Raw genomic sequence first — 64260 nt, 5'->3', positions numbered from 1 at the left:
CACACAGGGAGTCCTCGACATACGTCTGCACCGGGCCCAGAATCTCCCCAGCCAAGCAAAGCAGTGTCTAAGCGAGACCGCCTGATTTTACGATCGTTTTCGCCGTGGTTGTTAAGTGAATTGCTGCAGTTGCTAAGTGAACCGTGCGGTCGTTAAGCAGATCCGACTTCCCCCGTGTTTATCAGGAGCTGATTAGGAAGGTCATAAGTGGAGATCAAAGAGCCCAGGACGCTGAAACCGTCATAAGTACGTGATGGTTGCCAAAAATTTGTCTGAATTTTGATCAGGTGACTGCGAGGGATGTAACTGCGAGGACTGGTTGTAAGTCACTTTTTTTCTGTGCCGTTGTAACTTTGAACGGTCACTACAGGTGAGGAATACCCGGACCGCAGATCACATTCGTTAATGTGGTTTGAAATTTACCGCAACGGCTTTTTCTCTGGCAGGCAAAGCAGATTGTCTTGCTTAGCAACGTAAAATTTTGACTCGGTTGTGGCCATAAATTGAGGACTCCCTGTAACTTTAGAACTCTGTGTTCATCGGAAGATCAAAGAGAATCGGGAGTCCCTCTCAGATTTTTTTTAAAATCAGTGGTCTCCAAATAAGGCAAATTTAAGACTTGTGGACTTCAACTCCCAGAGTTCCCCATGCTGGCTGAGAATTCTGGGAATTGAAGTCCACAATCTCAAGATGGCCAGGTTTAGAGTCCTCTGGTCTAAGGCCTCCAAAAGCTTGGATGGAACTAACAGATGCATTTTGCAGAAGAATCTAGAAGAGTGGGCCAACTCTGTAAACAGAGCCTGACTTTGTGGGGGGAGGGAGGGTGAGAATCTGCTGCAACAGGTTAAGAGATAAAACAGATAAGAGCCAAGGTGGCGCAGTGGTTAATGCAGCACTGCAGGCTGACTGCTAGATCAGCAGTTCAGCGGTTCAAATCTCACCGGTCAGGGTTGACTCAGCCTTCCATCCTTCCGAGGTGGGTAAAATGAGGACCCGATTGTTGTTGGGGCAATATGCTGACTCTGTAAACCGCTTAGAGAGGCTGAAAGCCCTATGAAGCGGTATATAAAAATCTGCTATTGCTATTGCTATTGTTGCTGATTGGAAAGTTCCTTGTTTGATTGATTGATTCGATAAACCAATGGAAGAGCCGGGTGAGAATCTCCCAATCTGGAAGCTGTGGAGATTCAGCCATGGAGGTCTGGGGATGGGGATCTTATGGTTAGGATCTCAGGGTGGGGATCTCATACGGATGATGGCAATCTCATGGTGGGAATCTCCCAGGGGTGAAATGCTACCGGTTCGGGACGGTTGTGCGAACCGGTAGTAAAAAATGCTACTGGTTCTCAGAACTGGTAGTAAAAATACTTTTTAAAGTTTTTTTTTAAGTTCTCACGATCACACAGCTGATCTTTGGAACTCTTTTTTTTAAATAAAAAAATAAGATTTTTTTTTTTACTAGAAGTTCTCTGAAAACGCAGCGGTGGGGTGAGGGGATCCGTTTTTGCTCACAGCAGGCTTCCCTGGAGCTTGCTAGGCCAAACTGGGGGCTGGGGATGCTGAGAAAGAAAGAAAGAAGAAGGAAGGAAGGAAGGAAGGAGGAAGGAAAGAGAAGAAAAAGAAAGAAAGAAAGAAAGAAGAAGAAAGAAGAAGAAAGAAAGAAAGAAAGAAAGAGAGGGAGGGCGGAGGAGAAGGAGGAAGGACTACAACTCTGGCACTAGACACAGCTTCAGAGGATAATCCAGGGCTGGAAGGGACCTAGAGGTCATCTAGTCCGACCCCCTGCTCCGCCGGGACATTGTTAAAGCGAGTTTCTTTCTTTCGATCCTCCAGTCACATGACTACATAGACACGCCCACCCAGTCACATGACCCCACTAAGCCCGCCCCACCAAGCCACCCCACAGAAACCACTAGTTTAAAAAAATAGATTTCACCACTGGAATCTCCTGGTGGTAATGGGGATCCCAAGGTGGGGATCTCATACTGAGCCCAGAGTGAGGAGTCTTACACTGATTATGGACATCTCAAGGTGGCGCAGTGGTTAGGGTGCAGTACTGCAGGCCACTTCAGCTGACTGTTATCTGCAGTTCAGCGGTTCTAATCTCACTGGCTCAAGGTTGACTCAGCCTTCCATCCTTCCGAGGTGGGTGAATGAGGACCCAGACTGTGGGGGCGATATGCTGACTCTGTAAACCGCTTAGAGAGGGCTGAAAGCCCTATGAAGCGGTATTAAGTCTAACTGCTATTGCTATTGCTATGCTGGGGAATCTCATTACTGGTAGCGGGGGCGGAGTATCTTGTAATAAGTATATGGATCTTGTGGGGTTTCACCATGGGGGGGCTCATACTGGTGCTGGGGATTTTGTGATCTCGTGGTGAGGAATCACTGGTGGGGGGGATCTCACCATTCAACCCTAAGCTGTAAAGATTCTCCTCCCATCAGTTTTTGAACACGGTGAAAAAGCAAAGGGAATCTCTTGTCTGACTTGGCAAAAGTTTAAGGCTGGAAGAGTTGTGCATTGAAAAACAAGAACGATCAATCATTCTTCTGACAAGCACCCATCGATCCAACCACATTCTTACAAGGACTTTGCAAGCAGCCCCGTTTTTTTACAGGTAGTTCTCTCGACTTACAACAGGTCATTGAGTGACCATTCCAAGTAACGACATCACAGAAAAAAAAAGTGACTTTATGGCCATTATTCACACAACTTTTGCAGCATCCCCAGGGTCACACAATCAACATTCAGACACCCAGCAACTGACAGTCACAGGGTCACGTGATTTCCCCCCTTTTGCGACCTTCTGACAAGCTAAGTCGACGGGGAAAACCAGATTCACTTAACAACGGTGTAACTGACTCAACAACTGCAGGGGTTAATGTAACAACTGTGGCAAGAAAGGTTGTAAAGGGGGGAATAATTTACGGAACAATCGGCGCATTTAGCAACAGAATTTTGGGCCAAATCGCGGCCGTTAAGCCAAGCGCTACCTGTGTGTAGCCAACCTCTTTGCATGTTGAGTTTTTGCTCCTAAGGCTTGTAAATCTGTCCAAGGGAAAGGAGGGGAAATAATTGCGGTGTACCGTAACGGCGAGGAATGACCCTGTTTGCGACACACAACATACTCCTCGGGTCAAATGAGGACCAAGCAGCTTCATTGGCTAAATTTGGATGTGTGTGTGTGTGTGTGTTTTAGCCTATTTTTGTCAGTTTGTGATCCAGTTGGTTGAGCTAATCTTGAAAAAACGAGCTGCTTCTGTCACCAAGTGTGTTGTGTAAACCACATCTGGAGGTTTTTCATTTTTGCCCTGTGATAAAAGTAGACCAGAATAACCGACTGGGTGGCAAGTCTAGAAATGAGAAATATCTCCAAATATTGTGATGACTCCGTCACTGGAGCTTTTTAAGAAGAGGCTGGACGGCCGTTTGTCTCAAGGGGTATACGGAGTTCTCCTGCCTGAGCCTTGGGGTTGGACTAGAAGACCTCCGAGGTCCCTCCTACTCTTGTTATTTTATTCTTTTGCCCCATTCCCAATCTGTCTCGCCACCGTTGTTAAGTGAATCCTTGCAGTATTACATTAGTGACTCGGTTGTTAAGCGAATCTGGCTTCCCCTTAGACTTTGCTCTATTATTCTGTATTTTTCTCCTCTTATTATTAAGGATATTTTTCTGAATGCTTGAAATAAGTTAATGATCAGTTCAAGAGAGAGGCAGGAATGCTACCATCGATATTAAATGTCCACCATGAAATTCCTGCCAGCAGTATCAGATCCCCACGATGAGATCCCTTCACCAGTATGAAGTTTCCCATCACAAGATCCATTTAATTGCTTTGAGATCCCTCATCAGTACGAGATCCCACACCACAAGATCCCCAATAATCAGTAGATCTCTACCATCAGTATGAGATTCTCATTATGGGATCCATATTGGATCCTACTACGATATCCCCACAATCAGTAGATCCCCACAATAAGAGATGCCGCCTCTTCAGGTTTCCGCCATGAGATCCCCAACACAAAATCACCGGTAGGAGATCCTCACCATGAGAACCTCACCACAATCACCAGGAGAGAAGTGAGTTTCTAGCACTGCCTTAGGCATGACAGTCAACTGGGTGTCTTTGAGCCAATCACCAGGAGACTGGGACTTCTAGTCCCGCCTTAGGCATGACAGGCAGCTGGGTGACTTTGAGCCAATCACCAGGAGACGGTGACTTCTAGTCCCGCCTTAGGCACGAAAACCAACTGGGTGACCTTGAGCCAATCACCAGGAGACGGTGACTTCTAGTCCCGCCTTAGGCACGAAAACCAACTGGGTGACTTTGAGCCAATCACCAGGAGACGGTGACTTCTAGTCCCGCCTTAGGCACGAAAACCAACTGGGTGACCTTGAGCCAATCACCAGGAGATGGTGAGTTCTAGTCCTGCCTTAGGCATGAAAGCCAGCTGGGTGACTTAGCGTTGTTCATAAAAAAAACTAAAAGCAGAATATAAAATAAATAATATGTGTTATTCTTTTCTCACAGGTTGTGGAAGTCTCTGGGATAACATTAGTTGCTGGCCCTCCGTAAATTTTGGGGAAACAAGGTGTTGTCCTGCCCAGTCGTTTTCACCTACTTTACAAAATTTCAAGGTAAGTTAAACTAAACTTTTCCCCCCAACAACGGATCGGTGAATTTTTTTGCTTTTGTGCTAAGGTTACTGTCTATTGGGGTGCAATCTACAAGTTGACCATAAGATGGCATGGAAGAGCAAGGAATCGTCTCTGAACTCTTTGCTGCCATCTAATGATTGTCACAATTTTGCAGTTTAGGTGAAATAGTCTTCATTCTCGAGATCACTCAACCTGGTGCCTTTTAGTAGCACAGAATCTATTATGCTCCTAAAATCAGAGTGGTGTCTGATTTTGATGACCTTTTGTGCCACAGTTGTTACGGTAAGTGGAGTCGCTATACTTGCTAAATGAATCATGAGGTCATTAAGAGAATTCTGGCCTTCCCCTTTGACGTGGCTTGTCAGAAGCCAGCTGAGAAGGTCGCAAATGATGATCATGTGGTCCTAGGATAGCAATAGCAATAGCAGTAGACTTATATACCGCTTCATAGGCCTTTCAGGCCTCTCTAAGCGGTTTACAGAGAGTCAGCATATTGCCCCCAACAGTCTGGGTCCTCATTTTACCCACCTCGGAAGGATGGAAGGCTGAGTCAACCCTGAGCCGGTGAGATTTGAACCGCTGGACCTGCTGATCTAGCAGTAGCCTGCAGTGCTGCATTTAACCACTGCGCCACCTTGGCACCTTGGATGCTGCAACCATCGTAAATACACGGTCCTAAGTGTGAGGACTGGTCATATGATGCTTTCCAGTCTTGTTGTAACTTCAACCTGCTGCAAAGCGAATGGTTGGTTGTAAGTCAAGGACTATCTGTATAAACTGCTCAGACTTACCACGGTTAAGATGGACACTTAATAAATTTTACAAATAAATACAGGTAGTTCTTGAATTATGACCACAATTGAGCTCACAGTTTCTGTTGCTAAGTGAGACAGTCGCTCAGTGAGTTTTTGCCTCATTTTACAAACTTTCTTGCCATAGTGTTCATGGATCACTACAGTTGTTAAGCGAATATGGCTTTATGCTCTAATGCCTTCCATTTCTTCTCCAGTCCCCATCATTCAGGACTGCTGGATTAGTAATTATCATCCACAACTCCTTCCTTCACAGGTACATCTCCATCTTTACGCTTCAGGTGAGGTCGTTTGTCCCATTTAGCCGAGACCCCAGAAACCTCCCTCCCATTACGCCAACAGAGGCCATGTTTTCTGCTTTCTTTACAATCATCAACATTAACAAACCACGATGTACAATTTCTTTGACTCTGCAGTAAACTCTCACTATGGCCTTCTCTCTGGATTGGGCGCATACTCTGTTAGAGTGTGCACAGTGTGACTATTTTGAGAAGCATAATATCGTTTGTCTTTCAAATAGTGGTTTATCTACAAGGATATATACATACATGTACTAGGCAAAGTCAGACAATCAATCATCAACTACAGCACGGAAGCACACTCAGAGACAGAGATACGCCCTTCACAGGGTCTCTTATATTACAGCCTCTTAAAGTGATAGCAGTCAAATAAACCACCTGACTCGTTGCTACCATTGCATGATCGTTACAGCGTTACAGTATTACAACATTACAGCTGGTCAGCTATTAATCATCATTACTCTGACATTCCCATTGATTTTCCTTGACAGAAGGTCACAAGAGGGGATCACGTGACCTCCGGGACAGTGCAACTGTCATAAGTATATGCCAGTTGCCAAGCATAATATTTATAGCAATTGCGCTATCCCGGGGTCCTGTGATCCCCCTTTTGCGACCATCCGACAAGCCAATTAGCAATGGAGGCAAGAACGATAATTAAATGTGGCAAAATTCATTTAATGACTGTCTTGCTTAGCAGTGGAAATTTTGGGGTCAATTGTGGTTGTAAGTCAAGAACTGCCGGTATAGCTTTACAAGAAAGTGAACTTAGCATACCTAATCTGATCCTATCGGACCAAAATCGGAAATATAATACATACATACATACATACATACATACATACATCCATACATACTACATACATATATATATATTAGATTTTTACAACCCCCAGTATGCCCAAATATGGGAGGAAGATCACCTACTTTCATTCTCTGTCCTTTGGCTCGTCACAAGAGACCATCCAGGCAGAAACCCAATATTTTTACTGTTGCCTTTTGTTACATTTGTGTAGTATTTGTGCTGATAAATAAATAAAGGGAGACTAGTATAGATCTATTTAAAGCTATTTAGCTCTCATCAGCTAGCCATTTGACTGGGATTTGAACCTGGGCTATATTACATACTAGCAGACATCTTAGCCATTAGGCCACAGGCTCTTATCCGTTATCAGCCAGGCAAGGATGAAAGGTATCTATTAGATTACACACACACACACACACACACACACACACACATACACACACACACACCGTCTTTTTCAGACTATAGATGCACCAAGATTTTGAAGAGGTAAATTTTAAAAAAGTTTTGCACTCTGCAGGCCTCCCCACACCCTCTGCATGCCTTGTTTTTTTTGTGAAAAATGGGGCATGCAGAGAGTTTGAGAGGCTTGTAAAGAGCTCCTGTGGGCAGGGGGGGGGCAAAAATGAGCAAAAAATGGCCCTTTTTCATGAATAACGGATCATTTTTGCCAATAAAAGGGCATGCATAGCCTTTAGGCTTGCAGAGTGCTGCTGGTGGGGGACGGGGACAAAAATGAGCAAAAAACGGCCTGTTTTACCTCGTTTTTTGCCCTTCCCACCCCTAGGAGTACTTTGCAGGACTCCCAAACCCTCTGGACATCCATTTTTGCAAAGGGGGTGGGGTTTGGGAAGCAAAAATACTGTATTCAGTGTATAAGACGCACCCAGATTTTCAGCCTCATATGTTGAGGGGAAAAGGTGCGTCTTATACTCTGAAAGTACGGTATATATTTTGCTCGCAGGGTTTCATTCGGACAGCAAGCCAAGATACAGATCATGGTTAACTCTTTGAGGATGCTTGAAACGATAAGCCGATCATTTAAACCACAGACTTTGTGCCCTGACCCCACAAACTCTTTATGCCGTGCTATCAATCACCGGTGACCCATCTTGACTGGCATAACCACCCCAGAACAAATTGTTGTCAGTGGTGTGGAAATAGGATACAACCTTGGTGTGAAGGGGTGAAATTACTGGTGTCGTCCTGCAGACTTTCAGGAAAAAGCTATGAATATCATACATCTTAAAAGACTTGTCAAAAGAGCAAGCCGAATCATAACAGTCAGGCAGATGCTTTGTCGAAAAGGCTAAGTTTTCCTCACACCAGGAGCCAATGATTAAATTATCCTTCGACAGGAAAAAAGGAAGGCGGGGAGGGTAGCAGAGAACATTTGCATTCATTCGGGCTTGAATTGGCGATCTTTGGGCTGGATGGTTCCTTGCAGACATTTCCGACCCAGCTAGGGAACATCATCAGTGCTAGGAGGGAGTGGGGTTGTGGAGAGGAGGAGGAGGAGGAGAACTGGGGGAGGCCTTGGTGCTCTCTGAGCTGGGCGGTTTTCTCTCAGATGTTTGCAGGAATGAGCCGAGGTGGCTCAGTGGTTAGGGGGTGCCGTACTGCAGGCCACTTCAGCTGACTGTTATCTGCAGTTCGGCGGTTCTAATCTCACCGGCTCAAGGTTGACTCAGCCTTCCATCCTTCCGAGGTGGGTGAAATGAGTACCCGACTGTTGGGGGCGATATGCTGACTCTGTAAACCGCTTAGAGAGGCTGAAAGCCCTATGCAAGCGGTATATAAGTCTAACTGCTATTGCTATTGCTCCTTCATAACCAAGTTAGGTAACATCATCAGTGCTAGAAAGGAAGGGGACTGTGGAGAGAAGGAAGGGGCAGGGAAGGAGGAGGAGGACTGTAGGTATTTAGTGGTCTCTGAGCCTGGTTTTTTCTTTCTGCATACATTTCTAACCCAACTAGGTAACCTCATCAATGCTAGAAGAAAGCAGGGGTTCCAGTTTCTAGGACCCTCGAAACTAATATCCTTACCTGGTTAGTTTATAAAACATTTGCAGGTAACCAACCAAACTCTGCGAACAATAGGATTCCACCCTATTGTACTTACCTCCTTACTTCTGAGTATAGGAAGTTCTCGATTTACAACTGGTTGGTTAGTTTGTTGTACTAATCCCACCCCCACAACTCTCCCCCTACATATAACCCACATCTGAAGTTTCTGATACCTTGCGACTGAATTTTGGGTGCTTGACCATTGCCCTGCATTACGGCCATTGACAATTATGGTCACATAATTGGGGTTTTACTATGTTGTTTTTTTTCCTGGAAACCAGCGTTTTGTTTCCGACATACAAGTTTGATAAATAAATAAATGAATCCACATTTATATACATACAGGGAGTCCTCAAAAATACCAACCACGTCCTTAGCAATCATTTGAAGTTTTAGTACTGGGGGGGGGGGGGGAATAAACGAACTTATGACCGTTTTTCATCCTTACGACTGTTGCAGCATTCCTCATGGTGGCACAATCAAACGGTGGGTCTTTGGGAACTGACTCGTATTATGACGGTTGCAGTGTCCTGGAGTCACGCGATCCCTTTTTGTATCCTGAGAAGGAAAAATCGATGGGGGAAGCATAAGAGTCACATAATAGCCGTCTTATTAACTTAACAACGGCAGGGATTCACTTAACAACTGTTGGATCGGGTAATGGATAGGCACCCACAGGCTAAAGGCAACAACAGCTCTTTATTATAACACAACAAATATGTACAATCCAGTGAAGGATCAGTCTTACAGCAGCCCTTTTATAGGGAGCAATCAGGTTGAATCTCTGTTCCCGCCGGATCAGAGGACCTTGGTGGAAACCACTGTAGTTGAAGCAAGTATCTAACAACAACTGTGGCAACAAGGTCGTAAAATGGGACAAAGCTAGCTGCCTTGCTTAGCCATGGAAATTTGTGGCTCCATTGTGGTTGTACGTCGAGGAATATCACACAGATATGTGGAGGTCACAGCAAAACAAAATTGATTCGTTTAAGAAACGTCATATTCGCTTTACAATGGCTACATTCTTTTTATGACCACCATGCTCACTTAATGACCAATGCAAAAAACAGTTGTAAAATCAGCTTTAGGCACGTGTTCACCTGCTTAAAAGCTGAGGTGGCGCAGTGGTTAAATGCAGCACTGCAGGCTACTTCAGCTGACTGCAGTTCGGCTGTTCAAATCTCACCGGCTCAGGTTTGACTCAGCCTTCCATCCTTCCGAGGTGGGTGAAATGAGGACCCAGATTGTTGTTGGGGGCGATATGCTGACTCTGTAAACCGCTTAGAGAGGGCTGAAAGCCCTATGAAGCGGTATATAAGTCTAAGTGCTATTGGTATTGCTTAACAACCAATATGGTGGGGCTCAGTTGCAGTTGTAAGTCAAGGGACTGCCTGGAGCAGACGGCTTAGGCCCATAAAATGTTAGAAATAAAATAAACAGTGCCACAAAATGCAATTTTTGTGCAACGTGCCCACATGCTTTTGCAGCTGCCATCTCCAGCTCTGTGTCGTATCGTCATAGGGTATTCTTGGTTTTTATTCCACTCCAAATCTAGCATTCCTATTTTTTTTATTTCCCAGCCTCGGGAGTTTACTCTCCATCCTTATTTCGCTTTCCATGTCTCTATTTCTGTGTTGAATGACAAACCAGGAAATGCCTCAATCCCTAACACAAACACACATAGATCATTGTGTTCTCCGAATGCGTCACCCCGCCCCAGAATTAATCATTGCGGTCATTACAAGATGGTGACGAATCTAAATATTTCTTCTGCGCTTCCCAGTTTTAAGTTTTTTTTTGCATTCCGATTTCGAGCTCTTTGGGAGTTTTGCTCACATTTTCTTGCGAAGTGGGAGGGAGAGGGTCTTGAATCAAACTGAGTAAAGAATTTAATGCAGAGCATATCCAACTAAAATATTCATTTTCCAAGAACATCCAATTTGGGTCCGTCCCGGAGATCAGAGTTTTAGTCTTCAGAGCTTTCACATTCTGCTAGAGGCCAGATATTCTCACCAGAATATCTGCTACGAGCAATTCTGTCCTTTGTATCTATGTGGTGCCTGGTTGTGTGTGTGGCATTTTAGTTGTTGATCGGGTGTTGACGGCTGGCTATCAAGACATTGACTGTTGTTTCCTTGTTCTGCCAAGCCCTCGGCTCCTACGTATCTCATAAGCCGGTAAGTCAGCACTCCTGTTGACTGACAAATGGGCCCGTTTCCCAGGCTTCAATTATTTCCCTGGCTGTTTTTGTACCTGCTCTGCCAATAATCTTAGTAGCTGTGAAGCTGAATGTGTGTCCCTGTTTCATTTGATTCACCAACTGCTTATCGGGTACTTGGGAGCCAATGACTTGGCAGCACAAGGAAACGACAGCCAATGACTTAATAGCTGCCCATCAACATCCCAATTAACAACTAAAAGGCCAGACATAACCAGGCCACTACATGAATATTATGTCAACTCTCCCATGTTGTCATGGGGACAGAATGAGTGGGAGTGCATTCCACGCATACTGTCGGAGTCGGATCTCAGACTGCAGTAGCTGGTTGAGATGGGTGTATCTATTGGTAACGTGATTTATGACCAGACTGAGGGAGAAAAGGAAGCAAATAAATAGAGCAAAAATTTGGCTGAGAACAAACTTCCCTACGAAGTCATAAATAAATCACTGTTTTGTATTAAAACATTGGCTCAATTATTATGAATCAGTTATGGCATTGTTAGGAAACTTGACATATTGTACACATTGGATACCAAAGCATACATTCTGATAGTTCCCTGAGGAAGGACTCAGAAGTCAAAAGTTCTGGTCCTGGTGACCGACCCAGATTGGATCCTGCAAAACAAATTCCAGTTTCTGGAGAGAAAATCGCACAGCGATCATTTTTTTCAATGTAATTTATCGACTAGCTGATAACCCAACATAGCCCAGGTATGTATTTATCCCAATCCTGAATCCTTGTGGAGTACTTGTGCGAAGCCGTTACTATGGCAATTCCACTGTGCTGTACAGTAAAAGCCATTTTAAGGCACAACAGGCTGTATCTTAACAGAACTTGAATCCAAATGCATACTATCACTGTCAAAAGTACCATGACTTGACACTAAATATAATTCAGTCCTTTTCATTTCAGCTGTCTAAGCATTCCGAAGTTATGTTGGAACACAACACACACACACACACACACACAACACACACACACAACCTGAGGGGTGTTACGGGTGTCTTACCCCCACAACATTTGATTCCAGATAGTAAGTCATCTGTGTACCACGTTTGGTTGAAATTGCTCGAGGCGTTCCAGAGTTATGCTGGAACATACAAACACAGAGAAGCATGTTAAGATAGATAGATAGATAGATAGATAGATAGATAGATAGATAGATAGATAGATAGATAGATAGATAGATAGATAGATAGATAGACAGACAGACAGACAGACAGACAGACAGACAGACAGACAGACAGACATAGATGGATGGATGGATGGATGGACGGACGGACGGACGGACAGACAGAGAGAGAGAAAGGAGATAGATCATATAAAGAAAGAAAGAAATAGATAGAAAAATGATAGATAATAGGTAGAAAAGATATAAAAAATGATAGATAATAGGTAGGTAGGTAGGTAGGTAGGTAGGTAGGTAGGTAGGTAGGTAGGTAGGTAGGTAGATAGATGATAGATAGATAGATAGATAGATAGATAGATAGATAGATAATATGAAGAAAGAAAGAAAGAAAGAAGAAAGAGGGAGATAGAAAATGATAGATACTAGGTAGAAAGATAGATAGAAATAGAAAATGATAAATAAAAGGTAGAAAGTAAGAAAGAAAGATAGATGATAGATAGATAATATGAAAAAGAAAGAAAGAAAAGAAATGATAAATAATAGGTAGATAGATAGATGATAGATAATATGAAGAAAGAAAGAATAGAAAATGATAGATAATAGGTATAGATAGATAGATAGATAGATAGATAGAGAGAGAGAGAGAGATTAATCTAATTTACATACTACCCACCTGCTTTACACGTTTTTTTTTAAAAAAAGGAAAATCCTTGCAAAATTGGGCTTTAAAATGTGGAGAGACAGTCCTCCAGCTCTTTTCAATAGGACAGGTAGTCCTTGACTTACAGCCATTTGTTTAGTGACCGTTCAAAGTTACAATGGCACCAGAAGAGGGTTGCTCCTGGTTTTACTACCGTTAGCTTCATGCGCACCGCATGCACAGAACAATTTACAGTGACTGCGATGTGCACATACTACTAAACAACGATGCCGCAACTGGGGAACTGGTTCAGGGGCGTGGCCAGCCTGGGTCGCTGCCGGTTCTGCAGCCCAAGCCAAAATACCACTACCGGTTCTGCCGAACCAGGAGCAACTCATCTCTGATCCAACTGACCCACCAGAATGGAGAGAAGGAGACGTTCTAAAAAAAATGACTTATGGGGGTTTCTCACAGCTATGACCGTTGTAGCATCAGCATGGACACATGGTCAGAATTCGGACTGTTGGCAACTGGTTCATATTTATGATGGTCGAAGTAACATGATCCCCTTTGCCTTCCGATGAGCAAAGTTAATGGGGGAAGCCAGATTCACTTAACGACCATGTCGCTAAATCAACAACTGCAATGATTCACTTAACAACTTTGGCAAGTACGATTGTAAAATTGAACAAAATCCACTTAACTGTCTTTCATAACAACGCAAACATGGGGCTCAATTGTGGTCATAAGTCAAGGACTACCTGTGGTATAATCTAGGTGGAAGAGCACATTTTACGATCTTCCTTTGTTGCCCGTCCAGGGTAACGTCAGCAGGAACTGTACCAGGGATGGCTGGTCAGATATTTATCCTGCCCCGTATCCGGTGGCTGTGGGGTATGACCCCAACACGACAGTCACTGAGGAACAGGTTAGTAGAAGGGGAATGAAGTGTGGAAAGGAGGGCAGATGGGTGGAAAGGAGAGAGAGGGAGGGAGGGAGGGAGGGAGAGAGAAATAGGGGGAGAGGGAGGGAGGAAAGAAAGAAAAGGAGGGAAGGAAAGAAAGCGAAGGAAGGAAGGAAGGAAGGAAGGAAAGGCAATGGGAGAAAAAAGGAATCAAAGCAAGGAAGAGAGAGGAAGGAGGGAAGAAGATGAGGAAAGAAAAAGAAAGGGGAGAAGGGGCAGGAAGAGGAGAGGAGGAAGGAATGAAGGAAGGAATGATTAGAGGAAGAATAGAGGGAGGGGGAAGAGCAAGGAAGGAAAGAAAGAGAGAGAAAAAATAGGGAGAAGAAGGAAAAAAAGAAAGGGAGGGAAGGAAAGGAAGGAAAGAAAGAGAGAGAGAAAAGAAAAATGGAGGAGCGGAAGCAAGGAAAAAAGAAAGGAGGGAGGGAAGGAAGAAGGAAGGAAGGAAAGAGAGGCAATGGGAGGGAAAAAAGGAATCAAACAGGAAGGAGGGAGGAAGATGAGGAAAGAAAGCGAAAGAGGAGAGGGGGCAGGAAGAGGAGAGGAGGAAGTAATAAAAGAAAAAAAGATGAGAGGAAGAATAGAAGGAGGGGGAAGAGCAGGGAAGGAAGGAAGGAGAGAGGGGAGGGGAGGGGAAAAAGAAGACTGAGGAAAGGGCTTCATTTATTTAGTTGTATCCTACCTTTATTACTTTTACAAATAATTAAAAAACGGCGAATATATCCAACAAACCTTCCTCCTCCTATTTACCCCAAAACATAGAACCCTGTGAGGCTGAGAGAATTTGATTGGTCCAAGTCACCCAGCTGACTTCCATGCCTACGGTGGGACTAGAACTCCACCAACTCCTGATATTTGAAGGGTGGCAGCAGCATTGATGCAACCAGGGCACAGCTGGGGTCCCTGCAGGACAGTTGTGTTGTTGTGGTTGTGGTTATCACTGAAATCTATTCCATGTAAGGTTCAGCATGTAGGTAGTCCTCCGTTTTACAATAGCAAGGAGGTTGTTAAGTGAGTTGCACACAATTTTGCCACCTGTTCTTGCCATGGTTGTAACACGAACCACTGCCGTTGTTAAATGAATCATGCAGTCGTGGAGCGAATCCAGCTTTCCCCTTTGACTGTGCTTGTCAGAAAGTGGACGGGAAGATTTTTGCCGTAACGGTCGTAAGTGCGAGCCGCTGCGGCATTCCCTCACAGGACCAAAATTCAGGCGCCTGGCAACTGACTCACATTTACGACGGTTGCAGCATCCCAGGGCAGCATGACAAGCAAAATCAATGGGCGAAGCCAGATTCACTTAACGGCCGCGTTACAACAACAATGGCAAGAAAAGGCTGTAGAATGGGGCAAAGCTGACTTAACAAATGCCTCGCTTAGTGACAGAGATTTTAGGCTCTGTTGTGGTCGTAAGTCGAGGACCGCCTGGATTTGTCAGGACTCCACCACTCTCTCTCTCTCTCTCTCCCCTCCCCCAGTCGGTCGTCTTCTACGGCACCGTGAAAACTGGATACACCATTGGACACAGTTTGTCTCTCATCGCTCTGTCGTTGGCCATGATGGTCCTCAGCTTCTTCAGGTAAAGGGAATCACCTGGACCCCAGGCGGGTGGGGGAGGGGGCGCAGGATGGGCTTCTTCACCCCCAGGTGCAGCCCTTGACTGCACAAGTGAGCCCCCAGTCTCCACCGCTAAGTTCATAAGTTATAGCAATAACCATATTTTTCAGACTATAGGACGCACCTGTGTATAAGACGCACCAAGATTTCAAAGAGGAAAAAAAAATGTTTGCCCTCCCCGGCCCCCAAGAGTTCTCAGCAGGCTTCAGCAGAGCTGGGGGGGGAGGAAATGGCAAAAAACGCCCCCATTTTTGCAAAAACAGCCCATTTTTCACAAAAAACTGGGACTTCAGGAGGCCAAAAACAGCTGTATTCGGTGTATAAGATGCAGCAACATTTCCATGCTCTTTTAGGGGGAGGAAAGGTGTGTCTTATACTCCGAAAAATACGGTAACTAGTGGAACAACTTTCCTCCAGAAGTTGTGAATGCTCCAACAGTGGAAATTTGGAGAACCATTTGTCTGAAGTGGTTGTAGGGTTTCCTGTCCAGCCATGGGGGTTGGGCTAGAAGACCTCCAAGGTTCCTTCCAACTCTGCTATTCTATTCTAAGGGATTTCTACCCCATTTTCCGACCTTTCTCACCACCGTTGTTAAGTGAATCACTGCAGTATTACATCAGTGACACAGTTGTTAAGCGAGTTGGGTTCCCCACGGACTTTGCTTGCCAGAAGGTCACAAAAGGGGGTGACGGGCACACTGGGGCCGTCATAAATATGAGCCAATTGTCAAGAATCTGAATTTTGGTTGTGCGACCACGGGAACCCTGTAAAAAATGGTCATATTACTTTTCTCAGTGCTGTTGTATCCTTCGTCACTAAACGAATGGTTGAAAGTCGGGGACTACCTGTAATAGTGTTTCTCAACCGTAACAACTTGAAGACATGTGGACTTTTCTAGCTGATTCTTCTTCTTCCTCCTCCTCCTCCTCCTCCTCCTTTTCTTTCTCCATCTTCACCTTCTCTATCTCATTCTCCTCCTCCTTTTCTTCCTCTCTTCCTTCTCCTCCTCTTCCTCTCCTGCTTCTCCTTCGCCTCCATCACATTCTCCTTCTTCTCCTTCTCCTTTTTCTTCTCCTCCATCGCCTCTTCCTCCTCCATTCACCTTCTTCTCCTTTTCCTCCTCCTCTTTCTTCTCTTTCTCCTCCTCCATCACATTCTCCTTCTCCTTCTCTTCCTCCATCACTTTCTCCTCCTCCTCCTCCTTCTCCCCCTCCTCCTCCATTGCCTTCTCCTCCTCCTCCTTCTTCCCTCCTCCATCACATTCTCTTTCTTCTCCTTCTCCAGTACTTCTCCTTTTTCTTCTCCTCCATCGCCTCCTCCTCCTCCATTCACCTTCTTCTCCTTTTCCTCCTCCTCTTTCTTCTCTTTCTCCTCCTCCATCACATTCTCCTCCTCTTCCTTCTCCTCCTCCTTCTTCCCTCCTCCATCACATTCTCTTTCTTCTCCTTTTCCTCCTCCTCCTGTTTCTTCTCCTTCTCCTCCATCACATTCTCTTCTCCTCCTCCTCTTTCTTCTCCTTCTCCTCCATCACATTCTCTTCTCCTCCTCCTCTTTCTTCTCCTTCTTCTTCTCCATCACATCCTCCTCCTCCTCCTCCTTCTCCACTCCACCTCCTCCATTGCCTCCTTCTCCTTCTCTTTCTTCCCCTCGTCCATGTCCTTCTTCTCCTTTTCCTCCTCTTTCTTCTCCTCCATCACATTCTCTTCTCCTCCTCTTTCTTCTCCTTCTTCTCCTCCATCACATCCTCCTCCTCCTCCTTCTCCTTCTCCACCTCCACCTCCTCCATTGCCTCCTCCTCCTTCTCCTTCTTCCCCTCGTCCATGTCCTTCTTCTCCTTTTCCTCCTCTTTCTTCTCCTCCATCACATTCTCTTTCTTCTCCTCTTCCTCATCTCATTCTTTCTCCTCTTCCTTTTCCTCTCCCACCTCCTCCCCCTTTTTCTTCTCCTTCTTCTCCTCCTCCATCGCCTCCACCTCCTCCTTCTTTTCCTCCTCCTCCTCCAAAATCCAGCCCTACTACCTAGGGGATTATGGGAGTTGAAGTCCAAGGACCTTAGTACCCTTCTCGAACCTGGTTGTCCATCAAGCCAAGTAGAAGACCTTCTGGCTTCCTGTGCCCCTTCAGCTCTGACTCTCAGCTTCCTTCCACGTCCACCAGGAATGGTCGGAAGCCCCTTCAGATATGGAGCGTTATCCCTCGTGTCCTCTTTCTCCTTTGCAGGAAGCTGCATTGCACCCGGAATTATATCCACATGCATCTGTTTATGTCCTTCATCCTCCGTGCTGTGGCCGTCTTCATCAAGGATTTCATTTTGTTCGAAAACGGAGAATCGGAGTACTGCTCCACAAGCTCGGTTAGTTTCAACTCTTCTCCACTCTGTCCAACGTCCTTCCACTTTTGAATAGCAATAGCAATAGCAGTTAGACTTATATACCGCTTCATAGGGCTTTCAGCCCTCTCTAAACGGTTTACAGAGTCAGCATATCGCCCCCCACAGTCTGGGTCCTCATTTCACCCACCTCGGAAGGATGGAAGGCTGAGTCAACCCTGAGCCGGTGAGATTTGAACAGCCGAACTGCAGATAACAGTCAGCTGAAGTGGTCTGCAGTGCACATTTAACCACTGTGCCACCTCGGCTCTTTTGAATATATAGATATATAGATATACATATACATATAGAGATATATATAGAGATAGATAGATAGATAGATAGATAGATAGATAGATAGATAGATAGATAGAGGGAGAGATAGAGGGAGAGATAGGTATAGGTATAGAGATATATATAGAGAGATAGAGAGAGATAGATAGATAGATATAAGTAGAGATAGAGATATAGATATAGTAGTAGCAATAGCAGTTAGACTTATATACCGCTTCATAGGGCATTCAGCCCTCTCTAAACGGTTTACAGAGTCAGCATATCGCCCCCAACAACAATCCGGGTCCTCATTTCACCCACCTCGGAAGGATGGAAGGCTGAGTCAACCCTGAGCCGGTGAGATTTGAACAGCCGAACTGCAGATAGCAGTCAGCTGAAGTGGCCTGCAGTGCTGCATTTAACCACTGTGCCACCTCGGCTCATTGAAGGCTGGTTCCCCACTCCCCATCATTTAACTAAGGATAGTCCTTGACACATGACTGCAATTCAGCCCAAAACCTCCGTTGTTAAGTGAGTTTCCCCCATTTTACGATCTTTCGTGCCAATTTCGTTAAGCGAATCTCCGCAGTTGTTAAGTTAGCCACACGGTTGTTAAGTGAATCTGGCTTCCCCACCGCCCCTCTTGACTTTGCTTGTCAGGAGGTCGCAAAAGGGGACTCTGGGACACTGCGACCGTCATAAATATGAATCAGTTGCCAGGTCACTGAATTTTGGCCTCGTGACCACGGGGATTGCTGCAACGGTCCTAAGTGTGAAAAGTGGTCATAAGTCACGTTTTCAGTGTTGTCGTAACTTTGAACGGTCACTAAATGAACTGTTGTAAGTCGAGGACCGCTTGTATTGTAGTTGTATCATTTTTTTTCCTGAAATACAAGGGCAATCTTTGTTCTGGGGAAGTCCCTACCACCGTTTTTTAAAGGGTACCCGTAGTCCTCGACTTACAACAGTTCATTTACTGACTGTTCAAAGTTACAATGGCACGGGGGGGGAAAAGGTGACTTGTGACGGTTTTTCACACTTACAACCGTTGCAGTATCCCTAGGATCATGTGATCATGAACAGTGTATTTTCTAAGACAAGATCTGGGAAATCAGCCAATTCTGCATTGATCCCGTTCTAACAATGGACTTTTGTTCGTTCCTTCGAGAGCTGCGTGCCAAAATTTCACATGCTAAAGTTGATCGTCATTGTCAGCTACCATCAATTTAACCAACATTAAAGAGTGATGCCAGCCAGGCACTGGTGAAGTTCAAATTTGTTTACTACTGGTTCCCTGGGCGAGGCTTGGTGGGCGTAGCAGAGGAAGGATACTGCAAAATCCTCATTCCCTCCTCATTCCAGGAGAAGAATACTATAAAACCCTTATTCCCTCCCCACTCCAGGGGGAAGAATATTGCAAAATCCCCATTCCCTCACCACTCCAGGGGAAGGATGCTGCAAAATTTCCCTTCCCTCCCCACTCCAGGGAAAAGATACTGCAAAATCCTCATTCCCTCCCGACTCCAGGAGAAGAATACTATAAAACCCTTATTCCCTCCCCACTTCAGGGGGAAGAATACTGCAAAATCCCCATTCCCTCCCCACTCCAGGTGAAGGATGCTGCAAAATCCCCCTTCCCTCCTCACTCCAGGGGGAAGAAAACTGCAAATGTCCATTCCCTCCCCACTCCAGGGGAAGGATACTGCACACTCCCCCTTCCCTCCCCACTCCAGGGGGAAGAATACTGCAAAATCTCCATTCCCTCCCCACTCCAGGGGAAGGATGCTGCAAAATCCCCATTCCCTCCCACTCCAGGGGAAGGATACTGAAAAATTTCCCTTCCCTCCCCACTCCAGGGGAAGGATACTGCAAAATCCCCATTCCCTCCCACTCCAGGGGAAGGATACTGCAAAATCTCCATTCCCTCCCCACTCCAGGGGAAGGATACTGCAAAATCCCCATTCCCTCCCCACTCCAGGGGAAGGATACTGCAAAATCGCAATTCTCTTCCTAATCCAGGGGAAGGATATTGCAAAATCTCCATTCCCTCCCCACTCCAGGGGAAGGATACTGTAAATTCCCCTCCCCCCCTCACTCCAGGGAAAGGATGCTGCAAAATCCCCATTCCCTCCCATTCCAGGGGAAGGATAGTGAAAAATTTCCCTTCCCTCCCCACTCCAGGAGAAGGATACTGCAAAGTCCCCCTTCCCTCCCCACTCCAGGGAAAGGATACTGCAAAATCCCCATTCCCTTCCCACTCCAGGGGAAGAATTCTGCAAAATCTCCATTCCCTTCCCACTCCAGGGGAAGGATACTGTAAAATCTCCATTCCCTCCCCACTCCAGGGGAAGGATATCGCAAAATCCCCATTCCCTGCCCACTCCAGGGGAAGGATACTGCAAAATCTCCATTCCCTGCCCACTCCAGGGGAAGGATATCGCAAAATCCCCATTCCCTCCCCACTCCAGGGGAAGGATATCGCAAAATCCCCATTCCCTGCCCACTCCAGGGGAAGGATACTGCAAAATCCCCATTTCCTCCCCACTCCAGGGAAAGGATACTGCAAAATCCCCATTCCCTCCCCACTCCAGGGGAAGGATATCGCAAAATCCCCATTCCCTGCCCACTCCAGGGGAAGGATATCGCAAAATCATTCCCTCCCCACTCCAGGGGAAGGATACTGCAAAATCTCCATTCCCTCCCCACTCCAGGAAAAGGATACTGCAAAATCGCCATTCTCTTCCTAATCCAGGGGAAGGATACTGCAAAATCTCCATTCCCTCCCCACTCCAGGGGAAGGATACTGTAAATTCCCCTCCCCCTCTCACTCCAGGGAAAGGATGCTGCAAAATCCCCATTCCCTCCCATTCCAGGGGAAGGATACTGAAAAATTTCCCTTCCCTCCCCACTCCAGGAGAAGGATACTGCAAAGTCCCCCTTCCCTCCCCACTCCAGGGGAAGGATACTGCAAAATCCCCATTCCCTCCCCACTCCAGGGAAAGGATGCTGCAAAATCCCCATTCCCTCCTCACTCCAGAAAGCCGTTCGATCATGAAAAGATCCATTGAGTAAGCTACCCAAAATATAGTTGGAGGAATATACAGTACAGGTGGTCCTCAATTTATGACTCAATTGCGCCCAGCATTTCCATTGCTAAACAAGACCGCTGTTAAGTGAGTTTTGCTCCATTTTATGACCTTTTAAAGTCACCGTTGTTCAGTGAATCATACAGTTGTTCAGTGAACCTGGCTTCCCCTTTGACTTTGCTTATCAGGAGTCTCTCAAAAGGGGATCACGTGATCCCGGGAAAGTGCAACCATCATGAATACGAGTCGGTTGCCAAGCAACAAGATTCTAATCACAAGAAGAGGGGTGGGATTCAGCCAGTTCGGACTGAGCCGGGCGAACTGAATGCTAATTTTACATGTGGTTCTCCAAACCGGTAGTTACAAGGACTGGCTGCCCCTCCCTCTGCCCTGCCACTCCCAGGAGTCTCCACGTGGCCCATTTTGGATGCCCGGTAAGTCCAGGGCCTGCCGGACACTTTGGGAGTGTGAAAAACAGGTTTGCTGGAAGTTCTGAAAGTCCGGAAACTAGCTCGTTTCAGCCTCTGGCAAGCTCCCAGAGCCCAGGGGGCGCCATTCGCACGCTCCCAAAGTCTTGGGGAAAGCCTTCGGAGCCTCGGAAGGGCAGGAAACTGACCTCCCGGAAGTTCCAGAATAGCAATAGCAGTTAGACTTATATGCCGCTTCATAGGGCTTTCAGCCCTCTCTAAGCGGTTTACAGAGTCAGCATATCGCCCCCACAGTCTGGGTCCTCATTTCACCCACCTCGGAAGGATGGAAGGCTGAGTCAACCTTGAGCCGGTGGGATTAGCAGTAGCAATAGCAGTTAGACTTATATGCCGCTTCATAGGGCTTTCAGCCCTCTCTAAGCGGTTTACAGAGTCAGCATATCGTCCCCACAGTCTGGGTCCTCATTTCACCCACCTCGGAAGGATGGAAGGCTGAGTCAACCCTGAGCCTGGTGGGATTTGAACCGCTGAACTGCAGAACTCCCGCAGTCAGCTGAAGTAGCCTGCAGTGCTGCATTTAACCACTGCGCCACCTCGGCTCAGTGATGGGAAAGGAAGAAAGAAAGAAAAAAGAAATAAGAAAAAAAAGAAGATGGGAAGAAGAAAGGAAGACAGAGAAAAAAATAATAAAGGAGGGAGGGTAGGCGGAAGGAAGGAAGGAATGAAAGAAGGAGGATAGAAAAAAGAAAAAGGAGGAATGATGAAAAAGAAAGAGACAAGAAAGAAGAAAGAAAGAAGGAAGACCGAGAAAAGAAAGGAGAAAGAAAAGAGGAAAAAAAGAAAGATGAAAAGAAGGAAGGAGGGAGAGAAGGGATGCGGAAGGAAGGAAGGAAGGAAGGAACAAGCTCATTTCTGGACTCCAGGGCCTGGGGGAGGCCGTTTTCACCCTCCTAGAGGCTCAAGGGAAGCTTTCCAGAGCCTCGGGAGGGTGAAAACACCCTTCCCACCCCACCCCATGGTACCGGAAGCTGAGTAGGCCACACCCACCATGGCCACGCCCACCTAGCAACTGGGCCAAGAACCAGTTGCTAAAAACTTTCAATCCTATCCCTGCCCACAACCATAACGAAGCTGAAACAGTCATAAGTGTGAAAAACGCTCATAAGCCAATGTAACTTTGAATCATCACTAAACGAACTCTTGTTCTAGAGCCGAGGTGGCGCAGTGGTTAGGGTGCAGTACTGCAGGCCACTTCAGCTGACTGTTATCTGCAGTTCGGCGGTTCTAACCTCACCGGCTCAAGGTTGACTCAGCCTTCCATCCTTCCGAGGTGGGTGAAATGAGGACCCAGACTGTGGGGGCGATATGCTGACTCTGTAAACCGCTTAGAGAGGGCTGGAAGCCCTATGAAGCGGTATATAAGTCTAACTGCTATTGCTATTGTTAAGTCAAGTACAGTTTGCAATTTCGAACGGTCACTCAATGAATATTTGCTGAATATTTGACTGGCGCAGATCAAACAGGGGCCTCCTCGTCCTCACCTTCTCAAATAACTAAGAATGCTCTTTCTTGATTGCCTGGTTAAATTTGCCGGTTGCAATCTTTGTGTAAAAACACATCCGGAGTGTAAAAAAAACAGGCATTTCTAATATAAGCCAGCCGGCACAAGCTAATAAAAGCCAACTGGTGGAAAAGAATAATATATGTATATAATATTATATTGCGTAATATTTTTTTCCCCCTCCCAAACAGAAGTTTTTTCTTCTTGGTGCGTGTGAGACCAGGTTCAAGTCCTGAAGGGGAGAGTGGGGGGGGGGAACACGCTTCAATTTTGCCGAGTCATTTTTACAATGTGTAAATACGAAGACTTCAATCTGGGCTTGTTGTTCTTACCGATCACAGAAGGATTACGCAAAGGAATACTATAAAAAAAAGACAAACAGCCTTAATAACCGGTTGTTATCCAACGCTGATCCAACGCTGTTTCTTTCTCTTTTCGACTGTTGGGGGGAAAAAACAACAAAAAAAAAATGACAAAGATTGTTGCCTCCCAAACACTTTGGGGAAGGGTCTTATAAATATTTGGCTACCCGTCACACACCCAAAAAATATTTTATGTGTATTTATTTGTATTCTGGTATCATTGTTGTTTTTTACAAATAACGTAACGCAACGCAACCCACGTATCCAACACATTTCCCTCCTCTTGTTTCCCATGCAACGACAACCCTGTGAGGTGGGTTGGGTAGAGAGAGAAAAAGGGTGAGTAGCCTAAACTCACCCAGCTGGCTTTCATGGCTAAGGTGGCACTAGAACTCACTCTCTCCTAGTGATTGGCCCAAAGTCACTCGTATGTCTTTCATAGTAAAGGCAGCACTAGAATTCACTCTCTCCCATTGATTGGCTCGAAGTCACCCAGATGTCTTTCATAATTAAGGCAGTACTAGAACTCACCGTCTCCTAGTGATTGACCCAAAGTCACCCAGATGTCTTTCATAGCTAAGGCAGTACTAAAATTCACTCTCTCCCAGTGATTGGCTCAAAGTCACCCAGATGGAGTTAATGGCTAAAATTGGCACTAGAAGTCACTCTCTCCTAGTGATTGACCCAAAGTCACCCAGATGTCTTTCATAGCTAAGGCAGTACTAGAATTCACCCTCTCCTAGTGATTGACCCATAGTCACTCAGATGGCTCTCATAGCTAAGGCAGTACTAGAATTCACTTGCTCCCATTGACTGGCTCAAAGTCACCCAGATGGCGTTCATGGCTAAAGTTGGCACTAGAACTCACTCTCTCCTAGTGATTGGCCCAAAGTCACTCGGATGTCTTTCATAGTTAAGGCGACACTAGAATTCACTCTCTCCCATTGATTGGCTCAAAGTCACCCAGATGTCTTTCATAGTTAAGGCAGTACTAGAACTCACCGTCTCCTAGTGATTGACCCAAAGTCACCCAGATGTCTTTCATAGCTAAGGCAGTACTAGAATTCACTCTCTCCCATTGATTGGCTCAAAGTCACCCAGATGGCCTTCATGCCTAAGGCGGGACTAGAACTCACCGTCTCCCGGTGATTGGCCCAAAGTCACCCAAGTGGCTTTGATGCCTTCACTTTATTGGGTGCCTCTGTAACTTCAAAGGTTGAATGGCTGTTGGTCCATTCAAGGGGCTGAATTTTGACCGGGTGACCATGGGGATGCTGCAACCAGCATGGAAAACAGTCCCCAAATCACTTTTCTTAGTGCCCTTGTCTCATGACCAAATGAACTGCCGTAAGTCGAGGACTACGGTCATAAGCCGAGGACGGCCTAGGAGCAAGTGGAGAAAATGGGTCTCTGCCATCAAAGGGCTGCTTGAGAGCCACGTGAGTTGTCGGGGAAAGTGTGTTTATAGACACCAAATAAGTAGCCAACTCAACTTTGCAACTTGAATGCTTAATCCAGGCTGGTTTGTTTCCCTTTTGCAGGTGGGTTGCAAAGCTGCGATGGTGTTTTTCCAGTACTGCATCATGGCTAATTTCTTCTGGCTTCTGGTCGAGGGCTTGTATCTCCACACCCTTCTGGTCATCTCCTTCTTTTCGGAGAAGAAATACTTCTGGTGGTACATCGTCATAGGCTGGGGTATTGTGACTTTCTTTCCCTCCTACGCAGATGCCCTTCCCACGCATTGCCTGTTATTCTTGCGTTTATCAGTTAGTTTACTTCCATCGCACCTTTAATATTTTTATAAATAACTCAAGGTGGCGAACATGCGTTGGATTCCTTCCTCCTCCTATTTCTCCCATCACCACCACAACAACAACCCTGTGAGGTAGGCTGGGCTGAGAGGGAGGGACTGGCCCAAAGTCACCCGGCTGGCTTTAGTGCTTAAGGCAGGACTAGAACTCACGGGCACCTAGGGTTTGGTCCAAAGTCACCCAGCCGACATTCATGGCTAAAGTAGAACTAGCAGTTCACTAGTATCATCTTTGGCATGAAAGCCAGCTGGGTGACTTTGGCCTAATCGCTAGGAGGCCGTGAGTTCTAGCATCCCCTGAGGCACAAAAACCAGCTGGGTAAATCTAGGCCAATCTTTCTCTTCCCTCCCCTTTTCCCTCTTCTTCTTTTCTTCTTTCATGCTTTCATTCTTTTTTTTCTTTTCTTTTCCTTCACCTCCTACTCTTCTTTCTTTCTTTCCTTCTTTCTTTCCTTCTTTCTTTCCTTTCCCCTCTTCCTTTCTTCTTTCATTACTTTTTTCTTTCCTTTCTTCCCTTCACCGCCTGTTCTTTCTTTCTTTCTTTCTTTTCCCTCCCTTTCCCCTTCTTCTTTTCTTCTTTCATTCTTTTTTCTTTTCCTTCACCTCCTGCTCTTCTTTCTTCTTTCTTTCCTTTCTTCCTTCCTTTCCCCTCTTTTCTTCTTTTCTTCTTTCATTCTTTTCTTATTTCCTTTCTTTTCCCTTCACCTCCTGCTCTTCTTTCTTTCCTTTCTTCCTTCCATTCCCTCTCCTTCCCCTCCTCCTCCTCTTTTCTTCTTTCATTCTTTCTTTTTTTCTTTCCTTTCTTCCCTTCATCTCCTGCTCTTTCTTTCTTTTCCCTCCCCTTCCCCCTCTTCTTTTCTTCTTCTTTCATTCTTTTTTCTTTCCTTTTCTTTTCCTTCACCTCCTGCTCTTCTTTCTTCTTTCTTTCCTTTCTTCCTTCCTTTCCCCTCTTTTCTTCTTTCATTTCTTTTTTCTTTCCTTTCTTCCCTTCACCTCCTGCTCTTTTTTCTTTCCTTCTTTCTTTCTTTCTTTCTTTCTTTCTTTCTTTCTTTCTTTCTTTCTTTCTTTCTTTCCCTTCCCTTCCCTTCCCTTCCCTTCCCTTCCCTTCCCTTTCATTTTTATTTGATTAAATTTCTACGCCACACTTCTCACTATCAAGCAGCCCTGGGCAGCTTAAAATGCCATGAATAGCATGCCTTCCCCATAATAATATTCAAAGTGGTGTCCAGCAAGCAAAATAACTTTGTGCTGCTAATTCGGCACCTCCGATTGTGTGTGTGTTCTCTGCCCTTGTTGTTCTGCCTTGTGCACCGTTTTAAGGTTGTGCAATTAAAAACAGTGACAAATCCTTCATTCTCTGTTGTCAGGTGCGCCGATGGTGTTCATTTTGGCTTGGACCATCACAAGGATTTACTTTGAAAATACGGGGTGAGTATGAATCTCAGTTCCGCTTTTATCCAGATGAAAGGGCCCATGCGATGCTTTGAAGGGGGCTGTTTGGGTAGTCCTTGACTTACGACTGTCCTTGAGCTTGCAACAATGGTCGGGAGTCGGTGGGGCACAGCCTTTTCAAGCAGCATGGCTTTTTGGAGAGTTTAGATCCTTAAGATCTGACTCAGACCTCGACCTTCCATGTCACTGGAGAAGAGAGAGGGAAAATTCTTGCATTTACTTATTGCAGGTAGTCCTCGACTTACAACCAATTCTTTAATGACTGTTCAGAGTTACAACCTGGCTGGCTTCCCCAAGCTACTTATAATCCAGATTCAAATCCTGAAGTCCCTCTGCCTCTTGTGGCCACATGATCAACTTCCTTCCTTCCTTCCTTCCTTCCTTCCTTCCTTCCGCATCCCCTCTCTCCCTCCTTCCTTCTTTTCATCTTTCTTTTTTTCTCTTTTCTTTCTCCTTTCTTTTCTCGGTCTTCCTTCCTTCTTTCTTTCTTCTTTCTTTTCTCTTTCTTCCTTTTCCATCATTCTTCCTTTTTTCTTTTTTCTATCTTCCTTCTTCCCTTCCTTCCTTCCGCCTCCCCTCCCTCCCTCCTTTCTTATTTTTTCTCTGTCTTCCTTTCTTTTTTCCATCTTTTTTCTTTCTTCTTTCTTTCCTGTTTCTTCCTTTTTCCATCATTCTTTCTTTTTTCTTTTTTCTATCTTCCTTCTTTCCTTCCTTCCTTCCTTCCACCTCCCCTCCCTCCTTTCTTATTTTTTCTCTGCCTTTCTTCTTTCCATCTTCTTTCTTTCTTATTTCTTTTCTGTTTCTTCCTTTTTCTATCATTCTTCTTTTTTTCTTTTTTCTATCTTCCTTTTCTTCATGCCTTATTTATTTATTTTTCTTTCTTTCTCCTTCCCTCCTTCCTTCCATCCCTTCTCCTTCTCCTTTCTTCTATTTTTCTTTCCTGCCTGCCTTCCCTCCCTCTTCCTCCTCCTTTCTTCTACTCCACCCTTCCCTCGCTCCCCCGTTTATTTATTTACTCCATTTTCTTTCTTTTTTCAATTATTTTATTACATTTATATGTCTCCCGTCTCACTATCAAGCAACTTGGCACAGCTTAAAATGTCAAAAACCAGCAGCATAATACAATCAAAATATTAAAAACATAAAACATTGGTGCAGTAAAAGTGGAAAGGTTAAAATATTCATTTATGGCTATTTTGAGCCTCCCACAACCACATTTTATGACTTTTTCTTTTTCTTTCTTTTTTTGCTGGAAACCACTTATTTCCAATTTCTGGGAGAAACTTGCCCAATGGGAATATTTAATGATGACTGCAGCAGCCGTCTCTGAACAAATCCAGCATTGACTTAATAAGCATGTTCGCTATGTAGAAAAAGGTTGGGGAAGTGGCCACGGTTGTGTGATGACCCGTTTAACGACCAACACAAGTTATAGGTTCCATTCTGGTCATAACTCGAGGACTATGTGTGTAGCCTGCACTTGGGAGGGCTTCTGGGGCATTCTGGTTCATGTATTTTATTGGTGTAATTTTAATCGAAGTCATTTTTTCCCCCCTGTTGGCTTCCTCTGTATAAACCTAGAAAGTTTCATCTAATTTAAGAATTTATTTTCAGTTGCTGGGATGTAATTGAATCTCCGTACTGGTGGATTATCAAAGCTCCCATCTTGGTTTCTATACTGGTAAGATATCTACGTGGTTTTTTATTTCTTTCACCGTCTAAAATAGGGGTCTCCAAACTTATCAAGGCTTGTGGACTTCAACTGGCTGAGGAATTCTGGGAGTTGAAGTCCACAAGTCTTAAAGTGGCTGAGGAATTCTGGGAGTTGAAGTCCACAAGTCTTAAAGTGGCTGAGGAATTCTGGGAGTTGAAGTCCACAAGTCGTAAAGTGGCTGAGGAATTCTGGGAGTTGAAGCCCACAAGTCTTAAAGTGGCTGAGGAATTCTGGGAGTTGAAGTCCACAAGTCTTAAAGTGGCCAGGTTTGAAGGCCCCTGATCTGAATATATTGAAACGGCCTCCTGTCATCTCTGTGGTTTGATTCTGTGTAAATAAGGGGACACTGTTAAGGGGCTCAGTGGCTAGCCTCAAACTTCAATTGCTAAGCACGACAATCGTTAAGTGATTTTTGCCCGTTTTATGACCTTTCTTACCAATGTTGTTAAGTGAATCATCACAGTTGTTAAGTTAGTCATGTGAGTTGAAACTGAGCCCAAAAATAAATCGTATAAGAGACAAATACGTGGTACAGCCTATTTCTTGAATTAGAACTGTTCATTTAGTGCCTGTTCAAACTTACAACGGTATTTTAAAAAAAGCAACTTATCCTCACACTTACGACCATAGCAACACCTCTTATGTCACACGATCAAAAGTCGGGCTCTTAGCAACTAGCATGTATTTAAGACATTTGAACCGTCCCAGGGTTATATGATCACCCCTTGGTGATTTTTCCAGCTGGCTTCGGACTAGCAAAGTCGACGGGGGAAGTTGGATTCGCTTAATGATTGCCAGATTCACTTAATTGTAGTGACTCCTTGATGACCATGGCACAAAATGGTTTAAGATCAGGTGCAACCCACTTAACAGCTGGCTTGCTTAGCAACTGGGAATGCTGCTGGTCGTAAGTTGAGGACTGTCTGTACAAGGCCAGCTCTCTCTATGCCATATTGCCTGTTGTTCTGAAAAATGTCTCAGGAATAGATGATCGATAACCATGTTGCTCCATGGATTTTGTCTTCTGCACAACAAGTAGTTGTGCAGAAAATGTAATAAATCCAATCCAATCCAAGTATTCTGACCGAGGATTCCCGAGAGCCTGAAGACCTCCTTGTTCCGACAAAAAAACCCTTTTATTAATTGGCTGTGAATTCTGCTCATTCACATCCAGCAAAGTCTTTTAAAGGAGGATTTACAGTCACAGACCTTATCTGGCTTGGAGAGCTGCCAGGCCGATCTCTGCAGAGCTCGGCAAGGAGTCTCAGAGAGTCACAAACCAATGAAGCGAACTCATTGTCTCCTGCAAACTCCACTCCCCTTTCGCTCCTTTTTTATTTCCTCTGGGAGGGGCCATTCACCGTCCACCTGTGGCCTTACTCCCAAGTCGATCCCTGTTGTTTAGCTGTTCCCTTCGTCTGGCAGCTCTGCGCATGCGCACACTGGGAACAGGCTCCAGCTGTTCATCTGCTTCACTGATGTCTGGCTCTGAAGGCAGCTGATAACTCACATACGGCCCTGGCCCCCTCTCTGCCTCCGACACAGAGGCCTCATCAGAGCCTTCCCCAGACTCCAGGACTGGCCCATCTTCCTCCCCAACCTCCTCACTGTCCGAATCTGCCGCCAGCTCCACTAATGGGCCATAACAACAAGGAATTTTAATGCCCTTTTTAAAATATGTTCAACAGGTCAACTTTGTGCTCTTTATACGCATTATCCGGATCTTGGTTCAGAAGCTTCACTCTCCGGATGTCGGGCGAAACGAAACAAGCCAATATTCGTAAGTTCGTGCGAATTGCATTGGAGGTTCTCCTGAAGTTGTTTGACCCCATGAATTGTCCTGAATTGGCCTCCTGGATCTGATTCAGGATCAGAGACCTCTGCAAGGGGAGGGGGGTAGTTATATCCAAAAAATGGTTGGTGCAATCAGGCCATTAAGCTCCACCCCGTTTTTATGTGTATTTTAGGTAAGTCCTTGAGTTATGACCACAATAGAGCCCCAACATTTCCTCTACTAACTTGTTTCACGTAGTTATTGAGTTCTTTTGATCTTCCTTGCCACAGTTGTTAAGTGAATCACTTCAGTTGTTGAGTTAGTCACCCGGTTGTTAAGTGAATCACTTCAGTTGTTAAATTAGTCACCTGGTTGTTAAGTGAATCACTTCAGTTGTTGAGTTTGTCACCCAGTTGTTAAGTGAATCACTTCAGTTGTTAAATTAGTCACCCGGTTGTTAAGTGAATCACTTCAGTTGTTATGTTAGTCACCCGGTTGTTAAGTGAATCACTTCAGTTGTTATGTTAGTCACCCGGTTGTTAAGTGAATCACTTCAGTTGTTAAATTAGTCACCCGGTTGTGACACACACACACACACACACACACACACACACACACACACACACACAGAGGGATACGGCGACCGTCATAAAATATGTGACAGTTGCCTGAATTTTGATCATGAGATCATGGGGATGCGGTCGGGACTGGAACTCCCTGTCTCCTGGTGATTGGCCCAAAGACCCCCAGTCGCTTTCATGGCTAAGGCGGGACTAGAACTCCCCATCTCCTGGTTTCTGGTGCCTTTACCAGTAGGCCAAATAGTTAAGGGTTAAAATGACTTCCGGGACATGAATCTCTCATCTGAGTGACTCTCCTGTCGTCCAAGATCAAATGGTTTGTCATTATCGGGCCTCCTGCTTCAGCGGCAGGTTGGACTAGCCCAGGGGTCACCGACCTTTCGGACCTCAAGGACCACTAAATTCATAATTTTAAATCCCGTGGACCACTAATACAATCTCTCTAATGACTGGCTGGGTGGGCGTGGCAAGGAGGGCATGCGACTGGGTGGGCGTGGCCAACTTGATGTCATTCATGTCAAGGGGTGCCTTGCCGGCCTCTCCTTGCCCCTCCCCTCCCCTCCCAGCCCCTCCTCAGCTGTCCGCCCGGGCTCCTTAGGGCCCCAACAGGAAGCCGTTGCTGGAGCTAAGCAGCCCCCAGGAGAAAGAGTTGGCAAAACAGCTCAGTTCAAATTGGATCTGACCGAGAAGGAGGCTCAGCAGAAGGGCCTCACTGAGGACTAGGAGCTTAGGCCCTCCAAGCAGAGGGAAGACCTGCGGGAGTGCAAGGCCAGGTGCCGGCGCCTGGAGGCTGAGTGGGCTGAGATGGTCAGCCAGTTCCAGGCCATGGTGCAGTCCCACTGGAAGGAGGCCCTCCGGCTCTTCACCACCAGCGGCTCTTCCCTCCAGCCTTCGCCCAAAGCCCCCCACCAGGAGGCCAAAGCAGACCCCAAGTGGGAATTTCTGCCCCCCTCCGACCCCCACAAAAAGACCCCGAAGGGGGAGACTCTTTAGCGACACAAGTGTTCATTGCACGTATCCATCCCAGGGGCCGTAATTTGAAGAGCCCTGACTTAGTGCAATATAAAAAATGCAAATAATTTTTCCGCAGACATTTTCTAATGGACCACCAGTGATCCATGGACCATCAATTGGTGACCACTGGACTAGAAGACCTCCAAGGTCCCTTCTGACTCTGCTATTCTGTGCTTGCTAAACTACAAAACCCACTCCTAGCACTGATAATCTCCCTGTTTCCTTGTCCCCCGTTCCTCTCTTTTCCAGGAGGCTAGCCAAATCCACTCTTCTTCTGATCCCTCTCTTCGGTATCCACTACACCATATTTGCCTTTTTTCCGGACACAGTCAAGAAAGAAGTGATGTACGTCAAACTGGTCTTCGAACTTATTGTCGGTTCCTTCCAGGTGAGCCTTCTGTCACTTCCAACCACCATTTACACCAGGGGTTTCCCAAACTCAGCGACTTTAAGACTCGTGGACTTCAATTCCCAGAATTCCTCAGCCAGATTGTGGACTTCAGCTCCCGGAAGTAGCTGTGCTGGCTGGGGGAATTCTGGGACTTGAAGTCCACAAGTCTTAAAGTTGCCAAGGTTGGATGTCAACCTGCCTCTACTTGCCAATTCCTATAGGAATCCTTTCCTAGGATACTCAGAATGTCAGAAAGAGTTTGGGGTTAAGGGGAGGGGGTGGTATTTAATGGCTGGAGAGTGTCAGCCATAGAAATGCCTCTCAAGAAAAAGTGGGGGGAGAGGGGAGAGAAAGATAGAAGGAAGGAAGGGTGAAGAAAGAAAAGAGAAGAGGAAAGAAAGAAAGAAAGAAAGAAAGAAAGAAAGAAAGAGAAAGAAGGAAGAAAAAGGAATTGAGGGAAGAAGGGATGGGGGATAGACAATGAAGGGAGGGAGGGAGGAAAGAAAAGGAAGGAAGAGGGAAGAAAGAAAAGGGAAGAAGGAAGAAGGAAGGAAGAAAAAAGAAGGGAGGGAGGAACGGCGAGGGAGGAAAGACAGGGAAGGAAAAGGGAAGAAAGAAAAAGGAAGAAGGAAGAAGGGAGGAAGGAAGGAAAAAGAAGGGAGGGAGGAAAGATAAGGGAGGGAGGGAGGAAAGAAAATGAAGGAAGAAAGAAAAGGAAGGAAGAGGGAAGAAAGAAAAAGCAAGAAAGAAGGGAGGAAGGAAGAAAAAAGGGAGGAAGGAAAGATAAGGAAGGGAGGGAGAGAGGGAGGGAGGGAGGAAAGAAAAGGAAGGAAGAGTGAAGAAAGAAAAGAGAAGAAGAAGGAAGGAAAGAAAGAAAAAGAAAGGAAGGAAGGAAGGAAGAAAAGGGAAGGGGGGAAGGGAGGGAGGAAAGAAAAGGGAGGAAGAAAGAAAGGAAAGAAAGGAAGGAAAGAAGAAAAAGGAAGGGTGGGAAGAAGGGAAGGAGGAAAGACAAGGAAAGAAGCGAGAAGGAAGAAAAGAGAAGAGAAAGAAAGAAAAGAAACAAAGGAAAGATAAGAGGAAGAGAGCGAGGGAGGAAAAAAGGGAGGGAGGGAATGGGGTTCCAGCTTCCAGCATTGATTATATTATGTAGTTGGGTCATGAAACGCCTGCGGGAAAACTACCAACCTCATCCCCAAGTACCTAACAGTCCTCCTCCTCCTCCTAAACCCTTCCAGCCCTGAAGACGTTCCCTAGCTGGGTCACAAAACGCCTGCCAGGGTGCTCCAGGGACCCCCGCAGAATGCGCATTCACGATGCTCTGCCCAGGGCATTCTGCGCAGAGTCTGCCTGGTTGAAATCCTTCCCTTCTTTTTTCCCATTCTCTCCTTCAGGGCTTCGTGGTCGCGGTGTTGTATTGCTTCGTCAACGGGGAGGTAAGACGTCGGAAGGGCCGGGGTGGGTGGGTGGAGGATTCGGCTTCTGAAGTTAATCATTCCCCCCCCCCGCCCCGTTTTTGGTTCCCCCACCAGTTAATGCATAGATTAAATTTAATTACATTTGCTTTTTAATTTTGCAAGGTCAACGGGGCCTTTTAATGAAGCGGCTGGCGAGATTCCCATTACAAAAAGGCAGCGAGAATTTCTGCAATAAGCCAGGAAACCTGGCCAGGGGGTGCATAGCCTGATCTGAATAATTATAAAGCAATCTCTCTCCAATAACCGCCTAAGATAAATCTAGGATCCTGGAACGGTTTTATTTTTTTTATTTTTTTTTTAATTATGCCTCAGTTTTTAATGCAAAGTGGCTCTGATTAAATTTGAGTTTCCAAATTAGTCCCGTCAAACACTGAAGCCCCAACAAAATGCATCCTGAAAATAGAAATTGCCTCTGACCTTTGTCTGGAAATTGCACGGATGTGGGAAGTCCTTGACTTCCAACAGTTCATGCAGTAGCCATTGGAAGTTAGATAAGTTAGGCTCCCCTTGCACACATGTGCTAGTCGTTCCCGACTCTAGGGGGCAGTGCTCACCTCTATTTCAAAGCTGTAGAGCCAGAACTGTCCAAAGACGTCTCTGTGGTCATGTGGCCGGCATGACTAAACGCCGAAGGCGCACGGAACGCTGTTTCCTTCCCACCAAAAGTGGTTCCTATTTTTCTACTTGCATTTCATTACGTGCTTTCGAACTGCTAGGTTGGCAGAAGCTGGGACAAGTCACGGGAGCTCACTCCGTTACGCGGCGCTAGGGATTCGAACCGCCGAACTGCCGACCTTTCTGATCGACAAGCTCAATGTTCTAGCCACTGAGCCACCGCATTATAATGATGCCAAAAAAAGTGACTTATGACTGTTTTTTTACACTTACAACCATCGCAGCATTCCCCCCCACCGTCATGGGATCAAATTCAGATGCTTGACAATTGACTCGTATTTGTGACAGTTGCAGTGTTCCTGGGTCACGTGATCCCATTTTGTGACGTTCCAAAAATTCAATGGGGAAGCCGCATTCACTTAACAGCCGGGTGACTCACTTAACAACTGTGTGTGGTGATTCATTTAACCGCTGTGGCAAGAAAGGCCATAAAACGGGGCGAAATTCACTCAAACACGTCTCACTTAACAACAGAAATTTAGGCTCAATTGTGGCCGTAAGCCGAGGATTACCTGTGTGAAATTTGGCCACTTGGCAACTGGTTCATATTTATGACGGTTGCAGAGTCCCACGGTCCCATGATCCCCTTTTGCGACTATCTTGACAAGCAAAGTCAACGGGCAAGCCAGATTCACTTAATGACCCCGTGACTAACTTAACAACTGCAGCAATTCACTTAACAACGTTGGCAAGAAAGACCGAGAAAGGGGGCAAAATTCGCTTATTTGTCTTGCTTAGCCACAGAAATTTGGGACTCCGTTGTAGTTATAGGTTGAGGTCAGGTGGTCCTCGGTTTATGAATGTCACTCAATGATGGATTTTTTCCCCAGTTTATGCCACACGTCCCCGCGACACTGCAGCGGTCATAAATATGAGCCAATTTTGATCACCGGACCATGGGGATCCCACAATGGTCGTAAGTGCAAAAAAACATTCCTAGGCCACTTTTTTCTCCGCCGTCGTAACTTCGAACTTTCATTAAACAAACAGTTGTAAGTCGAGGACTACCTGAAATGTGTTTCTCTCTCTCTCTCTCTCTCTCTCCCTTGTGCCTCTCTTCCCCCGTCTCAGGTCCAGTCCGAAATGAAACGTAAATGGCGTCGGTGGCACTTGGAACGCTTCCTCGGTTCCGACATGAAGTATCACCACCCGTCTGTCGGAAGCACCGGCACCAATTTCACCACCCAGATCTCGATGGAGGCCACCTGCAGCCCCAAATCTCAACGCAGCTCCACTTTCCAAGCCGAGAAATCTCTGGTTTGAGACCCACGGAGGCCGAAGACGATGCCTGGCAAAAAAGCTGCAAGCAACAGGATTTGAGATTATTCAAGTATTTGGCATTATTATTATCATTATCATCGCCATTATCCTCATTATTATTATTATTATTATTAAAGCCATTTTTTTTTTTGCAAGCAGAACTGGGGGGGGGGGCAGAGGACTCTGAATAAGAGAGATTAAGTCTGGACGAATCCCTCTTCCTTTTTTTCTGAGCTGGAATCGGTTTTGAAGGTGGAGACAGCCAGGTTTTTTTTCCATCTGGCTGGGATGGACAGGAAGGAATGGAAGAACTCAGCTGTGAAAAACAGAATTGTTTCACTGATGACGGGGCCGACTTGGGTCATGAAACGTCTGGAAGAAAACCACCAAGCTCAGAGAGCACCAAGGACCCCACAGTCCTCTTCTTCGTTTTCCTTCTCCTCCTCCTCCTCCTCCTCCTCCTCCTCCTCCTCCTCCTCCTCCTCCTCCTCCTCCTCCTCCTCTCTGCAAACCCCCCCTCCCTTCTAGCCCTGCTGATGTTAACCAGTTGGGTCATGAAACATCTGCAAGAAAGCCACCAAGCTCAGAGTGCACCAAGGACCCTACAGTTGTTGTTGTTGTTGTTGTCGTCGTCTTCCTCCTCCTCCTCCTCCTTCTTGTTCTTCTTCCTTCTTCCTTCTTCCTCCTCCTTTCTTCTTCTTCTTCTTCCTCCCCTTTTTTCTTTTCAAACCCCTTTCCTCTCTAGTCCCAATGATGTTGCCTTGTTCTTGTTCTTCTTCTTTCTTCCTTCTTCCTCCTCCTCCTCCTCCTCCTTCTTCTTCCTTCTTCCTCCTCCTCCTCCTTTCTTCTTCTTCTTCTTCTTCCTCCCCTTTTTTCTTTTCAAACCCCTCTCCTCTCTAGTCCCAATGATGTTGCCTAGTTGGGGAACATCATCATGTTGTGCAACATCTTGAAAGTAACCAAGGTCGGAGAGCACCAAGGACCTCACAGTCCGCCTCCTCTTCCCATTTCTCTTTTTCCTCCTCCTTCCTCATTCTCCCCTTTTTTCTTGTCCTTCATGTACAAACCCCACATTCCTTTCTAGCCCTGATGATGTTCCCTAGTTGGGTCATGAAACATCTGCTAGGGAACCACCAAGCTCAGAGAGCACCAAGGAGCTCGCAGTCCTCCTCCCTCCCTTCCTCCTACAAACGCCATTCCCTTCCAGCACTGATGACATTACCTAGTTGGGTCATGAAACATCTGCAAGAGAACCACTAAGTTCAGAGATCATCAAGAACCCCGCAGTTCCCCTCCTCCTCTGAAATCCCCCTCCCTTCTAGCACTGATGGCGTCACCTAGTTGGGTCATGAAACATTTGCGAGAAAATCAGCAAGTTCAGAGAACACCAAGAATTTGAGGGTCCTTCTCCTCTCCCCAACCTCCACTCCCTTCCGGCACTGATGATGTTCCCCAGCTGGGTTGTGAAATGTCTGTAAGGAAATCACCAAGCTCAGAGAGCACCAAGGAATTGTGAAGTCCTCCTCCTCCTCCTCCACCCTCCCTCCAACACCATTTCCTTCCAGCACTGATAACATTACCTAGTTGGGTCATGAAACATCCCCCAGCTCAGAGACCACCAAGGACCTCACTAGATTATTTCATTCCCCAGGAAAAAGGCCTGGGGTGGGATTAGGATTCCTCAGTCCATTAGAACCAAAATCTCTTCCTTCCCCTTTTTTATTCCCCTGAGTAGATTTCAGAATCCAGAAAACCATCTTCATTTATTGCAGGAGCTTTAACTTTCTCTACAAAGGTTACTGGAAGAAACTTCCTGGACCTTCAACGTTGAAATTCAGGTAGTTCTCGATTTACAGCCAGTTGCTTAACAAACTTTTGGTATTACTATCATCCTCCCAGAACTACCTATCTCCTGTTTTCAGAGTTACAACAGCCGCATAACTCCCCCCCCCCCCCCCGTCACATTTTTGGCACTTTGCAACTGGCTAACCTTTACAGGAGGGACTCGGTGGCTCAGTGGCTAAGACCCTGAGCTTGTCGATCAGAAAGGTCGGCAGTTCGGCAGTTCGAATCCCTAGCACTGCATAACAGAGTGAGCTCCCGTGACTTGTCCCAGCTTCTGCCAACCTAGCAGTTCGAAAGCATGTAATAAAATGCAGGTAGAAAAATAGGGACCACCTTTGGTGGGAAGGGAACAGTGTTCCGTGCGCCTTCGGAGTTTAGTCATGCTGGCCACATGACCACGGAGACGTCTTCGAACAGTGCTGACTCTTCAGCTTTGAAACGGAGATGAGCACCGCCCCTTAGAGTCAGGAACGACTAGCACATATGTGCGAGGGGAACCTTTACCTAACCTTTACAGGAATTTGCAGGTTGCTGTGATCACATGACCACAATTTGCAAGTTGTTTATCAGTTCCTGGCATTAATTTCTAGTTTCTGGCCAAAAAAAAAATGCCCAGTGAGGGAAATATTCACTTAACAACTGTGTTATTCACTTAACAACTGTGGCATTTGCTAAATGAAAATGTCCTGTCATGTGATGCCTCAACTTATGACCACAATTTATGACCAGGTAGTCCTCAACTTACGATCACAATTCAGCCCAAATTTCTTTTGCTTAAGCAAGACAATTAAGTGAATTTTTCCACATTTTACGAGCTTTCTTGCCACTTGTTGTTAAGTGAAACACTGCAGTTGTTCAGTTTACAACACGGTTGTTAAGCGAATCTGGCTTCCCCATTGACTTGGTTTGTCAGAAGGGTGCAAAAGGGGATGGCTTGCAGCCATCATAAATATGAGCCCCATGCCTGAATTTTGATCACCTGAGCATGGGGAATGCTGCAAAGGTCGTAACTGTGAAAAACGGACATAAATCTCTTTTCTCAGTGCCGTTGTAACTTCAAATGGTCACTAAATGAATGGTTATAAGTCAAGGGCTACCTGCAACTGTTGTAGCAGCTTCTGAATTGCGGAAGTTAGAAGCTGCTGGTGCTAGAAGTAAAGGTGGTTTTCTGGATTTGCAGCGTGTTTCTAACTAACGTTGGGTCTCTGAACCCACAAATGATAGCTAAGCTGCAAATGATGGTTAAAAAAAAGTTCACACAACAGTTTCAAGGCTACAAGCAAGACTTCTTGATAAAGCACGAAGCCTTACATCCAAGGTGAGGAAGAAATAGTTTGTGAAGGAGTTAAGTTGTCAGAAAATCCTGAGCAACCCCATATGGAAGATCCTTCTTCCCGTGACCCGTCAAAACCGCGGTCCACTAAAGCGCGCCCGATCAAAGCGCGTACGTGACATCAGCAGCAGCGCGACAAATAAAATTGAAAATAAATTAAATTAAAATTAAAATAAAATTAAAGCAAGCCAATTCACATAAAGGTAAGGGTTAGGGTTAGGGTTAGGGTTCGGTTAAGGGTTAGGGTTAGGTTTAGGGTTAGGTTAAGCGTTAGGGTTAGGGTTAGGTTAAGGGTTAGCGTTAGGTTTAGCATTAGGTTAAGGGTTAGGGTTAGGCTAAGGGTTAGGGTTAGGGTTAGGTTTAGGGTTAGGTTTGGGGGGGTTATGGTAAGGTTTTCGCGTTAATTTTAAATTTACCGCTCACAGCGTGCCGTTTTCATCGCGCTGTGATGACGTCACGTACGCGCTTTCGTCGAGCGCGCTTTAGTCTACCGCGGATTTGTGGTGGAACCCCTTCTTCCAACCTTGACTGACCAACATTGACCATTTTCCAGTAGTGATTAGCTTCTCGGCTCATATCCTTTGGTTTCATCCAGAAGTCCATCACCATTGGGTGGATACCACCCATGAAAGCCTTCATTGATAGCAGATTCCTATGAATCTATTGATACATCTGAAGGATACCAAGGCTGGTCACCACATTGTTGGCTTTTATCTCTTTCATTGTCACTCTCAGAGTTCCCACGGATGCCCCAATTAAATCATGAGCTTTGAGCCAAGCTTCAAAAAAAAATCTAGTTATTTATTAGGAACTTCATGTCTGCATGTTCCCAAGTAAAGCCAGCTCTGACCCCACATAAATTACACCCCCAACTGTGATCCTGTCCCGTCCCCCTCCACAGGGTGTATCATCAATCACATTCACCAACGGGGAAATTTCCCAGTTTGTAGAGATCACTCCCCTCTGGCCGCTGTAAGTAACCCTGGGATACAGCCTTGAGAGAGAGAATTCTGGAATGTGCATCTGTCTTTTGCTGCTGTGCCGTTTCGTTGCCCGTTTTCCCACCCACCCGCTTTCCTAGGGCAACTCGAGAGCAGGCCAAGAATGCTTTGCAAGTTGACATTAGCACCACAAAGCTCACAAGGCTGAAAATTGAGAAGATGATCAACAGATGTGGACATTATTTTTTTTGAGAACCTAACATCTCTTGTTTGCCACATGAGAGCTGAGAAGCACTGACTGATGTTCAACCAACCTTCAAGTCAATAGTTCGCCCGTCTTGTAAATATTTCAAATATGTCCTGACCACAAATGTTCTGAAATCTGAACATTTTCTTTCATGGTATTCCACACTTTCCAATAAGAAAAATCCATCAAATGTGCAAAGGCTGCTTTGTTTCTTTTGTCCTTTTCTTATTTATTGAGCCGAAACTGTAAATATGAGCTTTCCATGAATTCATCTCAGGTTTTTTTTAAAAAAAAATAAAAAATTCAGAATAGTGAGATGGAGGTGAGTAAGACAAGGTGATTTTTGTGTGTGTGTGTGTGTGTGATTATCATTGCCAAAAAAAATAAAGTTTACTGCACATGGTTACGTTAGAGAGAACGATGACTGTATGCGTTTTGCGATTCAGTTCACATTAGTGTAAAGTATTTATGTAAAATTATGCTGAGCAGAGGAAATGCAGCCAGGTCTGAAATTTATTGATTGGTTGACTTGGTTATTAATATTTCACAATTTTCTAGTTTGCCTCAGGGTTATGTGTGAGGGCTGTCCAATTCTAGATACTTATTGGAAGGAGATAAGCATATTATAACAGCTCTCATTTCGTTGCTGTATCTCTCAGAGATAAAATTATAACAGAATAAGAGTTGGAAGGGACCTTGGAGGTCTTCTAGTCCAACCCCCTGCTCAAGCAAGAGGCCCTATGTATCATTTCAGACAAATGGTTATCCAATTTCTTCTTAAAAAGTTCTAGTGTTGGAGAGCATTCACAACTTCTTGGAGGCAAGTTGTTCCACTGATTAATTGTCCTCACTGTTAGGAAATTTCTCCTTAGTTCTAAGTTGCTGTTTGAATATTAGCCACTATCGCCTACTAAATTCATTATTGAATATAACTTTGCAGTTATGTTCTACAACAGCTTTGTAGAAGTTGTAGGCATTGGTAGAAGCAGAATTTAGATGGCTGGAGCAATTCCAGCCTCCCAACTATTCTTTGAGCAACTTTTGGGGTAGTTTGATCTAGTGGTTAAGGGGCTAAAAAATAGGAGACTAGAGAATTCTAGTCTTGCCTTAGGCATGAATGCGGGCTGGGTGACGGGACCAATAGTCAGGACACGGTGAGTTCTAGTCTCACCTTAATTCTAAGCTCCATATGGCTGGGTGACTTTCTGGCCAATTGCTAGGAGACGGTGAATTCTAGTCCTGTTTCATGCATGAAAACCAGCTGGGTGACTTTGGGCCACTCAACTAGGAGATGGTGACTTCTAATACCGCTGTAAGCATGAAAACAGGCTGTGTGTCTTGACCAATCACCAGGAGATGGTGAATTCTAGTCCCACCTTAGGCATGAAAGCCAGCTGGGTGGCTTTGGGCCAATTACCAGGAGAAGTGAGTTCTAGTACCACCTTAAGCATGAAAACAGGCCGTGTGTCTTGATTAAGAACCAGGAGATGGTGAGTTCCAGTCACAACTTAGGCATGAAAGCCAGCTGGGTAACTTTGGGCTGTTTCCAAGCCCACCTCACATGGTTGTTGTTGTGGGGAAAACAGGAGGATTAGGGAAGTATTAAGTATGTTCAATGCCTTGAGTTATTCCTCAAAATAACGATGGCGTTTTAAAAAAAACATCGACTTCAGAAAATCCATCTGCCTTCTAAGAGCAAGCCTGAATGAAGAACAGTACAGACAGTCCTCAACTTACAACCATTCGTTTAGTGACAATTCAGAGTTCCAATGGCACTGAAAAAAAGTGACCTATGACCGTTTGTCTCACTTAACAACCTTTGCAGTCTCCCCATGGCCACGTGATCAAAATTCAGACGCTTGGAAACTGACTCACATTTATGACCGTCGCAGTTTTGCGACCTTTTAATCAAAGTCCATGGGGGGGGAGCCAGATCCACTTAACGACCAAACTACTGCAATTGTTCACTTTACTCAACTGGGGCAAGCAAGGTCCATTGACGTGGGCCTAAACTCCCTAAACCACTGTCTCGCTTAGCAGCGGAGATGTTGGGGCCAGTTGTGGTCGTAACTCGAGGACTACCTACATGGAAAGCAGCTCATTAAACGCCTGCCTTTTATTAGCCCGGATGGGATTCTCTTGAATTTCCATAGAGAATAGTTTTAATCAAACACCAGATAATGATCACTTAATTATCTCTGGGGTAAACTTTTTCTTCACAGTGATTCATGCAAAACATTGGTTTCCTCCGGGGGGATAGTATTCACTTACTTTCCCTACGGGTTCGTGAATGTGCGCGTTCACGCATGCACTTGACCTTTTGTGCATGCGCTTTGATCGTGCATGTGGCTAGCACTCGTGCACATGGCTTGACACCCGCGATTTGCACTACCGGTTCAGGGAAACTGATCCTAACCTCTTGTTTCCTTGCTGGGTTACTAGATAATAATTCCCTGGGATTAGAGGATAGAATAGCGAAGTCGGAAGGAGCCTTGGAAGTTTTTTAATCCAAGCCCAAGCAAGGGACTCTATCCCAGGGATGGCTAATCTTTAATAGAGGGGAGAAAAAAGAGAAGAGAATATACTGAATAGGGAAGATAGGATAGGATAGAATAGGGAATAGAGTAGAATAGAATAGAACATAAACAGAAAAGAAATAAAATAATATAGAACAGAATTCGGAATGGAATGAAAATTGGAATGTAGAATGCAATAGCAATAGCAATAGCAATAGCAGTAGACTTATATACCGCTTCATAGGCCTTTCAGGCCTCTCTAAGCGGTTTACAGAGAGTCAGCATATTGCCCCCAACAATCTGGGTCCTCATTTTACCCACCTCGGAAGGATGGAAGGCTGAGTCAACCCTGAGCCGGTGAGATTTGAACCGCTGACCTGCTGATCTAGCAGTAGCCTGCAGTGCTGCATTTAACCACTGCGCCACCTTGGCTCTTGAATGGAATAGAATAGCAATAGCAATAGCAGTTAGACTTATATACCGCTTCATAGGGCTTTCAGCCCTCTCTAAGCGGTTTACAGAGTCAGCATATTGCCCCCAACAACAATCCGGGTCCTCATTTTACCCACCTCGGAAGGATGGAAGGCTGAGTCAACTCTGAGCCGGTGAGATTTGAACCGCTGACCTGCTGATCTAGCAGTAGCCTGCAGTGCTGCATTTAACCACTGCGCCACCTTGGCTCTTGAATGGAATAGAATAGCAATAGCAATAGCAGTTAGACTTATATACCGCTTCATAGGGCTTTCAGCCCTCTCTAAGCGGTTTACAGAGTCAGCATATTGCCCCCAACAACAATCTGGGTCCTCATTTTACCCACCTCGGAAGGATGGAAGGCTGAGTCAACCCTGAGCCGGTGAGATTTGAACCGCTGACCTGCTGATCTAGCAGTAGCCTGCAGTGCTGCATTTAACCACTGCGCCACCTTGGCTCTTGAATGGAATAGAATAGCAATAGCAATAGCAGTTAGACTTATATACCGCTTCATAGGGCTTTCAGCCCTCTCTAAGCGGTTTACAGAGTGAGCATATCGCCCCCAACAACAATCCGGGTCCTCATTTTACCCACCTCGGAAGGATGGAAGGCTGAGTCAACTCTGAGCCGGTGAGATTTGAACAGCCGGACTGCTGATCTAGCAGTCAGCTGAAGTGGCCTGCAGTGCTGCATTTAACCACTGCGCCACCTCATAGAATAGAATAGAATAGAGTAGAATAGAATAGGGAATAGAGTAGAGTAGAATAGAATAGAACATAAACAGAAAAGAAATAAAATAATATAGAACAGAATTCGGAATGGAATGGAATGAAAATTGGAGTGCAGAATAGAATAGAATAGAAAATATGGAATAGAACAGAATAGAATAGAATAGAAAATATAGAATAGAATAGAAAATATAGAATGGAATGGAATAGAATAGAATAGAAACAGAAACCTCTACTGCACATGCCCAAGATGGAGTCCTGTTGCGTTTGAGGAGAACTTAGGGGAGATGATTTTCCTTCTCGGGGTATGCAGGGGGTACCCTATCCCGTCGTCGGTTCCAGGTCCAGCTATGGGAACTTCCTGGGACCTCAGGGGGTACCCTTGAGCTGCGATTTCCTGCCCTGTAGCTGGAACGTTGTGAGTGAAACGGGGAGGTTGGTGGTGAATGGAGAATGGGGAGTGTTTTTCTGCTGCCGACGTGGGTGTGGTCAACAGCGGCGGGGCTCCCTACCTGGGGTTTTTGCCACCATCGCTGCCGTTGCCCACGCCGTGGTATCATCCCGGTCGCTCCCCCCTGATTATGGACACGATCGACTGGATTAGCAGGGGAGTGGCTGAGGCGGCTGGCATGGGTATTGATGCCAGTGGAAAATGGCTTCGGTAGTTGGCATGGGCGTGATTTGAGTGGGGGGAGGCTCCTGTTTTGTGACTCCCACCAGTATCATCACCGTTACCTAGGCCACCGTACTGTGCTATTTGGCCCCTCCCCTTGTGACACTATGGACTGGATTAACGGAGTGCGGCCCCGCCGACGGATATGAATGCGGCTGGCATGGACGGAGCTCAGTCGTTGGAGCAGCAGCCGCTGCCGCCGCTGTCCTCACCACCTCCATCATTGGCTGCTTCACCAACCCGCAATTTATCATCTGCTGCGATTTTGATATCTGACCGTTACCCTTACATATTGTCTTCAACATCGACCATGGCTATGATGGACATAAGCCTCCAGCTACCCCCTTGAACACTGTCGGCTGCCCCCCCACCCGTGGATATGTCATCTCCCCGTTCCATCTCCCTGTGATATCACTCCGTTTTGGTTGATGCTACACTCTCCTCTATATTACACTGCGACAGAACTTTACTCCCTTCAGGAACTCCCCCTTTCCCGGGGATGGCCTTCTCGCTTATCAAGATGCTTCCTTAATGACGGATCTTGGGATCCTGAGAGGTGGCATGCGAAGAAGAGACTTCTTAGAGGGTTTTTACAGGGTTTGTTAAATAAAATTTTAAGGGGTGGGCGGGGGGGTTGATTCAGATGGTTCATACAGACTTGCAGGGGGAGTCTGCCATGACACTGGCCAGAGCTAAGTAATGCGCGCGAGTCGGGAGTGCTGGAAAGGGTTGGGATTCCAGGGGAGACATTAAACCATTCCATTGGGGGGGTTGCCATCTCTACTGTATGTGGGAGGGGCAGATACAGTGGGGGCCTAGGGCCAAATTATGTCCGGGGGAACGCGGGTTTGCTGTTTAAGAGCGATCACCCGCTCCGACCCTCATTGCCCCTCTCGCACCCCTGGGTGCTCGGGATTACAGGACTCTGGTCTCCGGCTGGTGTCGCTTAACACCAGGTCCGTGGTACATAAGTCATGGTCTGATCATTTCCTCATCGGGCTTGACTTCCATACTGCTACCCCTCACCGCAGGGAGGCGGAACTGACTAGATGGTTCCTCCTGAGGCGCCTGATGGACCCTGAAAGGGAATCCTGAATCCCTTGCTCACAGTTCAACCGAAGCCCTAGTGGAAGCCTGGGATAGGGCGGCCACTGGGGCCTTGGACCGCCTTGTGCCTTTGCAGCCTCTGACCCGGTGTCGATCCCAGGTGGCTCCTTGGTTTACCGTGGAGCTTCAGGAGATGAAACACCAGAAAAGACGCCTAGAGAGTGATTGGAGGGCCAGCCGGTCCAAATCCGACTGAACACTGGTAAGAATTCATATTAAATCCTACTGATTGGCTATAAAAGCAGCAAAATGGCAAAAAATTTCTGCTCTTATCGCGTCCGCAGATAACTGCCCAGCCGCCCTGTTTAGGGTGACCCGCTCCTTACTTAACCAAGGAACTGGGGAAGACCCCTTGCAGGGTAAGTCTGAGGAATTCGTTCAGTATCTGCAGGATAAAATTGCTCAGATTCAGACAGGCTCGGACTCTGACTGGGTAGATTCAGGTGAGTCGACGGGGATGAATCTTGTGGAGACTATCTGGGATGAGTTTGACCCTGTGACTCCCGCAGGCATGGATAGGATTATGGGGAGACTCAGTGCTGCCACTTGTGTGCTGGACCAGTGTCCCTCTTGGTTAGTTTCGGCTTCCCGGGAGGTGACACAAGGCTGGCTCCAGGCGATTACCAACTCTTCATTGAGAGAGGGGTTCTTTCCCACCACCTTGAAGGAGGCCCCTCCTTAAGAAGCCTTCCCTGGACCCAGCTTCTTTAGCCAATTATCATCCGGTCTCCAACCTTCGCTTTGTAGCTAAAGTTGTTGAGAGCGTGGTAGCACATCAGCTTCCCCAGTACCTGGACGAAGCTGCCTATCTGGATCCATTTCAGTCAGGTTTCAGGACCGGATACAGCATGGAGACGGCATTGGTCGCGTTGGTTGATGATCTCTGGCGGCCCGGGAGTGGGGTTGTTCCTTTGTCCTGGTCCTATTAGACCTCTCGGCGGCTTTCGATACCATTGACCATGGTATCCTACTGCGATGACTCAGAGGGTTGGGAGTGGGGGGCACTGTTTTACGGGGGTTCTCCTCCTACCTGTCGGATCGATCGCAGTTCGTGTTGACTGGAGAGCAGAGATCGATCCCAAGGCGCCTCACTTGTGGGATGCCCCTGGGGTCGGTTCTCTCACCCCTCCTGTTCAACATATACATGAAACCACTGGGTGAGATTATCCACGGTTTTGGGGTACGGTATCAGCAATACGCTGATGATACCCAACTTTTCATCTCTACCCCAAACTACCCAAATGATGCCGTCGATGTGATGTTCCAATGCCTGGAGGTGTACGGATCTGGATGGGGAGGAACAGGCTCAAACTCAATCCCTCCAAGGCTGAGTTGCTGTGGTTCCTGTCATCCCAATTTGTGCATCTTGTTCCATCTTTGATGATAGGGGGAGAAACTTTAGCCCCCTCAGAGAGGGCCCGCAATCTGGGCGTCCTCCTGGATATCCGGCTTAGTTTAGAAGAACACCTGACAGCCGTGATCAGGGGAGCCTTTTACCAGGTTCGCCTGGTACGTCAGTTGCACCCCTTCCTGGATCGGGATGCCCTGTGCACAGTCAATCACGCCCTTGTCCTTTCTCGCCTGGACTACTGCAACGCTCTCTGCATGGGGCTGCCCTTGAAGAGCACCTGGAGGCTTCAGCTGGTCCAGAATGTGGCCACACGGGTTATTATGGGGGCACCTAGGTGCTCCCATGTTACACCCCTTTTAGGCGGCTTGCACTGGTTGCCAGTTGCCTTCCGGGTGCAATACAAGGTATTAATTATGATCTTTAAAGCACTCCATGGGTTAGGCCCAGAGTATTTGCGAGGCCACCTACTGCCACCGGTAGCCTCCCACCGCCCAGTGCAATCCCACAGAGTTGGCCTCCTCAGGGTGCCGTCGGCCAGACAGTGTCGGCTAGCGACCCCCAGGGGCAGAGCCTTCTCAGTGGGAGCCCCTTCCCTCTGGAATGAGCTGCCCCCGGAGCTTTGTATAATCCCCGATCTCCAGTCCTTCCGACACGCCCTAAAAAGTTGGCTTTTCCAGCAAGCCAGCCTGGCCTGAAAAGAATAAATTATTAATTTTAATTTAATTTAATTTATTTTTAACTTAATTTCTAAATCTCATTGTAAATTTTTTGGGGATATTCTATTTAAACTTTCTTTTAACTTTTGTAATATGTGTTTTTATGTTGTACGCCGCCCTGAGTCCTTTGGGAGAAGGGCGGCATATAAGTCCAGTAAACCTAAATCTAGAAACAGAAAAGAAATAAAATAGAATAGAACAGAATTCGGAATGGAATGGAATGTAGAATAGAATAGAATTGAAGCAGAAGCAGTAACAGAAAAGAAACAGAATAGAATAGAATTCTTTATTGGCAGAATAGAATAGAATAGAATAGAATAGAATACTGAATAGAATAGAATACTGAATAGAATAGAATACTGAATAGAATAGAATAGAATACTGAATAGAATAGAATACTGAATAGAATAGAATACTGAATAGAATAGAATAGAATAGAATAGAATACTGAATAGAATAGAATACTGAATAGAATAGAATACTGAATAGAATACTGAATAGAATAGAATACTGAATAGAATAGAATAGAATACTGAATAGAATAGAATACTGAATAGAATAGAATAGAATACTGAATAGAATAGAATAGAATATTGAATAGAATAGAATAGAATAGAATACTGAATAGAATCTAATACTAAATAGAATAGAATAGAATACTGAATAGAATAGAATAGAATACTGAATAGAATATAATAGAATACTGAATAGAATATAATAGAATACTGAATAGAATAGAATAGAATACTGAATAGAATAGAATATAATAGAATACTGAATAGAATAGAATAGAATACTGAATAGAATAGAATACTGAATAAAATACTGAATAGAATACTGAATAGAATAGAATACTGAATAGAATAGAATACTGAATAGAATAGAATAGAATACTGAATAGAATAGAATAGAATACTGAATAGAATAGAATACTGAATAGAATAGAATACTGAATAGAATCTAATACTAAATAGAATAGAATAGAATATAATAGAATACTGAATAGAATATAATATAATAGAATACTGAATAGAATATAATAGAATACTGAATAGAATAGAATATAATATAATAGAATACTGAATAGAATATAATAGAATACTGAATAGAATAGAATAGAATAGAATAGAATAGAATACTGAATAGAATAGAATAGAATACTGAATAGAATAGAATACTGAATAGAATAGAATACTGAATAGAATAGAATAGAATAGAATAGAATACTGAATAGAATAGAATACTGAATAGAATAGAATACTGAATAGAATACTGAATAGAATAGAATACTGAATAGAATAGAATAGAATACTGAATAGAATAGAATACTGAATAGAATAGAATAGAATACTGAATAGAATAGAATAGAATATTGAATAGAATAGAATAGAATAGAATACTGAATAGAATCTAATACTAAATAGAATAGAATAGAATACTGAATAGAATAGAATAGAATACTGAATAGAATATAATAGAATACTGAATAGAATATAATAGAATACTGAATAGAATAGAATAGAATAGAATACTGAATAGAATAGAATATAATAGAATACTGAATAGAATAGAATAGAATACTGAATAGAATAGAATACTGAATAAAATACTGAATAGAATACTGAATAGAATAGAATACTAAATAGAATAGAATACTGAATAGAATAGAATAGAATACTGAATAGAATAGAATAGAATACTGAATAGAATAGAATACTGAATAGAATAGAATACTGAATAGAATAGAATACTGAATAGAATCTAATACTAAATAGAATAGAATAGAATAGAATAGAATACTGAATAGAATATAATATAATAGAATACTGAATAGAATATAATAGAATACTGAATAGAATAGAATAGAATAGAATACTGAATAGAATAGAATACTGAATAGAATAGAATAGAATACTGAATAGAATAGAATAGAATAGAATAGAATACTGAATAGAATAGAATACTGAATAGAATAGAATAGAATACTGAATAGAATAGAATACTGAATAGAATAGAATACTGAATAGAATAGAATAGAATAGAATAGAATACTGAATAGAATAGAATACTGAATAGAATACTGAATAGAATAGAATACTGAATAGAATAGAATAGAATACTGAATAGAATAGAATACTGAATAGAATAGAATAGAATACTGAATAGAATAGAATAGAATATTGAATAGAATAGAATAGAATAGAATAGAATAGAATAGAATACTGAATAGAATCTAATACTAAATAGAATAGAATAGAATACTGAATAGAATAGAATAGAATACTGAATAGAATATAATAGAATACTGAATAGAATAGAATAGAATACTGAATAGAATAGAATACTGAATAAAATACTGAATAGAATACTGAATAGAATAGAATACTGAATAGAATAGAATACTGAATAGAATAGAATAGAATACTGAATAGAATAGAATAGAATACTGAATAGAATAGAATACTGAATAGAATAGAATACTGAATAGAATCTAATACTAAATAGAATAGAATAGAATATAATAGAATACTGAATAGAATATAATATAATAGAATACTGAATAGAATATAATAGAATACTGAATAGAATAGAATAGAATAGAATAGAATACTGAATAGAATAGAATACTGAATAGAATAGAATACTGAATAGAATAGAATAGAATAGAATAGAATAGAATAGAATACTGAATAGAATAGAATACTGAATAGAATAGAATACTGAATAGAATAGAATAGAATACTGAATAGAATAGAATAGAATACTGAATAGAATAGAATACTGAATAGAATAGAATACTGAATAGAATAGAATACTGAATAGAATCTAATACTAAATAGAATAGAATAGAATAGAATAGAATAGAATAGAATACTGAATAGAATATAATATAATAGAATACTGAATAGAATATAATAGAATACTGAATAGAATAGAATAGAATAGAATACTGAATAGAATAGAATAGAATAGAATACTGAATAGAATAGAATAGAATACTGAATAGAATATAATAGAATACTGAATAGAATAGAATAGAATAGAATAGAATAGTGAATAGAATAGAATACTGAATAGAATAGAATAGAATACTGAATAGAATAGAATACTGAATAGAATAGAATAGAATAGAATAGAATAGAATAGTGAATAGAATAGAATACTGAATAGAATAGAATAGAGAAGAGAACAGAGAAGAGAAAATGGGACAGGACAGGATAGGATAGGATACAATGCAGAATAGAATAGGATGGGATGAGATGGGACAGAATCATCCATATTTTCCATTCTCCCTTTTTTTCCATAATCCCCAAATGGCCGCCCTGAAGGATGTTGTTGGTCTTTGCGCCTTGCTGATTAAGTGAATCGCTCTGAGTTTTCTGTGCTTGGACATTGATGGATTCTTGCATTTTTCCTCGCTTCCCATGGCAAGCTGGTCAAATGTGAGGGGTTTTTTTTTTCCCCTCCCCAGAAGCTGCAGAGTTTTTCTGAACCCCTGACCCTGCCTTCATTTATCCTTCGATTCAGGGAAAATAACAAGTCACTCGTGATAAATGAACACCATTTTGCTTTCTTTGGCTTTGTTTATCGTTCGCCCCTTAACGCTTCTTGCAAATGCCAGATTGAGTGGGCTCTCCGTGGGGGGGGGGATTTTGGGGAGGTGGTGACAGATGGATTTTTTTTAAAAAATTCCTCCCAGGAGTGAATCAACTTGTGTGGGGATTGAAAGCTGGCTCAGTTCCCCCTGTGATCCACTAACCTTTGAAAAAAATATAATAATGCATGGAAGAATTTTGGAGGCATCTCAAAGCACCAAACAGCCCACTTGGAAGCCTGGCATATAGGAACAATCTTTTTGCAAAAACCTAGAGAGCTTAAAATGTCAAGTGGAAAAGAGCCAAAGTCGGCCGAGCGTGAAAAAAGGATAAAAACATCCGTACTTTTCTACATGTCAGATCTCAAGAGGCTTCACATTGTTTAGGCGTCTGGCTTCCCAAAAGAGAGCAAGGAGGGAGAGATTTTCTCTCCAAAACAGCTTGCCTTCTCTCTCTCTCTCTCTCTCTCCCCCCCTCCCCCCTCTCTCTTTCCTAGGAAACCCGGATTTTAGATGTGCAAAGTCACAGAGAAATTGGGAGGAATCCTTAGGGAGGGATTTTGCCCTGGAAGAGATGATCCGTATTAGATAAAAAGATAGATAGGAGATAGAAGATAGGAGGGAGAGGTGGGGTGGGTGGGAGAGATGATAAAGAGACAGAGATAGGGAGATAGATAGAAAGATAGATGATAGATAGATAGATAGATAGATAGATAGATAGATAGATAGATAGATAGATAGATGATAGATAGATAGATAGATAGATAGATAGATAGATAGATAGATAGATAGATAGATATGGTAGGTAGGTAGGTAGGTAGGTAGGTAGGTAGGTAGGTAGGTAGGTAGGTAAATTATAGATGATGGAGAGATACATATAGAAAAGATAGATTATTGATGGATAAATGATAGATGATCAATAGATAGGTAGGTAGGTAGATTTTATATATATATTTATTTATATAGATGGATGGATGGATGGATGGATGGATGGATGGATGGATGGATGGATAGATAGATAGAATAGATGGATGGATAGATAGATAGATGATAGATGATAGATAGATAGATAGATAGATAGATAGATAGATAGATAGATGATAGATAGAATAGATGGATGGATAGGATGGATAGGATAGAATGATAGATAGATGATAGATAGATAGATAGATAGATAGATAGATAGATAGATAGATAGATAGATAGATAGATAGATAAGAGAGAGAGAGGGAGGAAGGAAGGAAGGAAGGAAGGAAGGAAGAAAGAAAGAAAGAAAGAAAGAAAGAAAGAAAATGATAGATTAGATGACTGATAATAGATAGATGATAGATGGATGATAAAACGATGTGTGTGAGAGAGAGGCAGAGACAGAGATGGATGATTATAACCAAAGTCTAGGATTATGGGGTACATGGTGTTCTCTGAGCTTGGTTGTTTGCTTATACTTATTCCATTACCTGACCAGGTAACATCATCATTCATGATCACCCATCCATAGACACAGAGAGATAAACCACACTTACCCACCGTTCAAAAGACACAATATAAAAGCTAAGAAGGAAACAGAAAGACCAGAATGCATCAACACCAGCAGCCAAAACCCAGATAAACAGGGATTAACACCAGACAAAAAAAAAATTCAAGCAGAAAACAATACCTTAATCAAGGAACTACCAAGGAGAAAACCACACCCCCAACCAGCAGGTGCAGAGGAAACTACTGTACGTAAACAAAGAGCAAAGCAAACCCCACTCTCCTGCATGTTGATGGTACCCCTTTTTAAAAAAAAAAAAAAATCTCAGTAAATTTAAGATGTGTGGACTTCAATTCCCAGAATTTTCTGGCTAGCTGGAGAATACTTGGAGTTGAAGTTCACCCAGTTTCACTTTGGGGAAGTTGAGAAACAATTTAACTATGTTCACAATTTAATTCAGTTTAGTTAATACATGATGATTTGGCTCCTTACATTTTTTTAAAAATGCCCTTTCAAATTAGATCAATACTTCCAGATCTTCCCTTTCTGTTAGAAAAGTTTTACACCCAAATATAAAATTTATTCTTTGTCCTGTTTCCATCTTCCCTTAAAATTTTAACAGCGTCCACAGTGGTCTGGGAATCAGTGTCTCCAAATTAATCAAATTAGCAATCTTCCTCAAACCCCGAACTAAGTTTCCCAGACCTAATCCACATATCAAAGGATAAGGTTGGCCAGCACAAGAGTTAATGAAATTATGTCTCCCAGAGGAAATGCATGTTCCCAAGAATAACATACACACACAAACACACATATACTGTGTCTCCCTGAAAATAAGATAAGGTCTTATTTTCTTTTGAACCTCGAAATAAGCACTTGGCCTTATTTTGGGAGGTGGTATTATTATTATTATTATTATTATACAATTGTATCACAGCGGCCAGTTGTTTCGCCAGATTTGGCATTGGTTACTAGTCGGGCCCCACCCAGGGGCCTAGGACGTCGTAACGTATTTTCGCAATATGCGTGCAGATCCAAGCAGTGCGGCTTTTTGCATTTGACTGATGGTGATTTTGTCAATTTTTAACTGTTTTAAATGTAATTCCAGTGCTTTTGGAATAGCACCCAGTGTGCCAATTACCACTGGAATTACCACTGCTGGTTTGTGCCATAGTCGTTGAATTTCGATTTTTAAGTCCTGGTATCTTGCGATTTTTTCATGTTCCTTCTCGGCGACCCTGCTATCACCTGGTATTGCGATGTCTATGATTGTGACCCTATTTTTCTCAACCAGTGTGATGTCTGGTGTATTATGCGCCAGTATTTTGTCGGTTTGTATACGGAAATCCCACAAGATCTTGACCATCTGATTTTCTGTGACTCTTTCAGGCTGATGTTCCCACCAGTTTGTTGCTGTTTTAATATTATAATTTTTGCACAAATTCCAATGGATCATTTGTGCTACTGAATTGTGCCGCAATTTATAATCAGTCTGAGCGATTTTTTTACAGCAGCTGAGTATGTGATCAACAGTTTCGTCAGCTTCTTTGCAAAGTCTGCATTTGGCATCATCAGAGGATTTTTCGATTTTGGCCTTAATGGCATTTGTGCGGATAGCTTGTTCTTGCGCAGCCAGGATTAGTGACTCTGTTTCTTTCTTTAATGTACCTGTTTTTAACCATAACCAAATTAATCAAATTAGCAATCTTCCTCAAACCCCGAACTAAGTTTCCCAGACCTAATCCACATATCAAAGGATAAGGTTGGCCAGCACAAGAGTTAATGAAATTATGTCTCCCAGAGGAAATGCATGTTCCCAAGAATAACATACACACACAAACACACATATACTGTGTCTCCCTGAAAATAAGATAAGGTCTTATTTTCTTTTGAACCTCAAAATAAGCACTTGGCCTTATTTTTGGGAGGTGGTATTATTATTATTATTATTGTTGTTGTTGTTGTTGTTGTACAATTGTATCACAGCGGCCAGTTGTTTCGCCGGATTTGGCATTGGTTACTAGTCGGGCCCCACCCAGGGGCCTAGGACGTCGTAACGTATTTTCGTAATATGCGTGCAGATCCAAGCAGTGCGGCTTTTTGCATTTGACTGATGGTGATTTTGTCAATTTTTAACTGTTTTAAATGTAATTCCAGTGCTTTTGGAATAGCACCCAGTGTGCCAATTACCACTGGAATTATCACTGCTGGTTTGTGCCATAGTCGTTGAATTTTGATTTTTAAGTCCTGGTATCTTGCGATTTTTTCATGTTCCTTCTCGTCGACCCTGCTGTCACCTGGTATTGCAATATCTGATTGTAACCTTATTTTTCTCAACCAGTGTGATGTCTGGTGTATTATGTGCCAGTATTTTGTCCATTTGTAGGCAAAAATCCCACAAGATCTTGACCATCTGATTTTCGGTGACTTTTTCAGGCTGATGTTCCCACCAGTTTGTTGCTGTTTTAATATTATAATTTTTGCACAAATTCCAATGAATCATCTGTGCTACTGAATTGTGCCGCAATTTATAATCAGTCTGGGTGATTTTTTTACAGCAGCTGAATATGTGATCAACAGTTTCATCAGCTTCTTTGCAAAGTCTGCATTTGGCATCATCAGAGGATTTTTCGATTTTGGCCTTAATGGCATTTGTGCGGATAGCTTGTTCTTGCGCAGCCAGGATTAGTGACTCTGTTTCTTTCTTTAATGTACCTGCTGTTAACCATAACCAAGTTTTTTCACTGTCCACTTTACCTTTTATTTTTTCCAGAAATTGGCCATGCAATGCTTTGTTCTGCCAACTCTCCATTCTTGATTTTATCACATCTTTTCTGTATTCTTGTTTCGTCTGTTGGACCTTCAGTAGTTTTTTGTTCTTTACTTCAATTAATAGATGTTCTTGACTTTCTTTTAAATAATCAGCCAGTGCATGTTTTTCTTCTTCAACTGTTTGCTTCACTTGTAATAATCCTCTGCCACCTGATTTTCGGGGCAGGTAGAGTCTATCAGTATCACCACGTGGATGTAAACTGTAGTGCATTGTCATTAGTTTCCTGGTTTTTCAGTCCAAAATGTCCAAATCAGCTTGTGTCCAGTTAACTATACCAGCTGTGTATCTTATAACTGGTATTGCCCAGGTATTTATGGCCTTGATTGTATTTCCACCATTCAATTTAGATTTCAAAATTTTCCTAACTCTGTTGGTGTACTCTCGCCTGACAATAGTTTTTACTTCTCCATGCTTGATGTTATCCAACTGCAGAATGCCTAAGTATTTGTAGGCTTCATTTTTGTTGCATTTAATTAGTTGGCCATTGGGCATTTCAATTCCCTCACATGTAGTGATTTTGCCCCTTTTTATGGATACATTGGCGCATTTTTCCATGCCAAACTGCATTGAAATATCGGTGCTGAATACTCGGACTGTGTTTGTCAGTGATTGGATTTCTATTTCTGACTTTCCATAGAGTTTCAAATCATCCATATATAATAAATGTGAAATTTTATTATAAGATTTTTTTATTTTTGGTTAAACAGAAAAACAAAACACAGAAAAAAATCATATTTCGTTACATATTGTAGAAGTGTATCAATTAGTTACAAATAACTTTCGTGCATCTCTTCCACAGTCATTACTTATAGTTCATATCACATTGTATATTTTAAATAAAAAATCTTTATATATCTTACTATCAACATCCCACAACTCTCATTTGACTATAATTGTTTTAACGTCCTTTTGTATGAAATAATCCAAAATTAAAAGCACAACCACATAATGACGTTTCATTAATTATTTCTAATATCATCCAATAACATTACACCTTTATAACATGTTCTAAGTAAGAATTAATTATGATTGATAACAAAATTTCTAATCTTCTTTTCTAAGTCGCTGTTTACTATTTGTATCCGAATTCCTTTTATTGAGCCAGTGTACACACACACACACACACACACACACACATATATATATCCCTTGTCATTTCATTATTATTATTATTATTGTTATTTATTAATAGAAATTCATTTGCTAATTATATCAAGTTCCCTCTCTTCAAACCAACACAGGTGTACCTTGTTGTCATTATCAATTATTTATTTAACATATCACTCTAAGAATTACTAAATTACTAATCACTAATCATATTGTAGAAGTGTTATTTGTAATTGGTTACAAATAACTTTCATGCATCTCTTCCAGTCATTGCTTATAATTCAAATCACATTATGTATTTTAAATCAAAAATCTTTATATATCTTACTATCACGCTTCTCATTTGACTGTGGTTGTTTCAACACCCTTTTGCATGAAATAGTCCAAAATTACAAACACAACCATATAGTAGCATTTCATTAATTATTTCTAATATCATCTAATAACATTACGCCTTTATAGCATGTCCTAAGTAAAAATTAATTATGTTTGATAACAAGGTTTCTAATCCTCCTTTCCAACTCGCTGTTTACAATGTATATCCCAATTCCTTTTATTAAACCGGTACATATATATATTGTTCACTATATCCCTTGTTATTTCATTGTTATTATTATAGTTATTAGTTATTAACAGAAATTCATTAGCTAATTATATCAAATTTCCTCTTATCAAACCAACATATGTACATATGTACCTTATTATCCTTATCAATTATTTATTTAACAAGGCACTCTAGAGATTACTAAATTACTAATCACTAATTACTAAAATTAACTAATTTTTTATTATCAACTTTCATATATCAGCCTGGGGAGGTCTTATTATTTTTGAGGTGCAGGAGGCAGTGAGCCTGGTCACCTCATGGCTGCTGATGTGTTGCAATATTTTCATGGAAGGCTTATGTTGGGGGGAAAGGTTTATTTTAGCGCATGCACTCAACTGCTCGAATGGGCTTATTATCCGGGGAAGTCTTATTTTCAGGGAAACAGGATACACACAACCTCATGTGTAACCCTAAAATCAGCACTTGATTCCCTGGATGAACTCCCCTTATAAAAATCTGCTACTGTACCCCGTTTCTCTGCAACCTCCCCCACAAATACAAACTGTTTGCTTTTAGGAATAAATATTTATTCTTCTCTGACGGCTGCCTGGATCTCATTTTTATTTTATTTTTTTTGCAGCCCCATCTCTAGTTGGAACACCAAATTGTGCTTAATAATCCAGACAAGGTGACACTTAATTGAAAACTTAGTTTTATATATATATGTATGTATGTATGTATGTATGTATGTATGTATGTATGTATGTATGTATGTATATAGGCATAGGCATAGGCATAGGCATAGGCATAGGCATAGGCATAGGCATAGGCATAGGCATAGGCATAGGCATAGAGATAGATAGATAGATAGATAGATGATAGATAGATAGATAGATAGATAGATAGATAGATAGATAGATAGATAGATATAGAGAGAGATTATATATATATATATATAGATAGATAGATAGATAGATAGATAGATAGATAGATAGATAGATAGATAGATAGATAGATAGATATGATAGATAGATAGATAGATAGATAGATAGATAGATAGATAGATAGATAGATAGATAGATAGATAGATGATAGAATATGTCTTACTACCGTGTTTCCCCGAAAATAAGACAGGGTCTTATTTTCTTTTGACCCCTGAAATAAGCGCTTGGCCTTATTTTCAGGGAGGTCTTATTATTTTTGAGGTTTTAGAAGGTGGTGAGCGTGGTCCCTCATGGCTGCTGCTGTGTTGCAATATTTTCGGGGAGGGCTTATTTTCAGGGGAGGGATTATTTTAGCGCATGCACTCAAAAGCCCGATTGGATTTATTATCTGGGGAGGTCTTATTTTTGGGGAAACTGGGTATTGGAGGTAGCTCTCAAATTGCAGCAGTTCATTGAGTGGCTATTTGAAGTCACAATGGCAGTAAAAAAAAATGACTTATGACCATTTTTCACACTTAATGACCAGTGTTTTCACTTACTTTTCCTACCGGTTCACAAATGTGAGCGTGGGTACTCACATTTCTGCGTCTGCTGTTTGGCTTGAAAACGTGCCTAAATAGGACAGCATAGCCACGATTTCCACTACTGGTTTAGGCAAACCAGTCCGAACAGGCTGATTATCACCTCGGCTTACGACCATTGCAGCATCCCCATGGTCACATGATCAAAATTCCAGATGCTTGGCAACTGACTCATATTTGTGACAGTTGCAATGTCCCTGGAGTTGTTGTGGCCCACCAGCGGAGCTGGTGGCAGACTCGGTTGATGAGGAGGTTGGGGAGGAAACTGGGCCAGTGCTGGAGCCTGTGGAAGGCTCTGATGGATGCCCTGCGTTGGACGCAGAGATAGAGCCAGGGCCGCCCAACATTTCCCAGCTGCCTTCAGAGGCGGGGATAAGTGGGGAGGAAGAACAGCTGGGGCCTGTTCCAAATGCGCATATGAGTGGAGCTGTCAGGAGAGGAGATCAATTGAGGACAAGGAGCCGACTCGGGAAGCAAGGCACATGTGGATGCTGAACGCCCCCTCCTTGACTGGGGAATAAATAGAAGGAAAGGGGAGAGGTTGTCGTAGGAGACAACAGTTCGTATTTCTGAAGATTTTGCTCATTGTGTTTCATGCCACAAAGACTGCTTGCCAGAACCCAAGGAACTGATAAAGTATCTTACTGCAATTAACCCTATGCTGGATTATTGCCTGAACTTCTCAATGTGTGAATGCCATTAATTCACAGTAGCGAAATAAAGAGTTTTCGGAACAAGGAGTCTGTTTATTGGTTCTGCTAAGGCTGGGTCACAACATGATCCCCTTTTGCGACCTACTGACCAGCAAAGTCAATGGGAAAGCCAGATTCTCTTAATGACCATGTAATTCACTTAACAACTGTAGTGATTCACTTAACAATTGTGGCAAGGAAAGTCATAAGTGCGGACTAATCAGTTAACCCTTGCCTTGCTCAACAGTTGCAATTTTGGGCTCAGCTATGGTCCTAAGTTGAGAACTACCTGCATTACTTTGCATTCCTTTTGTTGTTCTTGTTGCAAAGTGTTGACAATTATTACATACAAAAGAAAAAAATATGTTTGTAGGTTTTTTTTAAAACCCAGTTATAAAAAAATCTACCTTTCAAAGGTGTAAAAATGCAGAACTGGTAAAATATTATTGCTGACATGAAAATGTTTTCAGAGCTGAGATGTTTTCAAACACACAATATGTTCCAAATGCTTTTCTATAGATGTGTGAATTTAGGGCTTGAAATTAAATATTAGAGATTTCCCTGGTTGTTCTTTATTTTAAAGCCTTGGGCAAATTCCAGCATCAGAAAGAATGCTATGTTCAGCTGGATTCAAGAGAGAAAAAGAGAGAATTTAAAAACCTAGTTTTAAGATAAAGAAAAAGGAATAATAACATATATTACATAAACTAAAATTAAATTACGTTACATTGAACGAAGCTAAATTACATTAGTAAACCAGATGACATTGAGGGGAAAAAAGTGAAATCTTAAATGCCAGCCTTGACAGATCTGGGTTTTTCACTGATTTTACTCTCTTGATTCCTCTTTGAAATCAGAAACCGCAACTATTGTCCCGAGGAACACAATTAATTTCATGAACAGGAAAAAGCACTCAGAAAGGCTGATATAAGCCTCATTTTGGAGCACAGCCCCAGTGATTCATTAAAGGAAAAAAAAAACCTGGCATTTAATAGGCAATATATTTTACAGGGGCCTGAAGGAAAAAGGGAATTTTTAAGACGAGTCTGGAAATTTAACTGTCACATGCACCCCTGGCTACAATTATTCTTTTAAAAAAAAATAGAATATTTCTGGCTCAGGATTGAACTGTGAGGTCCTTGGTGTTCCCTGAGTTGACAAGCATGTTCCTTGACCTGGCCAAGACGAATGGCGAATGGGTGGAGGCTCCAGACCCCCAGGAATGGCACATCCCTAATCCACAAATCCGACCGAAGGCGAAGGGCTTATCTTTGGTTAGCAGAGTGGCACGGAGGCAAGGCAATTACCTGGGCCGCGTGGTGAAGGCAACATATATATAGGACTGGGCGGGGCAGAAAGGAGCGGGGCGAGTGGCAAGAGTGCGGGTGAGGTGAGTGGGAGGCGGGGTGAGCAGGGGGGCAGGGCGAGCAGGACAATAGCAATAGCAATAGCAGTTAGACTTATATACCGCTTCATAGGGCTTTCAGCCCTCTCTAAGCGGTTTACAGAGTCAGCATATCGCCCCCAACAACAATCCGGGTCCTCATTTTACCCACCTCGGAAGGATGGAAGGCTGAGTCAACCCTGAGCCGGTGAGATTTGAACAGCCGAACTGCAGAACTGCAATCAGCTGAAGTAGCCTGCAGTGCTGCATTTAACCACTGCGCCACCTCGACAAGGGGCCAGCAGGCAGGGGCGAGGCCAGCCAGAGGTGTTATTTACCAGTTTTGGAAACTAATTAAAATTTCTGCTACTGGTTCACCTGAACCAGTCCGAACCAGCTGAATACCACCTCTGGGCCTTTGGTATTCTGTGAGCTGGGTGGTTTTCTGCAGATATTTCACGACCCAACTAGATAATATCATCAGGGTCAATGGGGAAGCCAGATTCACTCTACTGTTGCAGAAAATGACAGGCGTTAGACATCTCAGGATACAGGAAAAGTTTATTTGGCAGCCAGGTTCAGAAAGCTCGCCCATGGCTTAGCATTGCAAGTTCTGAACAACCTTAATTATCGAAGCACGCATTCTTATACATTCCCAAAAGCATTGCAACACGGAAATTCTTAACACATTTCTTAGTGGTTACCTTGAGGAGAAAACCTTATAAGGAGATGGGATCTTACTTCTCCTTTTGTTTCAGGTATGGCTTACGTGTTATTAACGAACTTTAATTGAACTTCGTGGTTTGGACTTTTAACACAAGTAGGGACATTGGCAAGAACATCCTGTGGTTAGTGAATGGGGACACTTCCTTTAAGTAACTTCTAACTGTCCCTGTTATTCTGTTGCAAGTCCCAACTCTTGTCTATGTGACTTTTAATATAGAAGTAAAGTGGTTCTAAGAGTCTGTCTAGCCTGACCCAGTAGGTATCACACTTAATGTCCAAATCTCACTTTACGGCTGCTTTACTGCAACTGTGTTAACAACTGTAGTGATTCTCTTAACATCGGTGACAAGGCAGGTTGTAAAATGGGGCTAAACTCACTTAACAACTGTCTTGTTCAGCAATGAAGTGTTGGGCTCAATTGTGGTCGTAAGGCGAAGACTGTATATGTTGTTGTTAGTTGCGAAGTCGTGTCCGACCCATCGTGACCCCATGGACAACGTTCCTCCAGGCCTTCCTGTCCTTTACCATCCTCTGGAGCCCATTGAAGCTCACGCCGACTGCTTCGGTGACTCCATCCAGCCACCTCCTTCTCTGTCGTCTCCTTCTTCTTTTGCCCTCCATCTTTCCCAGCATGAGGGAGTCCTTCTTCCTTCTCACTAGGTGGCCAAAGTCTTTGAGTTTCCTCTTCAGGATCTGGCCTTCTAAAGAGCAGTCAGGGTGGATCTCCTCTAGGACTGGCTGGTTGGATGGCCTTCCAGACTACCCATAGTTTGGGGTTTTCCCCCCTCCTCTATTCTTCTCTATGCAGCTGTGTGACTTTAGCTAAAACAAAGGTAAAAAGAAAGAAAGAAAGAAGGAAGGAAGGAAGGAAGGAAGGAAGGAAGAAAAGAAAGAAAGAAAGAAAGAAAGAAAGAAAGAGGAAAAAATATTTTTAAATATGAGGAGGAAGGAGGGAAGAAAAATATCTTCGCAATGTCCCTTGAAACTAAACACCTTTTCAACAATAACCGGCAAACTCACAGCACCCGAAGGAGAAAATGGTTTTTTTTATAAACCAAAGTCTCTCTTTGACGAAGGCCAAAAGTGAGCTATAAAACTAGAAGAACGATAAAACAGACTCCCTTTCATTCACAAAAGTAAGTCCTCAACCTACAGCCACAACTGAGCACAACATTTCCAGCCCTTAAGTGAGTTTTGCCCCGTTTTACCACATTTCTCCTCCCAAGTCAATCACTGCAGTTATTAAGGGAAGAACTCGGTTGTTAAAGTGAATCTGGGTTCCCCGTTGATTCTGCGGGTCAGGAGGTCGCAAAAGGGGATCCCATGATCCCAGCACACAGCAACTGTCATGAACATGAATCAGTTGCCAAGCGTCTGAATTTCGATCACGTGACCATGCGGATGCTTGCAATGGTTGGTTAAAAAAACAGTCATAAGTCACTTTTTTCAGTGCCGTTGTATCCTTTGTCACTAAATGAATGGTTGCAAAGTGAGGACTACTTGCAATTATCCTTTCCTAAAACTTGTAGATAGCTGTCCATCAGTAATACCATAGTTGGCAGCATTTTGTTTGATTTTTATCTCTATAGCTCAGTCTTCATAGAAGACTCCTAAGCATCAAATATATCAAATATATGTTAAAAGGTTAAAAGGTAAAAGTTCCCCTCACACATATGTGCTAATCATTCCTGACTCTAGGGGGCGCTGCTCATCCCCGTTTCAAAGCCAAAGAGCCAACGCTGTTCAAAGACGTCTCCGTGGTCATGTGGCCGGCATGACTAAATGCCAAAGGCGCACGGAACGCTATTCCCTTCCCACCAAAGATGGTTCCTATTTTTCTACTTGCATTTTTTTACATGCTTTCGAACTGCTCAGTTGGCAGAAGCTGGGACAGGTCACGGGAGCTCACTCCGTTATGCGGCGCTAGGGATTCGAACCGCCGAACTGCCAAACTTTCTGATCGACAAGCTCAACATTCTAGCCACTGAGCCACCGCATTATAATGATGCTAAAAAAGTTACTTGTGACCGTTTTTTTCACACTTACAGCCATTGCAGCATTCCCCCCCCCCCCCCAGTCATGGGATCAAATTCAGATGCTTGGCAGTTGACTCGTATTTGTGATGGTTGCAAAGGTGGTCCCTATTTTTCTACTTGCATTTTTTATGTGCTTTCGAACAGCTCGGTTGGCAGAAGCTGGGACAAATTAATGGGAGCTCACTCCGTTAAGCGGTGCTCGGGATTTGAACCTCCAAACCGCCAAATGGTTGAAACCAGCCACTGAGCCACCACATTCCCCCAAATGTATGTTACTACTCCATAAAAAATAATAAATACCTCAACTTCCTGTAGGGACCATTCAAGGTTGTTACGGCCCTGAAATAAGCGACTTATGGCCATTTTTCAAACTTATGACGTTTGCAGCGTCCCCAGGGTCACATGATCAAAATTCAGGTAGCTTGGCACCTGACTCCTATTTATGACGGTTGCAGTATCCCAGGGGGGGTCACATAATCCCCTTTTGCGATCTTCTGACAAGCAAAATCAACTGGGAAGCCAGATTCACTTAACAACTGTGTTACTTCCTTAACAATGGCAGGGGCTCACTTAGTGGTGGCCTCACTTAATGACAGAAAGTTTCTTCTTCGGGGATCTCCCGCAAGAGGGTTAATTGACGGAATCGCCATCAAGAGCATGGATGGACCAGGAAACAGACAGTTTGACCTGAAGCAAACAGGAGGTTAATTTCCACCCAGAGGCTCTTAACACAATCACTAAAGTTTGCATTCTCTTCATTTTTGCTGTTTAACTGTAAACTGATCTATAAACTGGTTCTAAAGCATAGGAATTTTCCTCCTCTTCCTCTTCTTATTCTTCCTTCCTCCTTCTTCTCTTCCGAGAAGAAGAGCCGAGGTGGCGCAGTGGTTAAATGCAGCACTGCAGGCTACTGCTAGATCAGCAGTTCAGCGGTTCAAATCCCACCGGCTCAGGGTTGACTCAGCCTTCCATCCTTCC

The 64260-nt window shown here is 43.6% G+C and overlaps 1 protein-coding gene across 1 annotated transcript; it reads left to right on the top strand.

Annotated features, from left to right (window-relative positions):
- The first annotated feature begins 3749 nt into the window (after window positions 1-3749).
- Window positions 3750-35865, top strand: VIPR1 (vasoactive intestinal peptide receptor 1). The gene is made up of 12 exons (XM_032234899.1): window positions 3750-3800; window positions 4562-4640; window positions 13456-13562; window positions 15074-15174; window positions 17432-17564; window positions 24831-24984; window positions 26467-26527; window positions 28166-28232; window positions 29954-30045; window positions 31884-32022; window positions 33417-33458; window positions 35247-35865. Exons 1-12 carry the CDS (start codon window positions 3750-3752, stop codon window positions 35436-35438), a joined length of 1218 nt encoding a protein of 405 aa, XP_032090790.1. The 3' UTR covers window positions 35439-35865.
- Window positions 35866-64260: the final 28395 nt, after the last annotated feature.

This window comes from Thamnophis elegans, chromosome Z (genome assembly GCF_009769535.1).
Source record: "Thamnophis elegans isolate rThaEle1 chromosome Z, rThaEle1.pri, whole genome shotgun sequence".
Classification (NCBI taxonomy): Eukaryota; Metazoa; Chordata; class Lepidosauria; order Squamata; family Colubridae; genus Thamnophis; species Thamnophis elegans.
This window is presented reverse-complemented; position numbering and strand designations above follow the sequence as displayed.

Excerpts from the sequence above, each read along its gene's own strand:
- VIPR1 (XM_032234899.1), top strand. The coding sequence starts at position 3,750 with ATGAAATTCCTGCCAGCAGTATCAGATCCCCACGATGAGATCCCTTCA. Across the intron at positions 30,046-31,883 it reads AACGAAACAAGCCAATATTC|GAGGCTAGCCAAATCCACTC; the intron begins GTAAGTTCGTGC and ends TCTCTTTTCCAG. Across the intron at positions 33,459-35,246 it reads ATTGCTTCGTCAACGGGGAG|GTCCAGTCCGAAATGAAACG; the intron begins GTAAGACGTCGG and ends CCCCCGTCTCAG.